General features: G+C 30.2%; 3 protein-coding genes across 3 annotated transcripts; 1 reads left to right on the top strand and 2 right to left on the bottom strand.

Annotated features, from left to right (window-relative positions):
- The first annotated feature begins 6,018 nt into the window (after positions 1 to 6,018).
- LOC150025769 (uncharacterized) lies at positions 6,019 to 8,522 on the top strand. Its single transcript, XM_090304726.1, is given in 5 exon segments — positions 6,019 to 6,031; positions 6,251 to 6,476; positions 6,557 to 7,413; positions 7,416 to 8,018; positions 8,203 to 8,522. Coding segments are annotated over 5 exon segments (2,019 nt in total).
- Positions 8,523 to 20,182: 11,660 nt separating this feature from the next.
- On the bottom strand, positions 20,183 to 21,593 carry LOC137827927 (caffeoylshikimate esterase). The gene has a single exon (XM_068634304.2). The coding sequence runs from the start codon at positions 21,333 to 21,335 to the stop codon at positions 20,358 to 20,360; it is 978 nt and encodes a 325-aa protein (XP_068490405.1). The 5' UTR covers positions 21,336 to 21,593; the 3' UTR covers positions 20,183 to 20,357.
- A 25,328-nt stretch (positions 21,594 to 46,921) lies between these two features.
- LOC137830656 (aquaporin PIP2-2) lies at positions 46,922 to 50,178 on the bottom strand. Its single transcript, XM_068638115.1, has 4 exons — positions 49,366 to 50,178; positions 48,642 to 48,937; positions 47,457 to 47,597; positions 46,922 to 47,327 (listed from the first exon to the last, which is right to left on the bottom strand). Exons 1-4 carry the CDS (start codon positions 49,670 to 49,672, stop codon positions 47,208 to 47,210), a joined length of 864 nt encoding a protein of 287 aa, XP_068494216.1. The 5' UTR covers positions 49,673 to 50,178; the 3' UTR covers positions 46,922 to 47,207.
- Positions 50,179 to 72,089: the final 21,911 nt, after the last annotated feature.

Here is a 72,089-nt window from a genome sequence, read left to right on the forward strand (position 1 = left end):
TAAAATTAATACTTTTAGTATTTATAATTTGAAAATTATTATTTTTTATGTCAGAACTTTGAATTTAAAAAAAAAATTTCAAATGTAATTATTGATAATAGATAATATCATCTCAACGAACATAAAAAAATAAGAATAGAAAAATTATTATAACTAAATTTGTTAAATTATATCAAATGTATAATATATTTTAATTTTGATTAATGTAGACCGAATGAGTATATTAATGAATGAGCCAATAATTGAATCCTTTAACGAGACGAATGAACATCCAATTTTCTTAACGTCGGATTTGAATATAAGATTCCCCAAACCTAACCAATCTCGCCATAATCTCCCGAGATGAACTTAAATGCGACAAGACTTTCCAGACATTCTTTTATATTATTATTATTGTTATTATCAATTAAAGAAATGTTTTTTCATCATACAACAATTGAAAGTGTGTGAATTTAAATAAATTTATTGTTAATTGTATGGCATTCTTTCAATTATATACTGGTATAATAATTTTGACGGTATTAGTTTAAATTTTGTATGATATATTAGTGATTTGATTTGATAATATTTGTATGTTATATATATCCTTTGGTGTTTGTTAGGGGCATAGATTTTGGCGTTGGATGGGCGTGGAGACTTAAATATGATTAACACAGTTGCCTAATTAGTATGAGAAAGTCCACAGTGGCAAACACGGTCCACTAATTGAAGTTTGGTGATTAAGCAGAGAGATGAAAAAGCGAAACACAAAGACTTTGATAAATAAAAATGAGCTTCTTAAAGAGAGAAACACAACATCAAGATGGGATTAGTGGAGTTATAAGTCAATTGTGATTAAAATGGAGAAGCAAGTTGGGTTTGAATAGACTGAAAGACATTTGAATGACCACTCACACTCTCAACTTTCTTCTTTCTTCTTTCTTCTCCCAGTTAACTTTTACAATCCCATTTGGACATTCATGTCAATGTAGATATTCTTATAATAAATCATAATCCACTCCTTTTCTGTGTTTCTTCTTGTCATCTACCAATTCTTTGCACGCGTGTCTGCCATCCCAGGGCATCTCTTCAACAATCAACTATTCACTCCGTGTTAAAATAAGAGTTAATTTTTTTGATATTTATGTATAAGGTTGGACTTTTCATATGGTTCTTATTTATTTATTTTTTTATTACTGATAAAAAAATAAAAAATCTTCAGTGTTAAAATACGTAAAATCAATCAACTAAATTTTAAATCTTTTCTTTTTCTTTATTCAGAGGTTAAAACTCAAATCTTATTTAATATATGCAAATATAATTTATTTTTATTGGTATGCAAAAAAAAATATTTTACTTGGATAAATATTTATACTGTGAAATTAGAAAGAAGATTTGTGGTGATCTCCAGACCTTGGTGGTCCTTTCCGCATTAATTTCCTAAACTCTTCTTACCCATTATCGTGTTCCTATTCAACGTGCCAATCATCTCCATTCATTTTTCTCTATAAATGGCCTCAGACACTGACTTCTTTTACTTTCTTTCTTTGCTAATTAACATTGCTAATTAACATGCATCCTATGCTACCCTTTTCCCAGCCACACTCAATTTTGATGTTGTACGTAATTTCCATTGCAAAAAATACTCTTCAAGTCACGAAGAAAGACCATCTCAACTAGAACATTAGGTGTGTCAGAAATACAGGAATTTCAACTTAAATTGTTATCTGTTTTTTTCAATCATACATTTTTCTTAAATGCTATATTTTTTTCCTACGTTATTCTCTATCTAGTCCTGTTTTCAGTTTTGTATTAAATATTATTTTACCATTTAGGTCAATTTGCAAATCACCACCTCCTACCTAAGGGAACTCTTTTTCAATCATACATTCTCTTTATATGTTAGATTTTTTTCCTACGTTATTCTGTATTCAATCTTCTTCTCACTCTTTTTTTTAAGTATTAAACATTATTTCGCCATTTAGATACAAATCGCCACCTCCTAACTAAGAAACTTATTATTATTAGACTTTATTTTAAAATCGAACTCCGCTCATAATACCATAAACATTAACATTAAAGCTTGTTGTATCGGTATGGGCGAGACTGACACGTGGACTTTCTGACCGAGATCCACTTGACTGCCCGAGACTTGGTCTACCTAACCGAGACCAAGGGAACCTGGTCGAGTCCTGAGAGTCTTGGCCAAGGCGACCGAGACCTAAGAGACTCGGCCGAAACCAGGTAAAATCAGCCGAGACGAGTAGAATCGTCACGGCCGGCCAGGCTGGCCAACCCATACTACCGTTAACGCTCAAATCAAGGTAAGTGAAGCTAATCCGTCATTTAAGGATTAGGTAATGCAACCCTAAGCGAGGTCCACTCCGCTAATCACATTCAATAAAGTAAGCTCATTAAAATAATATAAATAATACACATTCCAAGAAGAAACATACGTCATTTATTACTGTTCACCCGAGACCGAGTGCCAAAGGAGAAGCAGGAGGACGAGAAGAACCCCAGTTCATCACCTAACAACCTGACCAACCGCAGGAAGGAGAATAAGACTTCAATAGTTCTCCAGGTCTCATCTTCCTAGTAGAAACACTCGTGTTACTCCTCTTACCTTTTTTTTAAAATATTTGTGATTTTCACATAGTTTTTGTATGATTAAAAGCGTTTTGTCAAATCTTGAACTTTGACAAAATGGTTGATCAAAGAATCAAAGTCAAGCAAGACAATGGATAAGCAGTTAAGCATTGGTAACCAGACCAATAACCTAATCAAGAATCAAGTTACAAATTGTTCGTTGGAACACTAGATTTGTTTCGTGTACGTAGGTTCTTTTGAATCACAAAAAGAAAAAGAACAAATGTTTGCGTGGTGCTCTACAGTAGAACCATGAAAAATGTGGCCTTGCCAGCCCGTTCGAAAGGGACTTCGTGGGCTCAAAACTTTTCCAGGCCTTTTAGGAGCTGTGGATCCATATAGGTTGCTCCACGAATTAATGTACGGATCAAATATTATTTAATGCTTGATGTTACTTTGTTGACCCCTAAAAATGATGTCACTTACACCTATTTGCATTTTCCTTCTACCAAACAAATTTTGTACTTTTCACAAAATTTTGTTGACTTGGCCTAAAAGATGGAACAAACATCTACCGACACATGTTTGATCACACGTTATCGACGTGCTTTCTTTCTCCTATATTTTGTAATCTTAGTCGGTATGAGTTCAACATCCTTGAGTAAATTAATTTGGATTTATCGTATCTGTACCATGTTCATGTTTGCGGACACAGTAAATATAAGCAGTTAAGGCATCGTCAGAAAAATAAAATAAAATCAACCAAGTCAATAAATGTCTTCACCAAAAAATTCAACAAAACAACCCTACTATGCTCATATTGTTGGTGCAAAATTAAGAGAGTTAGTTGTAATATTGGATTGATGTAATGTAAGAAAACTTTATGGTACTTCTAATAAAACTAAGAACATCCTATGCATCTTATCTTTTTCTTATTAGTTTTAAGGTTTCTAATAGTTTTGTTTTTTTGTTTTTTTATACATCTTGGTCCTTAGGGTACGTAGTTCTATTCAGTAATAAGAGAATAGTAATATTTATTAATCATAGTTTTATTTGTACTATATACAATTACTTGCTTGAGACTTTGAGAATGAGTATGTCATTCTTAATATTTATTTATTTGTTGTTTAGGCATGTTGCCTAATTTTATTTGTTTACTATTATTTGATACACATATATTGTAGAAGATTATGTCATAGATATTCTTGGTCTTACTTTATATTTTTTTTTGTCTCATCTGATTCTTCTCTACAATATTAATATTTATTGACCTTACCTGATATCTTTTTGTAAGATTAGTTTATAACTTATTTTTATTTATAAACTATTTCAATTTATGACGACATATACCAGCCAGGTATGACCTAAGCCTTCTCGAAGTCATAAAATACATATTTCGTATAATATCTAACAGTCTAAACATTACTGTTCAATTGTAATATGATCTATCTAACTTCTAACTTAGGAATAATAGATACTACTTGCAACATAATTTATTTTAAATAATATTATATAAAATAGTATTACACATAATTATTTGATAAATTTACTATAGTGGTTTATATATATATATATATATATATATATTCTTTTACACGTATATTATTAGTTCTTTGGATAAATCTTAATATAAATATTTTAATTAGTTTCTTGCAAAACTCAAACTATTTTGTATTTTTCATGTGAATTATCGTTGTAACACTACAAGAAAATGATTGAATGACAACTAATTTAGAAAAAAAAAATAGTTTATTTAGTAACTAATTTAGATACCATTTTATAAATTAAAAATTATTAGTAACTAAAACCGTATCTATTATTAATAAAAATTATAATATAATTAGATACTATATTTTTTGTAGCTAATAATAATAATGAAATTCGAGACATTTTTTTAGTCTCTTTGTTAAGATGTAATTGGAAACCAATTTTTAAGTCACTTTTAATCTATTTTAGAGACTAATTTTTTGGTTTATAAAAATAATAAAATTAAAAACTAATTTTTTAATTTGTAATCATCACATAATTAGATATTTAATTTTTTAGTTACTACTATTTAAATTTAGATACTACTTTTAGAGTAATTAAATTTTATAAAATTAATTATTTTTTTAATTTTGAGAAAATTGGTTGCCGGGTTTTAATTTCAAATTATATCTTTCTCTTTAGCCTTTTCTCCTCATCTCTCAATCTCCAGAACACACTCTCCAACCGGAACCACACCCGTAACCTGCGACGCATCCACGACGGTGACGCACCCGCGACGACGACGCACCGGGAACGCATCACACCCTGCGACGGCAGCGCATCCCGCGACGGCAGCAGAGTAGGATGCTTCTCCTTCTCTCATTTCGTGCTCTATTCTTCCTCTATCTTTTATTTTTTGTGCTTGCTCATCCTTATAGGTTTTAGGATCCTAGCCAAACTCTATTTCATTGCTGTAGAGTATGATGTTTCTCCTTGTCTCAAATTTAACAATTATATTCTAATGTGGAGTTTCAACATTTGATCTTCAATCCCATAGACTCTTTGAATGCTGCTCCTACACATTTTTTAATTATTACCATTTCAGAAATTTAAAACTTGGAAATTCTTTTTAATATTCTCATCCAGTGATTGCGTAAATACTTAATTTATAACTATCTCAACTATCAACTGATAATTTTTTTAGTGTATGTATAGAATCCTTATAAGATAGTAGTGTTAGTTTTGTTTGGAATAGAGTATTCCATGTGTGGTATATGTAATTGTTATTTATTAAGAGATATTATATTAGGTAACACTTAACACGTTTGTCTCTTTCAACTTGATTTAGTATGATGGAGAACAATGTTTATATTGTTTGAGGCAAAGAAAACAAAGGAGGTAGTTAAGCCACTGATTATGATGTTGTATTACATAACATGAACGTTGTATATTTATTTTTCTAAAATTTTCTTATAATAACTTTAAAGTTCAAGGAATTGGTAAGTATGAAGTGTGTGCATGATGATAGTTTTCAAAGATATTCTTCAAAAAAAATAAAATATTTGACAGCTCACTGCCACTAAATATCCATCATTTATGTAATTAATACTTGTTATTTTCTTCTGTGGGTTTTTTTCTTTGGTTGTTTTCTTCTTTTTCATATCGGGAATTCTTCCTATCTTAAAGGCATTGGAGTAGCATGAGAAAACTCTTACTTAGCTATTTGGAGAATTAGTCTTGGTAACTTTTTATTGTATTTAGGATTTTAATTGGATATCTTCTTTGTTATCAATCATTTTGAAGAATAGGATTTGTTTAGCACTACCATCTGCATGAAGCTGAAAATTAAACAAGAACTGTTCAAGATAACCTAATTTCTTCTATGTGTTGAGCTGGAATTGTTTAGAAGTCTTATATTTATTCATAGGCTTTATATATGAAACTGTTTTGTTGAATGTCTACATAGCTAATACGTGTATTAATATGTGTGTGGTAGGTGAGTAAATAGGTTGAATTCTTTTAGTCCAAGGCTAGTACCTGTGGGGCTGCAAGTTTCTCTTGTTCTTCAAGCGAAAAAAAAAGGTTATACATTTTTTATTTTAGTCATTGTATGTTCATAGTTTAGGGAATATTTTATTGTTCTCAAATAAATTAAACAATGACATATTATAAGACTTTCTTTTATAGTTGAATGATGCATTGTGTTATACGACAGATTATGGATATTCATCAAAATCAAATCAAAGTTGGATGTATGATAGATTTATGTATGATAGAAGGGGATATAAAGATGCATTTTTAAAGGGAGTAGATGAATTTGTGTCCTATGCATGTGAAGAAACAAATTTGTCAAATGGAAAAATAAGGTGTCCTTGTTCTAAGTGCAAAAATCTAAAGTTCTTCCATTTTGAAGAAGTTAAAGTTCAACTTTATAAGAAAGGGTTCATGGAGAAAGTGGCCCAAACATATGCATAGATACTAGTTTTGAGATTTTCCGTGCACAGGTAGGACACCTCAATAGATTTGAGAGCATGGTTTATGATGTTGCTGGTCTAGAGTATGAAATAGATCATGATCAAGAAATGGATGACTCTCCAAGTATGAATGAGACTCCAAACATAGAAGCCCAAAAGTTTTATGAACTATTAGATGCTGCCCAAAAACCATTATGGCCCAGATGTAATAATCACACCGAATTATCTTTTGCTATTAGATTTTTGACAATTAAATCAGAGGGGAACATGTCTCAAAGATCTTGTGATCAAACATTAGCCCTTATGAAAGAGACACATCCTATTGGTAATCTTATTCCTAAAGATTTCTATAGGGCCAAAAAGTTAGTCTCAAAACTTGGTTTAGCTGCAAAAAAAAATGATTGTTGTGTTAATGGTTGTATGTTATTTTACACTCATGAAGAAATGAAGTTAAAAGAATGTAGATTTTGTCACAAACCACGTTTTCAGATACGAGGTGTTGGTAGAGATAAATACAAAGAGGTTCTTGTTAAAAGAATGCATTATTTACCTCTCATTCCTAGGCTTAAGAGATTATATGTCTCCATGAGTTCTGCTCCACATATGAGGTGGCATCATGAAAATAGACGAGAACCTGGGGTGTTGTGTCATCCATATGATGGTGAAGCTTGGAAACATTTTGATAAAATGTATCCTGAATTTGCATTTGAACCAAGAAATGTAAGGTTAGATTTATGTTCTGATGGTTTTTCACCTTTTAATAATTCGACTCCACCTTATTCTTCGTGGCCGGTAATTGTCACTCCTTACAATCTTCCTCTAGAATTATGCATGACTACTCCTTTTATGTTTTTGACATTAATTATCCCTGGGTCACATAGTCCAAAAGGTAAAATTGATGTGTATTGCAACCATTGATTGATGAGTTAAAATAATTATGGAATGGAGTGTTGACATATGATATTTCAAGAAAACAAAATTTTATAATGAAAGCTACATTAATATGGACTATTAATAATTTTCCTGCATATGGAATGTTGTCGAGTTGGAGTACATCAGGCAGATTAGCATGTCCATACTGTATGAACCAATCAAAGGCTTTTAGATTGAAAATAGGTGGGAAAATTTCTTGGTTTGATTCTCATCGTCAATTTTTGCCTATGGACCATTCATTTAGAAGAAATAAGGATGCATTTTATAAAAATCGAATTGAAAAGTCTCAACCTCCAAAATTTTTGATTGGGAATGAATTGTGGGAACAAGTTTGTTTTTTCCCAAAAACAACTGAAGTTAGTCCTTGTATTTGTGATGAACATGGTGGGTCTCAAAATTGGACAAAACAAAGCATCTTTTGGGAGTTGCCTTATTGGAAAACCAATTTGATAAGACATAATCTTGATGTAATGCATGTAGAGAAGAATGTGTTTGATAATGTCTTCAACACAGTGATGGATATAAAAACTAAGACCAAAGATAATGTTAAGGCGAGAATGGACTTGAAGGAGTATTGTAAGTGAAGAGAACTAGAACTAAAAGTTCAACCTAGTGGAGAAGTCTTAAAGCCTAAAGCAAAGTTATTTTTTGTGAACATTCGACCAAACAACGTTCAAGACGTCCTTCACAAATTACTTGTGCTTCTCGACCAATTGCTTCCCATCCAATGATTCATCATTCAGAACATCTCATTTTGCAGCTCAACCTTTGGCACTAGGAGCTTTTAGTTCAAATTCAAAACCAAATGTTAATCAATCATTCAAAACACCTCAGTTTGCAGCTCAACCTTTGGCACCAAAAGCTTCTAATTCAAATTCAAAACCAAATGTTGATCAATCATTCGGAACATCTCAGTTTGCAGCTAATTCAACATCAAATGAAATTAATTCAACACCAGATGAAACTAATTCTACATCAAATGAAACTTTTGTTGCATTAGAGTCACATGACAATTATGTCAAGTCAGTTTTAAACCTTGATGGGCAAGGGTATGTATATCAATGTAATCATTACTCATAGAACAACAAAATTAATAAACTGTGGAATTATGATAATTTACATGTCATTTTGCATATTCTTACCTTCATGCCCTGCAACTAATGGGATTAGAGATATCTTCAAAAGTCATTATACCAGCCATGGCCATCTTGGAAGAAGATACCAATTAGAACAAGGGACTTGTGGTTTGGAGAGTTTTTGGTTGATTTCATATAATTAAATTTTTTAATTATCTAGTTTAATTTTATTATCTATGTTAGTCTTACATATAATTAACTTTGTTTCTTTATTAATGCAGAAGAAGTTTTCGATTTGTCCATTGGATCATAGGTGGGCAAAAAAGAATTTTGAAATGCAAGGTGCTCTAATCATGAAAAATAATCTAAATAGGCTCGACAGAGAAAGATTAAGCCAAACTGGATTGAAGATAGTACATGGGATATATTATATCCCTGCAATGGGCATCTGAAGAATTCCAAAAGAAAAGCATGATCGGGAAAATAAATAAAGTCTCTGAATGTGGAGGTTTTGGAGGGTCTCGTCACACATGTGGCTCTATTAGCACATATCAGCATAAATATAATATGGTAATTTGTTTTCTAACTATTTTCTTTTTATAACATCTCAATATATATATATATATATATATATATTATGGAAAATGTGTGAATTTTATTTTTTTAGACAAAGATGAATGAAATTTTTCCCACTATATTAGAATTGTTTTGTCGCACGCACCAACGACGTAAGGACAACTCTTGGGTGGATAAAAAATTAGAACAAGTAAATGTAATGAACTATTACCTTTTATTTTAGTTGTTTTGTTATATTTTCTATTTTTTCATTTTCAATGTTAAAGTTATTGTTAGTTTATTGATGTTGTGTGTTTAAATACATATTTGTCTAGAAACCACTGCCACGAAACCAATTGCTATCTCTCTAGAAGTTCCCATCACAGCATATACAAATTTATATACAAAAGCAAAGCAAAAAGAGAACATGAATATTGCTGGCTAAGTCCCAATTTTCTTAGAAGGAGAATGTGTTTGTGTGTGTGAGAGAGAAAGAATAAAAGAAAGATAGTTCAGTGTTGCTTCCAAGGACAATAAACATATTGTGATCAAGTCCCAATTTCTTGCAGCAATAAACATACTGTGATGCAAAGGCCTACAAAACCATTATATTGAGAAACACTTAGTACAAGATTAATTGAAATGACTTTGGCTGTGAAAACATGCAATAGAAAGTAGCTACTAATTAAGACTCTATTTGAATAATTTTTTCTTCTGAACACTTGAAGAAAATCAGAGAGTAAAATAAAGTTAGCTTTTATAGAAACTCTATCATTTAACTTCGCCGAGAGGAAAAATGTATAATTTGATTACAGTTTATGAGAAGAGTTCAATGCATTTTACTTCCTTATTTCTTCTCGTATAACTTAAAATGTTCGTAGAAAAGTTTCTCCAAAAACAATGTGTGTAATGGAAACTCTCAAAACCTTTACCTCATTGATTTCATATAAGCCAATGTTGCCAAGTTCAAGACTAGCAGATTTCACAGCGGCTGGGATGGCAACAGCTGGGCCAACACCCATGACTGCACGATCTACTCCAACAACAACAAAACTCCTGAAAATAGAATTCACTTGTGAGACTAATTTCTATTTTACAAATTTAAAATAGAGAAATAATAATGAATAAGGTTCTATTAGAAATCTGATTTCAGTATCAGTCCATGTCTGAATAGGTTTCAAGTAAAATTTATGGTACTGATTTCACATATCCTTTTAGCATATAATATTCTCATATATTAAATATGAAGCACATGGCTTCAAGCTTTGAGTCTCCTATATTACAACCACTTTTTCAAACAATTTCACCTAATAAGTATCCCTATTATATATAATACACACACATATATGAATATTTTTCAATACCTTCACCTGAAGGATGCCAAATGTGACTATATATTGCATAGTAGCCCTACATCTACATGCATGTTTTGTTAGTTTACATTTACTCAAACACTCAGGAATTGAATTAACTTCTAAGACTCTATGTAGTTTGGTGTTAAATTAATCAAATTAATAGTTCAAAGTGCAGCTTCTATAGAGACATCGAGTTTGGATAAAAGAAACATGTATTTCAGGGCTAAATGAAGGTGGTGCGCACATTATAGGATAATTGCAGGTCACTGTTATTGTTTACCTGAACATTCCAAGAATAGGAAGCCCCTTTTGCACAACCACTCTTCTCTTCATGAGGAGCACAACTCCTGCACCATCACTAATTTGGCTAGCATTCCCTGAAATTGAAAAAAGAGATTGAAAATTTTCCAACTAATTTCTTTTTAATTACTTCAAATAGATTGAGAAGCAATCATTCATGAAATAATATTTGTTTGTTTTCTTGATCAATATTCCATTGATGTTAACAGGGAGAATTTACACGTAAATTTGAAGACTTAACACAAAGTGCATCTGCACAAGGAATTCCCCCTCCAAATGAGTTAGACGTTTGGTGTGATGTAGCTGGAATCAAGAATGGGAGGATATATGGTCTTGGAATGGAATCTACTGTTATTGGAGGTAGGTCGTACTACCTTGGCTCATCTTCTTACTCAAATTGGTGGATACAAAGTCAAGAGCTTGATGAACTTAAAAGAGATATGGAAGTAGTTAAGAAAGAAAGAGATGAGCTTCGAATCAAAATTCTAAATATTGAACAACTTTTTGAGAAAAACAATGCAATTATTCGACAATGGATGGATAACATTAATCGTCAATCAATGCCACCAAGTTTTGAGGAAACTCAAGATAAGGATGAAACACAACCACCCAGTCAACCACTCAGTCCTTATCAAGGTAATTTTGTTACACTATTCTATATATATTTTTAAATTTCAATCTTGCTAATAAATTTTATTTTATATTTTTTGACAGGTAGATGATTATTGTTATAGCTAGCATCAAAAGCTCACATGGTACACCACTAAGCACTAGCTCTTCATGGAATAAAGTTCACACGATAGATTAAGCTTTTTACTTTTCAAGTGCCTTGTTTGAATCTTTTGTAATGATTGACAACAACTCTTAGCTTCTACATTGCATAAAATTACTTCTAACAAGAGAAATAATTGTTATAAGTTGTCAATGACAGCATAGCTGGTGCTGCAGGATTATAATATGTGTCACTCTCATGTGCTTTGAAGTCCTTTTGTTATGTTTTTTATGCGGTTTTATCCCAGCTATGCCAATCTTTTTTGCCTCACTGTCAGGAACTAAAACCATAGTTGGTAGAGGGTAGATAAAGTAAGAGTGAGTATGATAGTAGGTGCAACTATGTAAATTTTTATCTTTGCTGCAGGTTCGATGGTGTTGAGAAGGATGGAAGGAAGCATATGAAGGGGAGTGAGTTAGAAGAGCTATTTGAAGAGTTTTTTTCACCAAACCTTGTTATCTATATGATGTACATACGATCTTAAAATATGTCAAATGTATTGATTTTTATACTTGATAAATAAATAAATAATAATAATAAAATAAATAAATAAAAAAATAAAATAAAATAAATATTTTATAATAAATTATATTATTTAGAGACCAATATAGTGAACATTTTTTGGTATTTATATATTTGGTCACTAAATGAGTTTCTATATATTTTGGACACTAAATTGGTTTAAATAAATTTGGTTGTTAATTTGGTTTTTATATAATTGGTCACTAAATTAGTTTCTATATATTTTGTCACTAAATTAGTTTCTACATATTTGGTTACTAAATTAGTTTCTACACATTTGGTCATTAAATTAGTTTCTATATATTTGGTCACTAAATTGGTTTCTAAATTAGAATCTAAATTGGTATCTAAAACTAACGATCATGATTTTAGCCATTTAAGACTATTAGTTTCTAAATTAGTCTCTAACTAAGTTAATGACTAATTTTATCATTTTAGAAACCAAAAATTTAGTTTCTAAAAGCACTTTTCCTTGTAGTGTAATTTGATTCTATTACTTATTTTATTTACTAATTTAACGTCTTATGCTTTAATTTTTTTACTTATTTAAAATGTGTATGCACTTGAATGTTCTTTCAACATTCTTTCCTCATGCCCTCATTTTTTCTAATTCACTCTATTTTTCTTACAGCATTTTATTTGTCATCTTCTCTTTAAGGATGAAAAAATTGTTTATGTAAATAATTTATTTGTATGGAAATACGGAACGAAGATGTTATGATTTGTTTAGAGTGAGAGGATATTGAAAAAAAGAAAAAAACACTAATACAAAAAAATATATTTAATAACGATTTATTATGATAGTTATATTTTATCAATCATAATAAGTGAATCGATGGCACAATGATAATTATAAGATAATTTATTATATCATTTATCAAAGGAATCATCATAATAAATATATTTTATATATTTTAATATGACATTTGTCATAATAAACTTTTTAGAAATTTATTTTCTTATTAGCTCACCTTTCCATTCCTCCGGTAACATTTTCTCTGCAAATATTCTTGCTCATGTTTTTTGCTCACATCTTCCTATTCTCTCTACCTCTCTGCCTAAGTTCAGGTTCTACAATCTTTCTTTTTTCCTAATTTCAGTTTTACCCTATTTTTTCATGTGTGTTGTTTGTGGATGTCTCGAGTAGATTCCCAAAGCATTAGAGAGACATTGAAGGCTCGCACATCTCTCTGAAAGTTGCGAGTTTGTGTGGTCTCTCCAAAATTCGTCAAAATTCTTCTGTTTGTGCCTTCCATTGCACTCAACAGGTATCTTTTGTTGAAAAATATTACTCTAGTAGAAACTCTTAGTATGTAATAAATTTGAAGGTGGGGGAAAGGAGGATGAAACGGTAAGTGTAAGAGTAGGAGTGGATGGGGACGCAATACTGGGAGAGAAGGGTGTAGTGGGCATGTGACACATGACAAAGATGAGAATGGGAGAGCGCGAAAGTTGCAATAGGCATGTGACGCATGGTAGAGATGAGGGGGGGAGCGCAGAGACGAATTTGTTTCAATTTGTGCACATGAAGAAAGATGCACAAATTTTCACTTTTTCACTTTTGCTTTTCTCTATTCCACTTTTTCACTTTTGTTTTTCTCTATTCCAAAAGATTTTAAGATAAAATAAGATTTTCACATATTATTTTTAATGTACTAGTAGTAATAACCTTAATAATAAGATTTTGAGAATTTGATAATTTTCCAAAATTTAAATGAGCTTATCTAAATAAGAAAAACATATTTCTTATTTGATTATCCCATTGCCCACCACACAGGTTTTTGTTTTTACAAAGTAGCACACTTGCCAATCAAAATTTCTCATAAAACACACTCTCTTTTATTTATATAAAATAACACATATTGTTATCTAAATGTTAAAGTTCGATTTCCTCTTTATTAACAATAATGAAATGTGTTATGCTAGAAAAGAATGTAAGAATATGATTTGTGAAAATTGAATTCTAATAAAGATTATAATAAATAAACACTACAAGAAAATAACAATTTAGTTACCGAATTTAGCGACCGAATTATAGTCATCGCAAATTGCGAATGAAATAGCCACCAACTATTCTCAATCTGTGAGCGAAATAGCGATTAAATAAAGTGTTAATGTTTTTAGTTAGTTTTGCGATCAAAATTGCGAACAAAGTGAAAGTAGCAAAAAATGTGGTCGCTTAATCGGTGTCTGTACTGAAAAAATTAAAAATAGTTAAATCTACGACTGAATTAGCGATCAAGTCTGTATTTTTCAACTAACGAAATAAATTTGGTAGCTAAATGGAAGTGTTATTTTTTGTCACTGAATTAGCGACCAAATATGTTATTTTTCAATGACTGAATTCATTTCGGTGGTTAAATGGAAGTGCTAATTTTTATCACCAAATTAGCGACCAAAGTTGTTTATATATATTTTTGTAATTTTATAAATGTTTAAGGTTGTAGAAGAATTGAGACACTTCAAATATGTCTTTTAATATGTTTTTCTTTTATTGAAAAAATGTATAATTCTAAATGTTAACATTTAAAAACTATATCTATTAAACACAACAAGTTTATATATAAAATAAAAAATATAATTATTTGAAGTGTTTTTTATTTTTAAGAAAAACTCATTGATATTATATTAAACATTTTTAACTCATAATATTGATTTTTTTGAGTTGAAAACTTGAATTTCCTCAATTGTTAAAAAACATAACACTGTAAAACTAAAAAAATAAAAACAAAACTAGTAATGTAAAATTGTGGTGTAAATCACCATCTTCACGCGTACACATAATTCTCTAAAATTAAAAAATTAAAAATATATTTAATCAATTATTTTATTTTAAAATAAAACAAAGTTAGATTAGTCAATATTATTATTATTTTATATAATTAAAATTATATAATTATGTAAACATTTTATTCTTAAGTGTAAAAAATACTCTGATTTTTAAAATTAATAAAATTACAAAAATAAATAAATCTTATAATATAAAATAAATATATAAATTAATTACATATTTTTAAACTCATTTACATATTTTTCAACGATCAAACTTGACTCATGGTTGGAACTTGGCCCTTGAGATCCTACTATCAGTGGTAAAAAATGGTGGTTGTTATTACCTTTTACATCAGTCACCGATTTAACCACTGATTTTGCTATCAAAAATTGGTCACTAATTTGGTCCTTGGAATTTTGGTGACCAACTTTCTGTGACCGAATAACGACCACAATTACAGTTTAAAATTGTGACCAACTTATAATTCATTCGCTAAATGCTTTGTGTTTCACTTACATCTTTATTTGGTGACTATTTCGGTCATGAATATACTTAAAGACCAATTGTAGTGTTTTTAATTATCGAATTTGATGATCGTTAAAAATGATTTTTTTTAGTGAAAAATAAGACTGTAATAAATATTTTTATTAGTTGAGAACATTTCTAACAAGATTTTTACATTATCTATATATAAATTATTTAATTTTTTATAACACTCAAATTGACTACTATCTTTATTATTTAAAATAATAATAATTTCCTAATATGATAAATGTAAAATAAATATAATAACATTATATCTAAAATGAACCACAAAAATTTATAATGATCCATAAATTTAGTATATATTATTGGTTTCGTCGTGAGAAAAAAACAATGAGAAAAGACTAAGTAACTTTTTTTAATATGTGCCTTTTAGAAACAATTTAACATAAATTTATATCCAATTACAATATAATCTGTAAATATTATACTATATGTATATAACCAACTTGAAAGTCTAATATTTAAATATTAATATATATATATATATATATACTGTACTAGCAATTTTAATCATTATAAGTGTTAATACACTTATTTAATTTGTTATTTTTATTTGATGTCAACTTTTTATTTAATTATCCTATTCACTTATCTCGTCTCTTATTTAATCTTATCTTAATAATATTTGACGGTTGTAATTATATAGTCATACCACTTATTTACAGTCATAATTTATTTATTTTAGTTATGCAAGAGTCTTTCTATTTCTTTATTTTTTAATTATAACTATATTAGTGCGGTGCATAAAATTAAAACATGATTTGCTGAAAATTCCTCAAATTCTTAGGCGAAATTAAGTAAATTTCTTCAACTATTTTGCTTTAGCTTTTGACTTAATAATCTTCAACTGTCCAACAATGAAACCAATCTAAACTTTTCATCAAGAAGGTTTCCTTTCTTACTTTCCCTCTCTATGTTTGTTTGCTTCATTCTTTTTCACCATTTTAAATTAATGTTAGTTAGTGCTACTTTTCAGGCTTTCAAAATGGATTAGGTCATATTCTAACTGCCCAAATTGCATAGAAACCAGTTGACCAATCCTATGCTGCTTCTTCATGCACCTCCATATTTGTGCCACTCCCATAAGTTTTTTTTATTCCAAAAATACTCTTTTTTAATATTCTGGATTACATAATCCGGAAGTCTTTTTCTAGATCCAGAATTAGCTTTCAGATTATTTAATCTGAAAGGCTTTTGTGATTAGCTTCTGGATTACATAATCTAGAAGTTTTTTTTATACATAAGATTAGCTTCCGAATTATGTAATTCGGAAGTCTTTTTTTCAGATACGTGATTAGCTTTTAGATTACATAATCCATAGGCTTATTTCAAATCAAAAAAGAATTCCATATTTTATAAATCTCAAGAACACTTCTGGATTCAAAAACATCTTCTATGTATGGGGTGACACAAAAAAGGATAAAACGGTAATTTTACATTTAGTATGGGGTGACACAAGAAGATATGGAGGTGTAGGAAGAAAGAATCCCAAGCCTAACCAAAGGCCCAACTTATTTAAAAAAAAACTAGCCATACAAGGTCTTTTTTAAACGCATCCTTTTAAAAGAGGCAAATCTCGTATATAATTGTTTCATGGCAAATTCTCAGTGCACCCTCATGGTTTCATCCTGCAGCCCATAGAGATGGTGATTTATCATTTTATCCTTAATAGAAAAGATAAATAAAGCCTATAACGCTTCCTCTTCATCTTCTCATCCTGCACTTGCATTTCATCTTCTTAGCCGCACCCACACACTTTATGGAGAACACGACCAAAGATGTTTAAGGATCTTTGCTCACTTTTACATATGGTTGGACACCAATTAGATATTGTTTCATTAGCACATTAGTATATGTCAAAGATTGGCAATTACTCCTGCACCATATCACTCGATCCAATTTATAATTTAAGTATGAAAAAACAAAAATGTCCTTAAATAAAATGGAGATACATGTAAAAATATATTTCAAACTCCCTTTTTCAGAATATGTGTCAGAACAAATTTTTGGTATTACAGATTTTTTCTTTCAGAATAGGATTTTAATTTTTGAATTTTCAGAAATTCTGGAATACAATAATATTTTCTAAATCTACTTTTTCGAAATGTATTATTTTCAATTTTAGATTTTATTTTTGAAATAAAAGTCATTTTCAGAAATTTTGAACTATGTAAGGTGCAGGTTCAAAAAGATTAAATGTAGGAAGAATTTGTCTAAAAGATTTTGTCAATCAGCCCAAGCTTTCTTGTTTAGTTTTCTTTAAAACGATTCCTAGAAAACTTGTAATTTGTTGTGCAAATCCAGAATACAATTTTAAATTGTAAATTTTAAAATATAAAAATTGTATTTCCAACAATACAATTGAAAATACAAAATTATATTTTAGAGTATATAATCCAGAATATAAAATTTGTAATTTAATTTGGATTGTAGAATCTGAAATGGAGAAAATCACAAATGATAACTTTGGGATTCTATAATACAGAAAGTATCCTTATTACACATTTTGGAAATAAATAAAAAAAACTAATGAAAAAGATTAATTTTGGTATTTTTTGAAATATAGGAGTGTAGGAGAAAAACATGGAGATGTAGGAAGAATTTGCCTTGTTTTATGGGTTCTTTCATTGTTATCAAGTTGAATTGGGTATTTCTATTGAGACCCCCTACATCATTGTTTTTTGAGCATTAGGTTTGCCAATAACTAGGTTCATTTATCCACTTTGGTTGTTTTATGGGTGTTTCACTCGCATTGGACTTTGTTAACAGGGTTGGTGGAGGTTTTGGTGTTTTGTGAAAGTCGTTGAGCGAAGGATGATAGTTTCAGATATGGTTGTTTTTTGTTGTCTTGTTGGTTGAAATGAGGAAGTTCTGGTTGTCATAAATCGGAGTCCAATGAAACACGTAATCAGAAATGGACTGTTTCTTCCAGCACCTCCATACCTCTTTCTCTCACCTCCATAAATTTTTAAATTTCCAAAAATACCCCTTTATAATATTTTGGATTACGTAATTCAGAAGTCATTTTTCAGATTTGTAATTAGCTACCGGATTACATAATCTGGAAGCCATTTTCCAGATGCATGATTATTCTTCGGATTGAATTATGTAATCCGGAAGTCTTTTTTCATATGAGTTTCCAAATTACATAATCTGGAAACTACTCTATGAGGGTGACACAAGAAGGACAAAAATGTATTTTCATGTTGTGTATGGAAGATATGGAGGTACAGGAAGAAACAGTCTCAAAAATGTTAAGAAAAGAAAACATGGGTTCCATACTTGTGTTTTTAGAAAGGTATTTTCTATAATCTAGAAAGAACATTTCGAAAGAAGTGCAGAAAAGTTCTGGATTGTAAAATTCACAAGAGTTTTAGAACGCTAATTCCAGAAGGTGTATGTTGAATTTGTTTTCGAAAACAGTAAGTTTAGGTGATCCCACCAAAACGTTTTTCCAGAAAGCAGATTTCATTAAAATTATTCATAATACTCATTCTATGACATATTCCGCAAAGCTTACTTTGAAATACCTCCTTCAATCTAGAATTCACAATTGGGTTAAATTTCATAATAGTCATTCCGAATGTTAAGAAAAATTGTTACCTCAGTTGCGATTAGGACTAGCATCAACCACAAAGTTTGTCTCCGGTGACGCCAATGCAACGACGTAAATGCAAGCACAGGTGGAAGAGAAGTAACAAGTGGAGAACGGTGAAATGGAAGGAAGGAAATGTGGATGAAAACCGTAAGTAGAAAGGAGAAGGGATAACAGAGAACGGCTACGCGTGGGAAAGGAGAAGGGAGAAAAGAGTAGGGTAAAAATTAAAAACTCATAAGGGCATATATGACATTTCATACACTCGATGAGTGCATACTAAGATTTAAGGGTACACGAAGTAATTGCTTTAAAAGGATCTTCACAGATTGGGTCTTCTATAGAGGGCCTTGAGTTCAATTTGTAAACAGCCGTCAACTATCTTTGTAAATTTTTCATATTCAAAGAATGAAAATATAATTTTTTGTTCTATTTCTACCCAAACCCTGTACCATTAACAGGGGAAAACTATAACAAAAATTTATTTTAGTTCTAAGATTATTCTCATTCTATACACCATTTATTGATTATTTATTTATTTTTTTGTGGTTAAATAACAGAAAACATATTTTTAAAGAAGAAATTAGGTCCTTTACTTTATTATTAGGCATAGAGTAACAGAATGGGTAACTGGTGGCAACGTTCATGGTGACGAAATAATTTCTTCAGCGAAACAAAATAATGAAAAACTGGGATTGCTATTTTAAATTGGGTGAAATAAATAAGGAATCATGTATAGTAGTAGTATATTAAATGACCAAATTTCAAATGCTAACTTATTACAAATTGAAAGTTGAAATAATTCCATTTTGTTTAAACAACTAAAAAAGGGAAATTGGGTGAGTCATGCTTTTGGTGGTCTGTAAGGACGGATATCCATAACATCATATATTTTTGTTATAACCGTTTTCAGAATATGTTATTTTCATTTAAAAAAACTTAAATCCATAATTTAAATCCGGTACGTGAATTTTGGATTTAAGTTTAAATTTAACTTTGGAAATCTATCGATCCCACACAAATATATTTATGTTATTTATTTAAAACTAAAATTTAAAATAAATTAAGTTCTTTGACTCTATAAATTTTAAAATATCAAATTGAAATTAAATTGGATTAGTCGTGTTAAATTCAACCACTCAGGCATAGTATACTGAATAAGTATTATATATACTGTACCTATAGACCAAATTTTAAGGTAAAACATTAAAATTCTTAAATAATTTGAAATTAAATCGCAACCTTCTTTCTTTTCTTAGGAAAACTCTATTTTGATATTTAACTGAAGAAAAGAAAAAAAGTTGGTGATAGAGTGAAACCATACAATTTTTTTCAAGAATAATAATATCTTATCTCCAACAGACCTAACCAACATTATTATCTTACTATATTATTTTATAATAAAAAAACTACTGTACCACTTAAGCGGAACCGTGCACGGTGGCGCGTTGAGCGCGTGAACTAAGCCACTCCAACATATCCCCAAAAACCAGCTCCACGTTCTCTTCAGGTTCCCCAATCATCTGGTGCCACATTCCCGGATATATCTTCAGCGTCTTATCCTTACTCGCAGCGCGTGCGTACAACTCCTCCACGCACGCGGGGTCGCACACTACATCGTCGCCGCCATGAGCCACCAGGAGCGGCACCTCCACCTCCTCGTACCTCTCCTGCAGCTCCCGGCAAATCCGCATCAGCTCCTGCGCCGTGGCAGCGCGCGGACGCGCCACCGTCCTCCGCGGACTCGCCAGCGCGAGCTTCCGCTTCCACTCAACCTTGAACGACACATCGGGGATGGAGCCACGCGTGGGGACCACGCGCCACGTTGGTATCACCGCTGCGGCGATGGAGAGGAAGTGTTCGAGTGGCCACGGTGGTTTGAATTTGGCGCTGATCCCGCACATGGCGCCGTTGAGGATGACGCCGTTCCACGGCTTTTTGCCGCGGCGGAGCGTGATTAAGAGCGCGATGGCGCCACCGAGGGATTCGGAGTAGAGGAACGAAGGGAGTGAGGGATCGAAGCGAGAACGGAAGCTCTCGAAGAAGGAGATGCAGTCGTCGACGACGGGGTTAATGTCGGGGATGTGAGCGATAAGGCCATCGGAGAAGCCGTGACCCTGGTGGTCGATTGCGCAGGTGGCAAAGCCGGCCTTTGCAAAGTGGACGGCGGTGAGCTGGATGAGCCAGCTGGATTCGCCGGTGAATCCGTGTACGACGGCGAGGGTTCCGACTATAGTGGTGGGAGGGAGTGGGAGCCACCACTGAGTGAAGAGCTTGAGACCCCTGGGATTGGTGATGAACTCGGAAGCGTGATTCACTGAGTGGCGCGCGTAGAAGTCGTCAGGCGTTAGCGTTCCGAAGGGGCTTTCCTCATTGGCCTCCGCTATTGGGTGCACCATTCTGGCTAAAATGCGCAGTGTGTGCGCCCCAAAGAGTGTGGAACTGTAGAGCAGAGTTAGATTGTGGTTTCTTTCTAACACTTGTGCTATTCTTACCAGTATTTATCTTGTCATATTTATTATGCATTTCAATTCTATAAAATTTAACTTGTTAATTTTTTTATAGTTTTTTAAGAATGAATTTGTTATTGTCTAAAGGATGAGGAAGGAGCAGGTAGAAGTAGAGCCCATATACCCTTCAAGATTAAATTGATGTGAGAGGTGGATGTTGAGATTTATGAGTTGCAGTTAATAAGGATGAGGAAAGTAGTTGGCCAATGTCATTTACTCCTAGGGTGTTACCTATACTCCCATTATTTTTAAAACCAAAATGATTTTTCGACAATCCTCAGCTCCTTGTCTTAGAATACAAATGGCTTATAAGGTCGGGTTGCTTATATGGTAGGGCTATTTTTATAAAATGAGTAAGACATAGGTAAAGAGAAAATTGGACAACAGAGGGATCTTGGCCTACGCAAAAGTCATATGGGTCCAAGTATGAACTTGAATTATGTAATTCGGAAACTCATTTGAAAAAAAACTTCTGGATTACATAATTCAGAAGTTAAATAAGACTTTCGAATTATGTAATCCGGAGAATAATCATGCATCTGAAAAATGGTTTACGAATTATGTAATCCGGAATATTATAAAGGGGCATTTTTGGAAATTTGAAAACTTATAGAGGTAAGAAAAGAAGGTATGAAGGTGCAGGAAGAAACAGTCCAACTTGGATTGCGCAAGCCACAGCCCAAGCCCAATACCCAATAAAGCCTCATAGATATGTTCCCTTACTTTGATGTCCACTTGGGTCACAAGCTTACGGAACCCAGCTAGACATTTTAATGATTTGATCTAAAGATTTATTAACATTATTTTTTTAAATATCCTGCACAATATGGGACTTGTACATACAAACACATGGATGTGAATCCTCTTTGTAACTACCACTTACCTTCAGAAATTTGATCAATGGTTATGCGGATCAATGGTCACTCCTGCTGACTATAAAATTTCTCACTGTTAATATATTATTTATAATTATTGTTTTTCTTCTCACTAATAATATATTATTTGTAACTATTTTTTTTTCATTAATATTTATCTATAATAGTAACAAAACTAAAAAAAAATATCACAATAAATATATTTAAAAAATTAAGAATAGATATTATAAATAATTACTAAAAAATTATATAATAAAATTATTTTTCTTTAAATAAGAATATAGTTAGTAAAACATTTAGTAAATATTTATAAATTAACAATTATTTATTATTTATTAGTTTGTTAAAATATGTCATAAATTTATTTTTATATATTTAATAAAACAAAATTTCAATTAGATATATTTATATTAGTAGGAAAAAATAATTGTTCTACTTTATTTGAACTCATGACTTTAATGAGGTAAAGTTGTAACTTTATTATTTCCCCTATACCACTTTAGAATTACTATGAAATTTGTGTTAATAATAATATGTTATAAATTAAAATCAATTAATAAATTATTAATAATTAATAATTAATAATTAAAATCAATTAATAATAATTAATAATTAAAATAAATTAATAAATAATTAGCACATAAAAATTGACATTAAAATGATATTAATTATTAATTATAAATTAATAATACTGACAACTAATTCTAATGATTTAGGATTTATTCATAGAGAATCCTTTCATTGGTATAATAGGCTTCAATCTAGTCTGTTCTTAGAATTCTTTATTAATAGGTATAGTCTACCTATTATCATTTTTGTTCACATACGAGTTTTGGTTTAATCCTCCCATATTTTTGTATTTTTTTTTTTAATAATTTTTTTTTCATGTGACAAATGATGGTTGTTACTTGAGGTGTCAACCTAGCTGAGATGTCAAATAGCAAAATGATGTCTAACATGAAATTTTTTTATAAAAATTAAAAATAATAATAATAATACTGACAATTAATTTATCTTTATTGCTTTATACATTTGTAATAACTTGTTATTACAACTATTATAAAAAAATATAGTCACAATTAATTTATCACTATTGTCTTATATACTTGTAATATTTTATTATTGTCACTATTACATTAAATTATTAGTGATAAGTATTATTGTCACAATAGAATTTAGTTTTAGTAACATTTAAAATTATTATCACAGTGATAAAAACACTAATAACAATGTAATTATTATCACAAGATATTAATAATGACATATTTATAAATTTTAGCGGTAAATATTCATATCACTAAAACTATTTTTTCTTGATAGTAAGAACTCATTTTTAAAATTTAGAAATAATACAAATAAGATATAGAGCACTCTTATTCTATGGACTGTTTAATTTCTCTCACGTCATTTAGGAAACATAGCTAACAGGAAAAAAGAAATAAAAATGAACATGAAATTTCTTTTTCGATCATGCAAACTCTGTATCTTGAAATCTTAGTTAACCTTCCTCCTTCAATTCCCTCATTCCTCCAAGCTGATGAGTTGAGTTGGGTGTTATTTCCAGTTTTCAGTTCTTGTGTTTTTGTCTTCCAAAACAATTATTTTCACTCTAGAAAAGTTCTTCTAAACACAAGCAAGGGTCACATCCCCTTTTCTCTGCCTCAAAAGAAACCATTCCATGTTATGACACCAACTTTACTTTCTTCACTATGTTTGACCCTGTTTTAAAATTAAGTAATACTCAACTAGAAATCAGAGAAACTAACTTAAAGGAGTTTTACTCGCGAAATTTATAAGCTTCTCGCAACTCACATTCAACCACAAATTTAGTTTTTCTTATTTTTATTAATTGAACATTTTTGTAATAAATTAAGTAAATTGATGTTTTAAAATGGATACTGAAAAATATCAATATATCTTTGAAACTATGTTTAACTTGTTTAACATGCAAATTTTACGAGTAAAATGTGATTTAAAATATTAAAATTAATTTAAAATACAAAACTACATAGATCATTTTTTGTATAATGCAGATTTATATGAATGCGAGCTTAAAGGGATAATAGAGCTACATATTCAACTTTAGATATAAAACTAATACACTAATATACTAAATTACAAATTTTAAAAAAAAAACTTAAATTATTTAAATTCCTTTAAAAGTTAAAATTTAATCTTTTCTATTACTTTTACAATCATACACTTTCTTTAAACTGCCCCTAAATTAAAATTAATGTCTCTACTTATGCTATTTTGATGAGTAAGATAAACCATAAAAGTTTGAGGCATAATGACTCCTTTCTTCCCTTCTTATTCATTGTAGTGGCGAAGTGATTAGTGGATGTTGTAAGATAGGTTCTTATTCATTGTAGTGGCGAAGGGATTAGTGGATGTTGTAAGACAGGCATAGGAAAAGAAATTAATAAACAACATTGAAATATGAGAGAGAGATTAAGATAAATATACTACAACATGCTTATGACACTATTTTTTCTTACAAAGCTATTACTCAAAATGTATTACTCATAAAAGTTATCCTGAGTTGTTTTGAATTAGTCTCTGGTCTAAAAGTGAATTATATGAAAACTAGTATTGGAAGGGTGGAAGTACATGATAATGTTATTTAGAGGTATGCTTACATACTAAGTTGTGCCACTATGAAAACTCCCTTCACATATTTGGGACAGGGGAACCATAGAAGAAGTATGTTCTAGGAAGGGGTGACAGAAAATATTAGGAAAAGATTAGATGGGTGGAAAGAAAAATATTTATCAATGATAGACATAATTTTCTTACTAAGCTCAATAATTAAATCACTCTCATTATTCTATATATCGTTCTTCAAAATGTCTATTTTTGCGGTGAAAACAATTAAGAAGATTCAAAGACAAATTTCGTGAAAATGGGAAACGGATAGAAGGAAAATAACATTAATAACTTAGAAAAATGTATGTGAATATAAAGAGGAATGAGTGTTAGGATAATAAACATAAGACCATTTATCATAACATTAATAGAAAAATGGGTGAAGCGGTTATTTACATACACTGGTTTGGTCATTCAAGAGAACCAATATTTTACACTTTTGGAATGATAGTATTTAGGGCGCAAGGGTTGATTTTGGGGACCTTTGGGCTATGTTGTGGCTCTTGGGGTTTTTGTGGACAATCACATAGTACAAGAGTATACATTTACTCAAGAAAGTGTGAGCTATGAGATTCAATATTGTCTTTTAAGTGATTAGCAACTCTACCTTCATCATAAGGGTTTAGACAAAAATGTCAATTTAATTTTATTAATTTTTTTGTTGATAATTTTTATTTATTTATATATATATATATATTATAAATAAAAATTAATAGATATTTATAATTTAAAATGCTCTAACTCATTACATTATATGCTACACATAAAACAAAATGTCAACTGGTTTGGCTCTTTAGTGTACAGATCAAGTGTACTCGTTTCAAAATGTTGGCATGTACATACATATAGATAATATCCCAGCAAGATATTATATATATGTAGTGTTGGGAATGATTAGTTAAAGTGGGGACAAACAATTCGAATAAATTTCAATTGAAAATAACAGATATTATATGAAGAAAATATTAAAATGTAAATTTTTATGCTTTGGTTTCAAAATTAACTTTCGTATTTAAATAACATTACACAAAATAAATACTTGAAATAAGAAAAACTATGCACTTAGAGTATAGAACAATTTTACACTATGATCTAATAACAATTATCAAGTTTGATAAATTTATTAATTTTATAAGAATTATTTTAAAATCATTTTAATGATAATATTATAAATTAGTAAAGTATAATTGAGCTCACAATCAGCTTGTGAATTGCAGAAATTAATTACCGTAATGATTTAGTTAACTTTAATTGGACAAAAGTTGTATAGAGCAATTTTATCACAAAAATTATTAAGGTAGAACTTTTAATTTAAAATATTATTATTTAAATTTTATTTTAATAATACATGTATTACAAAATGACGGATAGTGAGACCATACCTCAGACAAAACTATAGATAGATGAAAATTTTCAAAGTAAAAAATAAAAAATAACGAATATTTAAATTCTAAACTTCTAATTTGATTATAAGCACATCTAACTTAAATATCTGAATGTCGTAACTTATCCTAATAAAAAAACGAGAGTAAAAATATCAGACAAAATAAAGATGAGTTGAAGATAAGATAGAAAATTTTCTTCTTTATAACAATATCTTTTAGCGGTTGGTTCATTTTTGGAATATAATATTATTTTTAGTGGACTCCATATTTTAGAGTTTAGATCTCAAATCTTAATTAAGGAATTCAAATGTTAACAATTTTTTTATTATTGTTTATTATTAGTGTTGTTACCATTTATGCATACACTCAAATATATTTTTGGTATCCTATGTTGTCGCTGTTACATGCAACTGTTCTTTCAAGTATCCTTTATCCGCACTTGTGTCTTACAAACAACAATCATTAATTATGGGTCACACTCATTGAAAATGATGCCACAAAAGCAAAACAAAATAAAAGAGATGTACAAAAACTTCAAGCAAAACAAATATCTTCAAGTAATAAACAAATCCACCATTATACACAACCAACAGTTTAATATTTATTTTATTTAATATTAATTTTACCATTATCTCACGATTTTTAAAGAGTTATCATTTTTTAAAAAAACCATAATTCAGTCTCTTATATCAAATTAACAAAAATAATATTAAAAAAGTGGTGACATGAAGAATGTATTATAAATATATCATTTAAGACAGCGTTCTACGTCACCGACACATTTATTTTTATTCTTTTGCAGTGTTTCTTTAGTTCAACAAAAAAGACTAAATTATTTTGATTTAATTAAAAACTTTAAAAGTAACAAACTGATATCAAAATAAACGAGACAAAGTAGCCTATTAAGACACCATCGTTTTGGTTGTCTAACACCTTTATCAGTGCAATCAATTTTGATGAGTTAACAAGTCACATTATGAATTTGAACCACTTATGCTAATAATGAAATACCTTCACTTGAAAAGTTACAAAAGAAGGATTCTTACACCTGGATTAACTCTAACCGTTAACTTTACGAGAATAAATCCTTATTTGCAAGAACCATTAGCTCTAAACAACAATCATTAGGCATCGGTCGTTAGAGGTTTTTTTTAACACAGTGGGATTTTTTTTTCTTTTTTACTCAAATGGGTCAGTTTCAAAAAAATTATAAAAATGGGGTAAGTTGTGACAACTTCACACGACTTCATATGCAGAAATCGTGCCAAATTGACACGGCTTTGGCACGTCAATCTGAATCTGTCACGTCAACCTGAATCTGTCACGTCAATCTGAAGTCGTGCCAATTTAGGACGACTTTGTTCACGTCATTTTTTTATATTGAGTAGTAAGTTATGTAATATTTAAAATTAATTTGATACATAATTTTTCAAGGATGTTAGTTTTAAGCAATCAAAAAATTAGATAATCGTATATAAATCATGATTGACGGTAACGTAATATATATTTATTTGAGAAGTGTTATTATATTTGGAAAATAAATAGAGAATTAATTTTGTGGATGATTCAATTCCAAATAAGCTAAAAAGATATTCACATTATAGAACTGAATGTCACAATAGAAGCAATTGTTCGCACAAACAAGTTTAATAATAAAATTCAATTCCAAGTTTGATTATTAATTTCCTAATTTTCTTTACCTATATATTTATTCCTTCGTAATTTTTTTATCAATTTAAACTCAAATATTACATAACTTATAATTATAATTAAATAATTATAGTATATATTTATTTTAAAAAAATTTAAAAAAATATGACGTGTACAAAGTCGTGTCAATCAGATTAACGTGTTAAATACGTACCAATTTGGCACGACTTCCACATATAAAATCGTGTCAAGTTGGCATCTGTCTCTTTTTGTAATTTTTTTAAGGACCCATTTTAGTAAAATAGGAAAAAAATAACCCCAATGATAAAAGAACCGTTGTTAGATGCTCTAACATGAGATATTAAAATAGCATTAATTTTATTAAATATAAAGATTAATAATGTAAATTTGAATAAAATCTAAAAAAAAAAATCATATCTGTAGATTAAAAAATTATATCCAACCCTTCCTTTGTCTTAAAGCAATAGAATTGAATTGACGGTTACAGTAGAGACCAAGACAGCAGAGAATATTGCTTTTTCTTCCAATACTTCCAATTTCCTAGTAGCAGAAGTAAGCATTCATATCTTATACACACAAAATAAAACCAGATAAAAAAACATTCTTTCATTTCTTAAATCTTAACCCAACTCAACCCACTTTATTTATTTATATATATATATATTTATATATATTATGAATTAAACTTTTTCTTATGTCAGATTTTTAATATAAAATAGTTAGTGAATCGAAGTTGTTCTTATGTCAGTTTTTTTAGTTAATCCAAATAAGAATCTATTAAAAATTTGAGATATGAACAAGTTTCATTTCATAATATAATATATATAAATTAGTTTAATAGTGATGTGAGAGTGATAGAACTATTAAATTCTTATTAGAATAAATTATAAATAATTATAATATTAAAAAGTAATTTTTAGTTTAATTTAATTTTACAAATTCAACTTATAAAATAGTTGTTTATATTTTTTAAATTGATTTTATTTTATAAAATAAGTTTATTTATTTATTGTTCTAGTCTTAATTAGAGCAGCATTTAATTTAACGAGAAACAGTAATTTTTGTTGTTCTATCTTGATGAAGTAATTTTCATATATATATATATATATATATATATATATATTCTATTCTTAATTTAAGTTATAATTACAATCTCGCATATTCAGCAAATTTTCGTAATTAATGTCATCTCTTTTTATGATAAGTAAATGAGATTTTTTTTATTAACTTCAAAAATCGATATTAAGACCATTTCGTCATACAATTAAACACGTGTCATAACTTCATAATTCTCTAATGCTAAACATAAATTCTGTAATGCTAAACATAAGTCACTAAGGTTAATAAATTCATAATCATTAACTTCAGATATCGACATTAAAACCGTTTCACCAAATGATTAGACACGACCATAATTTCATATTTATAATTTAAAAATTAATTTTATCTCTAATAAATATTTATTAGAATATGCCTTACTACTTAATACTTACTTAAATGAAATTACATTCATCTCTTCTTCCGATAACATAAGAAACGAATTAACAGAAATGATAAACAGCACTATATTGTTCCACAAATTAAAAGAGATAGAAAATAAAACCCATCAGAATTTCATTGAACTCCAGAAGAGTACAGTGTAATCTACTAACAAAATAAAAAGTTATCTCAAACACTATTATCACTCATTTCTACTTCCGTCTCTCCGTTTTCCCAATCATGTTACATAGCAGATTTATCACTTTTTCTTCTCTCCATCTCTCTTCTCAGTAACCAAACATGTACAATATTTCTAAAACATGAGAGTTGCACAAGTAATAAAAGGAAAGTGAAATTGTTGAGAAAAAGAAGAGTATGAAGATAGACTGATATGAAAGTGATAGAGAGAAGAGGGAGAGGCATAGTATGATTCAGAGAAGGATTGGATATTCATGGTGGTTGATGGAGTAACCCAATGAAGAGTATGGAAAGGCAAGATGATCCTGAGCAGTGAACTCTTGAAGGGCGAGATGGGCATCGGAGAAGACGTAGAAGACAGAGGAAATGAGCATGAGGAAGTAGGTGGTGATGGGTGCCATCTTCTTGAATTAGGTTCTGACCAAATCTGGTAGATGAAGTTGAAGAGCCTCCTTAAATTACTTTGAGGAGAGAGTGTCAGAGTGAATCACACTCTGAAATGCATAAATTGTTCAAAATAAGAGAAACGAGTTTGGAGGAAGAGGACAACAAGGGAAATTACCAACGAGGATGCTAAGGATGTGTTATGTAGCCAAATCCCAAAGCTGTTGGTCAAAAAGAACAAAAAACAGAGAAAGCAGTGCCTGCACTTCCACTTTCCTACCTTACTACTGCTTAATTTCGGTTTGCCCCACCAAAAGTTTGTTATATATAGAGAGGATTTTTTTTTAATGTTTTAGTTTGGTTGGTACCGGCAAAGGAAAAATAAATAAAGAGGAAGTGAGGGATAATTGAAGTAGTTTGGATTAAAAAATGTTGAAGGGAAATTAATCAAAAAATTATAATTGTTTTTGTTGGGTAATTAACTAAAAAAATTAAATTAATTAAATAAAATATAAAATTGTTTTTAATTAACATGGGTAGGAATACAATTTAAAAATAATTAATTATAAAACAAAAATATTATTAAAAAATACTTAAAATTAAATTTTAATTTATTTAAATAATTAATTGTAAATAATGTATAATTTTTAACATACCAATAATATATATATATAATACAATTAATTCACAAGTTATATGATTAAATTTATTTATTTTTACTAAAATTAATTATTAAATGTTAAAATAATTTACTTCACTACATACCTAATTCTTTAAAACTTGAACGTGCAAAAAATTCCTCGAGTGAAGCTGGTTAAGGTTATGAATCATCTCTACCTTTATTATTTCTCTATTTTGCTATGTTAAAATAGATCAAATATAAGAAAAATTTAAATTATGTATTAATTTTTTTGTAATAATTAATGAGAGTATAGTCTTATCACATGATTAGAAAAAAATTTTGTATTACAAATTATACCGGTCGGAGTTGGATTGTTATGTGATGTCTTGGTACACGCTACTTATCGATATGTTTAAATGCATTAAAGTTAAAAAGTGATTAATAAGACTAAGTCGTACAGAAGATTAGATAATACATCCTTAATCATGAGTGATATCGGTCGTTTTGCTGTCAAATTAAGATGATTCTAGCGTAAACATGTTTAACAGTAGAAAGATAATAGTATAGAAGTTGTCAGATGATCCCAAGTCGTCTCCCAACGAATCCAATAGTGATTCTAGTGAACAAAATTCAAAACCTATCTGCAAACAATGAAAATTAACAATAATATTAAAGCAAAAGGGATTGTGATTGTTAAGTAGGAAAATATAAATGATGATTTAAACAATAAAGAATGCATGTTGACCCCAAAGTTCTTCCACTAATGAATTCCTTATAGGTTCTCTAAAGACTATTCATTTCTCAATTCTCAAACAGAGCTAAACCAAATTGAACATGCGTCAATCTGAGTCAACTGAAGTTCATCAGTAAAGCATGTGTCTACTGGTTTAATCGGCACTCACTTTGTTTAATGTGTATACTCTATGAGAATGCTTATCTACTCTCTCTTGAATCATGCTCCCAAGAAATTAATTAGAACAATTCGAACTAATTAAGAAATCAAAGTTTAAGATAAGAAAGACTCTCAATCATGCGTTCAAGTAATCTCTCACAAAAAACAATTTTCCAGGAGATTAGAAGATAAAAACAACTGCTATAGAGAATTGAAAAATGAAACTTTTATTGATCAAAGCCTCAGAACTTAATGGGAAATTACAAAGGAATCAACCAAAAAGGTTTAGTTTAGGAAAAATAAAAGAATTACAAAGAAGAAAAGAAACTAAAAAAACCCTATGAAGCTCTCCCTTTCTCATTGAGGCTTGTGTCTTTTTATAAGTTTTTCTACTCCAAGAATCTTGGGAAAATATTATGTTTTAGATTTTGTTAACAGTTTCTTAGTTTCTAACTTTCCCGAATTCTTTTATTTTGCAAAATATTTGATTCCTATATTTATAAGATATTGTTGATTTTATTTTCTCTTTATTTTCCTAAAAATTTGTTTTCAATTTAAATTCAAAGAATCAACTTGGACTTTTGCATATTTGGCCTATTCACAAAGGTAGACTCTTCCTTCAGACCATTTACTCTAAAAACACAAAATTAACAAAAATAATAGTTAAGGCCCAAATAAATCCAATTATATGAATATTAATTAAAATAATGAATTTATTTATTATTATAGTCCAATAATCTATGATTAAAGTTCTTGAGTGTGAATAAATATATGTTCATCAATGAGCCACATGTTAATCTCAGTCCATTAGTAACATGATCCATCACAATGTATAAATAGGCACAACAACCAAGGCGAAGGTACATTATTATTACGCATTTATTACACTAAATATCAAACACTTACTTGAGCGTCGAAACACCTTTTGCAGGTGTCCTCCTGACCGAGAGTCGACGGTAAAGAGTAAGGAGCGAAAGGAAGGAAGCAGAGTCCAACCGAAACAAAGGAGTTAATTGTTCAATCAGTAGAAATCAGTCCATCTATACAAGAACACATTTTTTTATTAAAAATTGTTTTCACATATTTTTTTTTAAATAACCCTTTTGTACTGGTATTGGACAAGACCGAGCTGACCGAGACCCTCACGGATGGCCTGGCCGACCGACACATTCAACCATTAACGCTCAAACTAAGGTTAGTGAAGCTAAACTACCATTAAGAATTAGCTAATACAACCATAAGTGTGATCCATTCCACTAATCAGACCTAATAAGGTAAGACCATTAAAATAATATAAATAGCACACATTCCAAGAAGAAAAGTACGTCATTATTACTGTACACACCCGAGTGTCGAATACTTCTTTACTAACTTGAGCGTCGAAGTGCCTTCTGCTGGTACCTCCCTCATTTGGCATTCACCCGAGACTGAGAGCCAAAGGAGTGGCGTGAAGACCAGGAGGATCACAGTGGAGTCTTAGTAACCTTCCTGAAGGAAGGAAGAATTGGCGCCCACCGTGGGGTCGAGAGAAACTAGCTGAAGAAAGAAAGTAGATGGTCTCAACCAGAAGCATGGAAAGGATGACTGAAGCCGATCAGGCAATGTTGTTGTTGTCTCTATAGAGAGAGATGGTTGAGATGAAGAGGAGGATAGAAGAAGTTGTCCAGAAGAACGAGCAAGAGATGCAGGCTCTCCGAAGAGAGAATGAAGAGATTAAGAAAAAGTTGATGGAGGGAGGACCGTCCACTGGACCGACCAATGTTTTCGGCAGTTCCTTCACCTCTCCTCCCAACCCGAGACCGATTGAGGACACAAGGGACAGGGTTCCCACCCACGAGATGGATGGTGAATCCTTCCTTAACAAGTCGGTTAGGACGACTGTCACCATGGACTCGACCCGCCGACATCCTTTCACCAATACTATCATTGAAGTTCCACTACCGGACAAGTGAAAGGGTTTCAACCGAGACTGATACAACTGGTCTACTGACCCGGACGAGCATATAGATGCCTACACCACCCATATGAGTCTCTACACCTCGGACGATGCAGTGTTGTGCCGAGTGTTTCCTACATCTATGAAGGGAGCAACCCTTAACTGGTTTACCAAGCTCCCACCCAATTTCATTGATAGCTTTGCCACACTCGTGGTGAAGTTCGAGACCCAGTTCGCCACCAACAAGCCGCATCACCTAACCTCCATCCCCCTAGTGGGCATCCGCCAGGAGAAGGGAGAGTTGGCTTTAAAATTCTAGAACATTTCATTTATGTCTTTATCTTCCAGCAATTTCAATTCCGCTTTACGATTTAACACCTTTCAATTCAACCTTTAAAATTCCTTGTCATTTATAATTTTGCTTTTTATTCTTTAAGAAATTTAAATTCTACTTTTGAATTATTTGTATCATTTTTTTTACCTTACCTATTTTTTATTTTTTTTAGTCTTTTGTTCTTAGTGTTCTAGGAGTCTTACATCCATTTCACTTATTTTGATTTTTTAATTGTGAAGAACTAAAAACAATTAGAATTTGTTTGAGTAGTAAGTTGATTTAGCTTCAAACAAAGAATTTAAGTAATCATATGAATTAAATCCCAATCCATTTGCTAAAATGGAAAGTGAATTAAAAGTATGCATACCAAGAATGTGGACATTTTGAATCCATAAAAACAAAGACAAAAACAAATTGAGTGCATTCACATTTCAAAGTTCAAATTGCTAAAGATGATTCTTTTTGTGTGACAAATTGTTTTCATATTTGTGGAATTTAATCCTTCTTGCTTTTAAAATTTCTAAGAACATTAAAACATCATAGTTAAAAGTCTAAGTAAGTGACTTTGAGTCTTAAGCGTGCTTTTATTGTTTGTCTTGTTTAAAGTTTTTCATCGTCTTAATTTAATTTTGGTTTAGCTTTATTTCTTTCAACTTTTCTCGCTTGTCTTAAAATTTTCTTTAAGTTTTGTTGGAGTCCTTGTTTGAGTGAGTGACAAGAGTTTTGAACTATTTCACTTAAAGTCTTACTCCCAAGTGTGGACCCTTTGGAAAATTGAAAACCTTTCTTTTGAGTGAATTTAACCTTTTTCATCCTTTTCTAAAAAGTCGAGTGATACACTGAGTGAGTGCAATAATTGTTGTTCAAAACTAATTTTTTGAATTTTCTTGTGCAAATTAGGGTTCACTTATCTTCAGGAGAATCTTCTAAACCACCTTCTCCCAAAAGGCACACATTTTGGTGGAACTTGAAGAGACCAAGAGAAGTTTGGCTCAAAAGGAAAAAGACATGAGGCAACTAGTATAAATGATGCAAAGACTTGAAGATACCCAAGAAAGGCACAATCGAGAACAGAGGTGGGAGCCTAGAAGAACTACAAGGTACCACATGCATTAAGGGAGCCAAGAAGAAGAATAAGATTGAGAATGCAAAACTTTGAGGCTAGGCCCTAACATCATCATCAACCAAAGAAGTTTATTCCTTTTATTAAATTGTCTAGTTTTAATGGGAAAAGTGACCCAAACTGATATCTAGGATGGGAAGTCAAAGTAGATCAAAATTTTAATGTGTATAAGGTAAAAGAGGACCAAAAGGTTAAGTTAGCTTCCCTATAATTTCAGGACTATGCCATGCAGCGGTGACATCAAATTGTAATGGACATTTGTTTAAACAAAGAGGACAGTTGTGGTATCTTGGAGTGATTTAAAAGAATGCATGCGCACGGTTTGTTCCTCCTCATTATAGGAAGGAACTCTTGTTGTTCCTCCTCATTATATGAAGGAACTCTTGTTGAAGCTCTAACGGCTTCATCAAGGATCTAGGACGATGGATGAATATTTTAAAGATTTAGAAGTTACTTTGACTAAAATTAATATGCATAAAAGTGAAGAATCAAAGATAGCTAGATTTGTGAGTAGATTAAGGCGAGAAATTCAAAATGTTGTATAATTGTATGAGTATACATCTTTGGAAAAATTGATTCACCTAGCCATCAAGGTTGAATCACAAATTTTAAAGAAAAAATCTTTTAAAAATACTCATAATAATGGCTTTTACAAATCCTCTTGGAAGGACAAAAATAAATTTCATACCAATATTTTCCTTCCAATTTCTCTAAAGAATCCACCTCGTAACATCAACATTCTAAAGAGAGCCCTTCTCCTTCTAGACCTAAATACCCAACCAAAACCTCAAATAAAAAATGTTTTAAATGTTTAGGTTTTGGACACATAGCTGCAAATTGCCATAATAAACGAACCATGATGGTAAAAGAGGGGATAGTAGTAAGTGACCATAGTGATCAATCTTCTAGATCTAACTCCTCCACCCCTTCGAAAAACCCTAGTGAAGATGAATGTGAGATACCTTGTGAAGGTACTTATTGGTGGTAAGGTGAATGTGGGAACAATTCAAAAACCTTTTGATGAAACCCAAAGAGAAAATATTTTTCACACGCATTGCCTTATCAACAACAAGTTATGTGCCATGATAGATGGGGGGTAGTTGTGAAAATGTGGCAAGTACAAGAGTAGTGGTGAAACTTGGATTACCCACTATCTCTCATACAAAGCCCTATAAATTATAATGGCTTAGTGAAGAGGGCGAAATAATGGTTAATAAACAAGTTCTCATAACATTTGTCATTGGAAAATATAAAGATGAAGTTTTATGTGATGTTGTGCCAATGGAAGCCACACATGCGCTTTTGGGAAGGTCTTGGCAATATGATAGAAAGATTTTACATGGTCATGCCAACAAAATTTCTTTCAACTTCCAAAGACGCAAGATTATCTTAAAATCTCTATCTTCAAAAGAAGTTAATGAGGATCAAATAAAAATGAAAACAAAAAGAGAAAATGAAAAAGGTAAGGAAAATAACAAAGTCAAAACGAGTCTCATCATCTCACCTCACATAGTAAAAACGGTAATGTTGACCCGTCCAAAAGTAAATCTTAGGTATTCTCCTTCTTTATCTTTCTCATCTACTGGTCATTCTAAATACTTGACATATTTGTTAAAGAAATCTAGGGATAATTTTCAAACTGCTTCTAAAGGTTTTCACCTTTTAAGAGAACCTTCACAACAAATTCACTTCATCCTTAAGTATTTTTGTACCGTCCCGTCCCCGGGCGTTGACAAAAGTCAAAGTCAAAGTCAACGCTATGTCAAAGTCAACATATGGTGGGACCCCTTAAGGAAGAAAGTCAACAAAATGACCGCTTGAGATGTCGCCAAGTTGAGGCGTCGCCAAGGTTGAGACATCGACAGTATTACCCCCCGATACCCATGGGTAGGAAAGACCATGGAGGGGGCGACACCACCAGGAGGTCTCGGGCCCCAATGCTCAGAACAGTAATAAAGAGAAGAGAAAGGTGGTTTCAAGGCCATATTCCCAGTACTAGTGGGGAGTAACCTGACTCGTGAAGTACTCATGCCACCTCTGGGAGACCCCTGGGCTTGATACGACCCATGAGAGGGTCAGGCCCAGGGACGAACCATGTGCGTAGTGCAAGAGGAAGGTAGATACACTCCCAGGGCGAGTGATTAGAGGTTGGGGCGCATGAGTTGGCACCCAGAAAGTCACCCCCTGCGCCAGATGCACTTCGAGGAAAGAGGACTCACACAATGGAATAACCCTAAGTTGGGTTACAACGCTGTGAGGCTCTCCACGCAGAATAGTAATCAAGTCAAAAGAACACGTGGCAGTAAGCACTGAAACATCAATGCTTTCCTGAAAGTTTGCTAAGGTACGCTTAAATTTAGTTTACGTTTCGAACACTTTAAAGCACTTTAAACGCTTTAAATGCTTTGAACGTTTTAAACGTGTTGAACGTTTTTAAGCGCCTTAAATGCACTTTAAGACGCTTTAAATGCGCTTTAAGACGCTTTAAATGCTTTAGACGTTAAAAGGGGCTTTAGACGTTTGTCATAGGGGATCGAAAGTTCGAGACTCAATTTTTTACACAGACACTCTCTAGTTGCTTGCGCGAGTACCCACTGTACACACAGGCAATTAGGGAAAAAAGAAAAAGTATTAGTTACACAGTTATTTCGACCACCTTCAGAGCATCCAGTCACGGTGCTCCGATACGAAGGTGTGTCACATTTGATGTTTCTCACTAGCTGACTTGATCGTCGGAGTGCAAACGGTCGCGAGGGTGCCCCTTTGTCCACTTCTTTTCAGGTACTCATAGACGGTGTAGAACGAAGGTGCCCTAGCTCGCGAGGACAAGCCACGCACGAAGACGTCCCTGGTCAACCGGCGGAAACAATTTTCTACAAACATGACCTGTATATAGAACTAATCCACCTGAACCTCCAAAACTCAACAAACATAAGTTTGTTTCACTTCACACCTCTAGAAATGTGTTTATCTTTCCTATGAAAAAACTATGTTATCTACAAGGGTTCTAAATTTGAGGTCGAATTCTTTTCGACATGGGGGGCATGATACAACCTAACTCAATAAGAAGATGATCAATGACACAAAAGACACTTCACACCTAAGTCATTCATCTCAAAATAAAAGACAAGACCCCACCAACTCTCAGAGAAACCTCAGCAGAAGAAGACTTCCCCATGTGCTCACATTTGACCTAGTTTCTAGAAGTTTGTAGTCATTTACGCTCCTACTCTTCCTATCTTCCTCTCCAAGTCATAACTTGAGTAACATGTATTGTAACTTGAGCGTCTATCATAAGTTTAAACAATCTTGAGCTGTGTATGTAATGATTACTAAATACTTGCAACAAAATAGTGTTTAAACTACCTATGTTGTTGAAATTCTCATATTTTTGTTATGAAATTTAATTATCATTTTACCAACTGTACTATAATTTTAATTGTCTAAAGCACCAATTTTACATCTAATAATTATTATAAATCACTTCAATTTAAAATAGTTATCTCAAAGTCCAAATTGAATTTATTAACACTCCACCTAAATCTAACCAATAATACATTTTCCACTTCTAATTTAATACTATTTAATTAGATATAACTTAATTAACTTGTTATCTCATTGCCCAAAAAAATACTTGTTATCTCATTGCCCAAAAAAATACTTGTTATCTCATTAACTAAGAGGAAATCTCTCCATTTTGTAATTTCTACTCAAAAGTCTTGGACAATTAAAGCCTCAATGGGCCACACAATCATTAACTCGTTTGATTGTATGACAAGTTACCGCGTTTGAATCTGAAGAGAAAGTTAAAAATATTGTCCAAATTGTAAAAGCTTAATTTATTAAACAGAGATGATAATTTTTTTGTATTTGACACGCCTTTACAAAAGCAATAGAATGGAACTTAAAGTATAAACAAAACATAAACACTGAGTTATAAAGACGAAATTTTAAAACCCATAACTAATCTTATAAACAACAATAAAATTAACATTTTTTTATCCTATAAAAACTTAGGATATTTAGCGAAAGATTATTTCCAATTGTTACATCTAACCTGGAAATGATAAAGTGAAATGAATGAGTAAGTGATGAATGAGGAGTGGCATGTTGTGTCAGCGTTTAATGCAGCGAAAACGATGGGTAAATGAATGAAGGACCACATGGTGTTCGTGTCTAGGTTTCATCTTTTATATCTGTAACCACACATAATTAATAGGTAGGTTACAGTCCCTTAATAAAGTGGTATAAAAATCATTTATCTTTTTTTATTATTGTCGATACAAAATAAATGATATTAAAAAGGAATTGTTCGAGTTCAAGATCTCTAACATCAAGTGATTTAACTTGACTCGTGATATTATTTGTCATGAGAAATTTTGGTAGGAATAAATTAGAATCAGTATTTTTAATCACTGAGGAACTGAAACAATGCACTAACATAATATATATTTAGTGCTAAAAACAAATGGATTTCTGATGCAAAGCAGCTTCCTGTGCCGTTCTTTCTTTTCACACTTTCATGAAATTGAAATGTAATGAAAGTTCAAAATAATTGTGTTAGTGTTTCTGTAATAGACTACAAAAGGAAAGAAAAGAATAACGAGGAGGACAATGAATTTGCATTGAATCTAGACATCCTCGTTTGTTGTTCATAGCAATGCAAAGGTTTTTTCTTCCTGTATTCCCATAACTTCTTGGAAGAAACATATTTTTTAAAATATGAAAAATATTTTTATTCTGTGTCGGTTGAATCTGGATAAAACCTCTCGGTCCACTACCATGTTCAAAATGTATTAAGATCAAGAGAAGATTAACAAAGTTAAACTATAAGAAAAAACTATATAATACAACTTTAATCACGATCCAAACGTTAATTTCGATCGAAGAGTAACAGACGCATTATAAACATATAGATAGTCACAACTTAATCACAATCCAAATGTTAATCACGACCCAAGAGTAACGAGCCTATTATAAACATATAAATAGTTACAACTTTTGAGAAAAAGGTATGTATGTCACTATTACGGGTTTATTGCACTGAATACTTACTTGAGCATCAGAACACCTTTTGTAGGTGTCCTTCTAATCGAGAGCAAAGGGATGAGAGTTTGACTATAGTAGAGGAGCGAGAGCTAAGGAAGAGAGATTAAGTTGAATAAGTCAAAGAAGTGAAAGAAGCAATGTATATCGACCGAAGTGAAGGAGTGAATTGTTCAGCCGGTAGAAGTTCTCTTTATCCCTATAAGAACATATTATATTATTTTTGGAATGGATGATGTGAAAAATTTTAGATTATAGAATATGAGAGGTATTTTTGGATTATAAATAACTTCCAGATTTTATAATCCAAAATCTTTAAAAAAATGCATTATTATGAAATTTGAAAGGTATTTTCAAATTTTAGAATAATCTAAAAGATATTTCCGGTCTACATTCTGCAAGGTGTAAATAGAAAGAAATTCATTTCCAGAATACAGACTATATTATTTTAAAAATAAAATGATCTTTTTACATGAACTACTGGAGACCAGGAAAAGTTATGAAAGTACAGGAATAAATAGCATAATGCAAACCATAAACTGTCCTTTACGTCTTGAAATAAGCATGGCCCCATTTGGAGCTGAAAATCTGCATTGTTTTCCTAACCCTACGGTTTAGTTGCAATGCATGCGTGTTATTCTCATTTGTTAGTGAACTAATTTTTTCTTTATCTTCCTACTTTCTTCTCCTACATCATAGTAATAATGCATCTACTATCCTATCTATTATTTGAATAACAAAATTTCAATTCTTTTAAAATATGTCAAATATTTAGCAGATTACTTTTTTTTTTTTTGGATAAAATTCAAAATAGTCTATCCAAGTATATTTTATATAATTTTTATTTTGAGAAATTTGTAATTATTTTTTAATATTGATTTATGAATTAGGTAATTTGAATTTTTTTTTAAAAATATTTCAAATTCAAAAATCCAAAGCTATATTTTGAATTTTAAATTATACAACTTAAAAATATCTATAAATTATGTAGTTTAGAATATGAAATATTTATAAATTATGTAATTTAGGATATATTTGAGAAGTGAAAAATCAAATTTCATATTTCAAATTGATTAATGTCAATATAATTTGAAATTAACAATGAGAGAGACGGTGGTGACAGAAGAAAGTAGGGGATGGAGAAGGCTCTTTCTTTTTCTACCTATATAATTTCCTCCTACACCTCCATCAGGTAGAAAATGTTAAGAGTATATTTGCGTAAATTATAAAAAAGTTAAATAGAAACTAATTTTAAAGATCAAAATAAATAATTATTATTTAATTAAATTAGATATTATTTTATAAATTAAAAAATTATTATTATTTAAAATAATTTTTATTATTAATAAAAATATATAAAATAATTTATAAATTGTTATCTAACCATTAACTATCAAGATTTTAGCTACTTACTATTTTATAATTTAAATTAATCTTTATTAGTCTGACTAATTTAAAATTTTAAAATATTAATAGTTAAAACTTAGGTAACTAGTTTAGATACCAATTTAGAAACCATTTTATAAATTTTCATTAATAATAAAAATCACTTTTAGATACTAAAAATTTTTTAATCTCTAAAATAATATATAATTTAATAAATATATGACTAATTGTGTTTTTATCTTTAAATTTAATTGCTATTTAATAAATTTTGTTGGAAAAACTCTAGATTGAATGATTAAGAAAGTTTCTGATTTACACTCTCTAAAGTTAAAAGGTTTTGTGTTATTATATGGTATTATTTATTTTCAATGTTGTTCCTATTAGGGAGATGGGACCTAGAGAACTATTGAAGTCTTCTTCTCCTTCCTTCGGTCGGGCAGGTGATTGGGTGATGAACTGCGATTCTTCTCGTCCTCTTGCTTTTCCTTCGGTATTCGGCACTCGGTCTTCGGGCAAATCACCGGATGGTGGGGGTACCTGCGAAGGCACTCCGACGCTCAAGTCAGTAAAACGGGTGGTCAGCTCTCAGGTAGGTGAACAGTAATAAATGACATACCTTACTCCTTGGAATGCGTGCTATTTATATTATTCTAATGGGCCTACCTTGTTGGGCCCGCTTATCGAGGTGGATACCGCTTAGGGTTGCATTACCTAATTCTTGATGATGGATTAACTTCACTGATCTTGGTTTGAGCGTTAGCTGTAGTAGGGATCGACCGTCGGCCAAGTTCCCATGGTGTGGGTCGGCCATTGGCCAAATTCCACTGGCCTTGGTCGAGTATTATAAGGTCTCGGCCAAGTCTTATAGGGTTTCGGCCTTTCGGCCAAGTCTTCTAAGTTCTCGGCGTCTCGGTATCTCGGCCTCTCGGCCAAGTCTTCTAAGGTCTCGGCCTCTCGGCCTTTCGGCCTAGTCTTCTCATGACCTCTTAGTCGTTTCGGCCAAGTCTTCTAAGGTCTCGGCCTCTCGGCCAAGTCTTATAAGGTCTCGGCCTTTCGGCCTAGTCTTCTCATGGCCTCTTAGTCGTTTCGGCCAAGTCTTCTAAGGTCTCGGCCTCTCGGTCAAGTCTTATAAGGTCTCGGCCTCTCGGCCTTTCGGCCAAGTCTTCTCATGGCCTCTTAGTCGTCTCGGCCAAGTCTTCTAAGGTCTCGGCCTCTTGGCCTCTCGCCCATTCCGGTACAAATGTTATTTAATATTTTAGATGGAGCATCTTAGAAACTTTTTTTTTTATTTTGCACCCGTATAACTTCTAATTGTACTATTATAGTTTTTAAAATAGATTTTAAAATGATAATTCCAAAAACTTTGTAGAAGTGACTTCTAAATTACCTATTTTAGAATTCTTTATAACAGTTGTTTTAGAATTTCCATAATATAATGTTCAAAAAGTAATTTCCATAATAGGATTTCTAGAATAAGATTTTTGTAACGGATGAAATACATTCGATTTTGAACAAGCTTTTTAAAATGTACATGATACCTTTTGAATGACCTTTCCCTAATGAGTTTGCTAAAACATAATTTATGAGACAAAGTTTTATTGAACATATGTCATAACTTCTGAAACGATTTTTTTTTTCACAACAAGCTTTCTCTCTTTTTTTCTTCTTGAGAGACTATATTAGTTATCCTTTTCTGTTAGTATAGAAGTGCAGTTGGTAATAATGGGGGTAGTAAGAAAAAAGTCCAGAAACAATAAAGTGAGGCTTACATTCTAAGATTGGGCCGAGCGCCAAGTGGTGGAGAAAGCCCTGTACATTACCTCTCATACTCTTCGGTTCAGCCTAAAAGAAGGCAAATGCTCCCTGCACCCAACACTTTTGAACCTGCACCCAACATAATTTCAAAAATTCCAAAAATACCCTTTATTCTAGAAATGAAAATTCAGAATTGAAAATAATGCATTCCAGAAAAATAAATTCGAAAGAGATTTTTGTGTTTCGGATATAAAAATCCGGAAAAAAAAAATCAAAATCCCATTCTGGATAAAAAAATATGGAACAAAAAATAATACATTCCAGAAAGATTTATCTGGAAAAGATTATTGTGTTCCGAATAAGGGGATCCAGAATGTAATTTTATATGCAACCTATTTTTTCAAGAGTATTTTCGATTTTTCTCCTGTGATTGGGTGCAGTGATATGGTGCAGGAAGCAATTGCCCTAAAAGAATATGGCAAATTCTTCCTACATCCAATCATTTTTAACCTGCACCCAACATAAATTTGTATTTTCGAAAATGCCTTTCATTCTGAAAATAAAAATCCAAAAATTAAAATAAAACATTCTGAAAAATATATCCACAACTCAAAATTCAAAATCTCATTCCGGATAAAAAAAATTTGTGATACATAAAATTAGTTTTAGAAAAAAAAATCCAAAAACATTTCGGAAAAAAGGATTTGTAAGGTATAATCCTATTTATTTAAGGGTATCGTAGTCTTTTCATACTAAAATTGGGTGCAGATATATTGTGCAAGAAGTAATTGCCAAAGGATATTCTCAAAAGTTAATTTAAACTTTTGAAAGCAGGAAAAAAATAAACTAATAAAATAAAATGTATAAGATAATATTTTTGTAATCATTTTCATATTTTAGGTTATTTTAAACTAGCTATTTTGTTCTATTTCGTTCTCTCTCTTTTTTTATGTTATTTGTGAATAATATATTATTTAAAAAACTAAATTTGGTGAAAGAATATGAAAATTTTACTTTGAAATTTTGGAAATATGGCCTCTTTATCATGTTATTTTATTTGGATTTTTTTTTTTAAAAATTTCCTAACATCTAGTCACTTCAAAACTTAATCACAACGTTAAACGCATATTCAGTGTATAACTATAAAAGTAGCAAGATTACCAAACATTTTCAACAATTTTATTATAGTGAGTTTGCCAAATTATATCTACTTTAATACGAGAAGGGAGATTCAGTGTGTGATGGAGTTTCTAACTCATAACAAAGGGATGAGGTGATTAATAGACTTCAAATTATTGGGTATGGCACATTGAGTGTAGTTGCAACATATGAGGTTGTATATGGAGTGTTAAAAGGCACACAACAATCTTATTTATGGAGATTTGTTTGGAACATCAAAGTCTAACCTAATATACATTTCTTTATTTGGAGGTATATCCCACAAAAGAAAATTAGGATGATGGGTGTTTAGATCCAATAGAATGTGAAATGTTCCTTAACTCACATTTTGTTCACATGCATCAAAATTAGTATTCATGGGTGGGAAAGACAACCTAGTTTCCAAGTAATGCCTTAGATCACTTTTGGGAACATGGATTAGGAAGAGATGATACATTGTTTCGTGTGTAACAACATTTTGAGCATTTGGATAAGGAGAAACAAACTAGTATTTAGAAATTAGGTGTTTCATAAATGTGATTTGCTTCATTGTATTTAGCTAAAATTCACCATGTTCTGAAAAATAAACTAGCTAGTAGTGCATACACTCTAAACTGATAAATCAAATTATTGAATTACAAGTTCTTTTAACAAAGACCTTAGCTCCTTAAACTAAAATATTTAGTATTAGGATGGGTTTTTATGATTCATTATTTCCCTAAAGGTTATAATTAAATTTCCAAAGTGTGGGAAGAGAAATAAAACGACGTGCTTACAATAAATTTTATTACAAAAATAAAGTCGTGTTTTCTAAATAAAAATATATTATTTTTTGTAATTATAATTTTATATTTTTTTTAATAATTAAATTCTTGTTAGAAAAATTAGTGTTTCTAGTTATTTTCTTAAAAAATATTTATTTTCAAAGATTTATATATATATATTTTTTTTCAATTGAAAATGTTTTTTGTATTGAGTTTTTTTTGTAATATTCATTATATGTAATAAAACTTTAGTGATAAAAGAAATTAAGATCATAAATGATAAAAATAAATTTAGGATGATAATAGAGAAAAAGTTAATAATAATAGGTTAAAAAAAGTAATACGAAAATGTATTAAACTATTAAAGATAATTATAGATGAAAATTAAATATACTATAAGTAAGATGAAATAATTAGCTTACAAGCTAAATTTTTCAAAAAGTAAACTATTTTAACATATCTTGCTGGTAATATTTTTTATGAGACAAACTTATAAGCTAGTAAAATAATATACTACTAGTCTTACTAAACGCACGTTTAATCTATATAAATGAGCAAGTTTTAGTTTTAGACTTTATAATTTTTTTTCCTTTTTTCATTCTTATAAAATGTAAAACTACTCGGTTTAGTCTTTATAAAATATTAATTATGATGTTAGTCTCCCTAAAAGTTTAAATAAATTTTTTACTCTATTTTATTGATCTTAATTCTTTTGAAAATAATATATCTCAACATTATGTTAAAACACAATTACAGTTATGTATTAGTTGACAAAATTATTTAAATTTCATTTAATATATAAATATTTCATTAATGTCATATAATATTAAAAATTAAAAAAAAATGATCATTTTTAATTTTAAATAAATAAAAAAGAAAGATTTTTTTTAGAAAACTAAAATCAATACTTAATCATTTTACATAAAATAAAATGCAAATGTTACTTATTTGGTTTTAACTCTGCTTCTCTGAAAAAAATTCCAACATTTTAGTGATTGGATAGTCATTAGTCACTAGCACCAAAGACAAAAAAGTGTGACTTTCAAGAAAAGTTTGTGAAATTTTTAACTTCCCTTCAAATGCAGCCAAAAAACTAACCAATGGTTAATAGGGTGAAATAAAGGTTTATGCATTCCAAATATGGCGTGAAATCCACTAATGTCATGCCTTCTAAATATAATCAACATAAATTAAAATATGAACCCTGTTTTCAAAACTAGAGTTTTTCCGTCTTCTAACGGTAAAGATAACTGGTACTGAATTTTAAAAAGACTATGTTTTTAAACTTTTCCAAGGAACCATTTTCCATGAACCTAAAATTCTTAAATTTTTCCTAAAAAGAAAAAAAAAATCACATCAGAGCAGTGGCAATAGATTCTGAAAGGCTGGTCATAAGATTCCAGCATTCACCTCTTCCAATATTTTAAAGACTTAGAATTAGTGAGCAGGAAGATGATTGGAGGATGTAGTAAGATGCTGAGATTATTCATGAGTAGACTAAGCACCAAGGTTTTCTTTTCAGGAACCAACATGCTCACCACTTCAGAAGCATTTTTCGAAATTACAATCCAGTTCAGATAAATTAGTAGCTTTTGAACAGTTACAGAGGTAAATTTCTCTTACATAAACAATTCAACTTGCCACATTGTCATATTTTTTCTTAAACAATGTTAACTTTTCTTAAAAGTAGTTTAGGTTAAAATGGTATGCAGATTTTGCCGTAATGCACTTTCTTTCTTGTCTCTTGTTTCTTGACTCCATCTTGTTCATTGACTTATTACAACTTGAGTTTCTTTGTTAGTATGTTATGTAATAAGGATGTAGTAGGTAAATTATTTTTTTTTCCCATAAATATATTTGAGTACAAAGATGACAGAAGAGAATAACTTGAAAGAAAGATGACACACTAAAGGCAACACAGGAAAGTGCAAAAGGCTCCCCCTGTCATGAAAGAGACTTTAATCTACACTTATCCACAATCTTGAAGACATAATTGAGAGAAACGTTGCAAACACCAAAAGCATTTCCCATTATTAAACTTGCAATATCAACTCCATCTCTCCAATTATCTTCTTTCCAAAAGAGCCATCATGAAGAGAAAGACAACTCAAACATGGGGGTTACTCCTGAATGATCCAAGGGCCTTAACTGCCCCTGCTCTCAAGATGAACTGGTGGTAGAAAGCTGCAATGGCTGCCCCAATAAATGGTCCTACCCAAAAGATCCACTGGCCAGACACAAGGGAACAATATATCAGATAAAGCTATAGCTTTATAAATTATTTCTTAGTTCACAAACTGAGTTTTGGTAAAGCAATATAGAAAAAGTAATGACTAAAGCAATATAATATACTAACATGGTCATCCCAGGGCTTATCTTTGTTGTAGATAACAGCAGCTCCAAGACTCCTAGCAGGGTTGATGCCTGTGCCAGTGACTGGGATGGTGGCCAAGTGAACCATGAACACAGCAAATCCAATGGGAAGTGGAGCCAAAACCTAATACAGAATAATGCATAATAAGAATCTTATGTGATTGATTTAAAGTAGACACAGTTGATGGTAAGTTGTTCCAAACACGTGAATCCAAATTTTCAGAAAAAAAGAATTTGGTAGTGATAAAACAATAGACAATTGAGTTGTGATAGATGGGCCATGCTAACATGTGAAGCCGTATTTCATCCTATTTCATTAGAATAAAAAGTAAAAGGCAGTTTTATTAGGGAACTCAAGCTTATAATTTGGGGGTGTAGTAGCTGGACATTCCAATAGAAGTGCCAGCCTTGGGAAAATGACACAAGCATTAGGAGACACAATTATGAACACTTTTATCTTAAACTGAAGACACTCCAAGTTCCTCACTGTTAGATAACATGGATGCGGTTAGTTTTTCAAAGAACAAAGTAGAATCCACTTTTCTCAAAACTGGAAGAAATTATGTAACCATATAATCATGTGCGGGGCATGAGATTCAACCACCCCCACAAACTCTTGTACAAAGGCAAAAGGGGACCCAAGTTCCACAAACGCACGCTACTGTTACATTTCTTCAACATAATCATTTCATTTGGAAAATTTGGTTTTGGAAAGTGATAGTTTCACCACCCTACGATGCCTAGCCAAATCAAAGATGTATTCACTCAGAAATTAAATTAGCCTCTTTTAATTTTTGAAAACAAACAACTAAATAAGTTGGCTACAACAAGCAAATCAAGAAAACTGAGGAAAAAGTTATCTCTAATTTAACACTGAAACACGTAATGCCTAATAAATAGGTCGAGTTTTGATGCACAGTATTTCCTTTACCTTAAACAAGACGCAATTCGAAATCACTATCTTAAAAACTATTCACCGTAGTTTAAGAAAAGACTAAATTTGTAAACCAGATAAAACTTTGTTATTTAGAGCATTTAACATACTATTCCCTTCAAGCAGGAGTCAGGCAGCAATTTCGTGTTCCACAGTTGATATATTATTCATACATACAATTGAAACAAGGCCACAGGATCACAATAATAATAAGAAAAATGATTGAGAAGATACCGGCACATGGGAATCTCTGGCATTCCTCTTGGGATCAGTGGCAGAGAAGACAGTGTATACCAAAACAAAGGTGCCAATGATCTCGGCACCCAATCCAGTACCTGTGCTGTACCCATCAGCCAAGGAATTAGCCCCACCACCATACCTGTTGTAGTAAGACTTTTGGAAGGCCTTGACCAGGCCAACTCCACAGATAGCCCCCAAGCACTGAGCCACCATGTACATGATAGCACGGATCAAAGACACCTTGCGAGCCAAAAACAGCCCAAATGTTACTGCTGGGTTAATGTGACCCCCTGCAAACCACATGAACAAAACCTTCGTCGATCAGAGCTGAAACTTTCGTGGTAATCCTTAACAAACAATTGCTAGAAAAAAACATAGCAGCAACCCCTTCCATATGGAGGCTAGGACACTTGAGCAAAAAAAGAAATACAAAGGAAACCGAGTAATAAATCCCTTTTTATTCTAAAGAACATGTATCAATAAACGGGGCATAAACAGAGCAAGTTTCTATGCTTGGAAGCGAAGGAACGCAAGATTCAAAACAACAAGAAATCCTCTACAAATAAACATTTTCTTCAGACAGCCAACACACAAAAGGGTGAAAAGGTAAAAAAATAAAGAGAACTTGCAAAACATGTAGCAAACATGACAACTAACAAGATAATATTTTTTTTTCCATTTAGAGCGAAAGGATCCAGGGAAAGGACAAGAAAAGAACCTGATATCCCAGCAGTGCAGTATACAAGGATGAAGATCATGCCACCAAAGGCCCATGCAATGCCAAGAATGCCAACCCCACCACAGGCATCACCATGGTCCTTGAGGTCACTCTGGTGCTTGTACCCTATCACTGTGAGCACAGTAATGTAGAGGAAAAGCAAAGTGGCAATGAACTCAGCAATGAGAGCCCTGTAGAAGGACCACTTTGTTAGCTCCTCAGTATCAATGAGGGGTGCAGGAGGAGGGTCATGGTAGTCCTTCCCAGAGAAGGAGCCACGCTCTGTAACCTCAACGTCCTTCGCCATAGGATAACAAGGATACACTACTACCCCCTTGCCACAACACGCTGAAACAGGAACCTAGGTTGTCAGAGAAGGCAAAGAGCCAAGAAAGGAAGAGACTTTGGTAATGGGAAAGTGTGGAAGAGACATAGAAGAGAAGGGGTATATATGCTGGTGCACCCTCAGGATTATACCAATTTTTCTTTTTCTTTTTTCTTTTTTATCTAAAAACTCTTCTATTTTGGTGCTAGTATGATCTGTCCAATTTGGCAGCAATGCCATACAGTACAAAAATTTTAAAATTTGGAAGAAAAAAAAAAGGGTTTGGTTTGGTGTTAGGCTTTTAGCTTTTCATTTCACCGACCCTTCACTCCACCTCACTTTGCCACACCACACCACCCCTACTCCACTCCTTTCCTTTTCATTTCCATTTTTTTATTTCTCTTCTTTTTGTCACTTTTCCTCTCATCAGAATCTACATTTTAGTATAGCGCTTGGCTCCTGCTTTGCAATCACGGGTTTTCGCACTTTCTTCAAACTTCTACAACTTGTACATTTTTCTACCCTTTCCATCTTAGTATCGCAAGTTGTTTTGTGTTTTATGTTGTCCTCGTATGTTTGTTATCCTCATATGTTTCTTAGTGCCAGTTATTCAGAAACAAACCCAGATTTCGACCCAAAATTATATGATTCTCACTCTTGCTTACAATCTTTAAATACCATTCCAAACGTAATTTCATATGCGGTGTGGGTTTTTAATCTAATGTTAATCAAGTTGTTGTCATTATAACTATTTTATTGTCCCAGACTATCATAAAAAAATGAAAGAATAAAGAGACATGGTACAACAAAATTAAAGAGTTAATTAAAAATAAAACGTGTAAACCAAAACCATATATGTTAATCAACTCTCAAAATTACATGTGCGAAAAACTACTAAAAAAATCAACCAGATCAGCTCAAAATGGAGTTAAGTGATAATAATTGCCTTAAACGCACTCTCTGGATAAACAATAATTTAAAAAATCTAAAAAATATAATTAGTGAAACAATCTAAATTCAATACTAGACGATGAATGTTATATCATTGAATACTATTTACATATTATGGCATTCTTTTAACGCTACATTTTATGAATTACGACTACGACTTTCTTAAGAAAGTTTTATTTTTAATATTATGTTGTTTTTTTAAATTGTTTAGAATATTACATTAAAAAATGAATAATGTAATTTAATTATTGTGGATTAAATATTAAAGTTGTTAATTTATCCATAGATTTAAATTAAATATTATCTTTGTTTTTTAAGAAGCGGTATTTTAAACCAGAGAATATCAACGCCTTGATAGTTTAAAGTTTTTTAAAGTCATATTTAATCACACATTGACATTTAAGTTAACTTGTAAGTGCATTAATTTTTACAATAACAATCTTAGAAGTTGTACTTATTATGATTTTTTAGTAGTTGACAATGCATTTTTCTTTTACATTAAGATATGAAAAAAAATTTAAAAAAATTGTTTGTCAACAAAGTAGTTTTGAAATAAAATATTTAATAATTAAAATGTGTGTGAAAAGCATGGTTTAAGTTTAGTAAAAGAGATTAATTTAGGTCCCCCACGTCATCATCTTTTACCGTTGAAACTAATTCCAATGGCTACAAGTTATGTTTTGTGTAAAAATATCTTTACACCAAGTATCCCAAAATGGGGGTACATGTTTTAGTGTATGTTTGGCTTGACTTTTTTAAGTCAAAAACCTAATAAAAATCTATATTTCACTGGACAATTTTTGTAATTTGTTTTTAAATAAATTTTGATTTAGAAAATCAAAGGAAAAGATGGTACAAATAATTGTCAATACCAACGGGTACTTTTGTTGGAGATTCCAGGTTCGAAAATGGCTTTGATACCATATTACGAAGTGGACTTTAAGCCTAACTCAATCTCATAAAACCGGCTCGATAAGGTGAGGTCTACACCCATTTATATACAATGAAAGGCTCTAATCTCTAGTCGATGTGGGATCTCCAACAACTTTTTCAATTATATCATTAATCATTTACCGTGAAGTACAAAATAAACATTTGATGAAAAAATAGATTATTTACAGTATTTTTTTTCTAGATGAGATGTCTTATTTTTTTTTATGAAGAAATATAAATTACCTTTCATAAGAGTAGTTTTCTTCATGAAATTCATATATTTGAATCTAGGTCCCCCTCCTACCTAGACACCTACATAGTTCCTACCCTTTATCATTCAAATTCCAGTGGCTACACACTATGTAACTTATGGGGATACTATGTTTTATATTTATTATATGACTTCTATTGACTCTCCTTTTTCCAAGAAAAAATATCTAATAAGCATTTAATTTCTTTGCAAATTAATGTAATTTATTTTTAACTATTTTGATATAAAAATTAAAAAGCGACCGCGGAAATAATTGTTGAAATTAATTGTTTTGAGTTTTACTACGTCAACTACTTATAAATAGTATATATATATATATATATATATTAATAACTTATTAATTTGATTTTGTGGTGAACTTCTGGGTGCGAAACTTAGAATTAATTGCGAGAAATACAGAAAGATTGTGGGCTTTAAGTTTCTTGCACAGTTTATTGTTTTTTAAGATAAGACATTCCTTCGTGGTATTATTTTTTCTGGGTGAGGATGTGAAGGGAAAGATTAGAGTAAAAAAAACGTAGGGTTTTGATTTAAGAAATTCCCCCCTTTTAAGATAAAATGACTTCATCCATATATACCTTAGTTGACAATTTTTGTTGCACTCATGTTTTACGCCAAAGCATCCCATTAGTTGAAAAAAATTCCCAAGACATTGATTCTCATTTGCATAAACCATGGTTAACTTATTAAGTGTCTAATTTTCAATAATTTAAACAACATTAATAATATTATTAGAGATAGTAGAGATAAAAGACATTTAATAATATATAATTAAATATAAATATTATTTTATAAATTATTAAAAAAATCATTAAATATAAACTAGTTTTAGAGGCAAAAGATAATTAGTTACTATATTATCCTAAAAAATATATAAATTAATTTTTATTATTTATAAATAATTTCTAAATTGATATCAATTAGTTACCATTTTTACTATTAACTTTAAAATTTAAATTAATTGGTAGCTAAAATCTTAGTAACTAATTTAAAAACTATTTAATAATAATATAAATTAATTTAAATAATAATATATTTTAGTTTTTAAAATAATATTTAATTTAATTAATATAACAATTAATTATTTTTGTTTTTAAAATTAGTTTATATTTAATGATAAAATTAAGTTTGATATAAATCTAAGAGATGTATAGGGAAACTAATCCATTTTTGAATAATGAAGCTGCTTAAATCACACTTTCTGACAGTTTTTAATATACTATTTGTTAATTAGTGTGAAGTGAAATTTGTTATATGTTTATATGTATGGAAAATGGTTTTTTTCCCCAAAAATAGGTCTAGGAATCTATATATGTTTGGATATATCTACGAGCTCGTAGCAAATACCAAACCTATGAATTTAACTATCGTTGACGTAGTGAGGGAGAAATTTTGCTCTTGTAAAGTAAAACAACTTCTGGTTGGAGTAGGTTGTGGAAGTCTCGCCAAACTATTAATTGTAAATGAATAATGAATTGAAGGTGGACTAATTAAGGGGAATATGATCATTGTTAAATGACTATGTTTTAATCTGTTAATCGTGTTATTAGTTGTCATAATTAGTTGTTTAAACTTATTAATTGTAGCCTTCTTTTGTCTCCTGTTGCATTCTCCTTGTATCTTGCAACACTAATTTTATTTAATTTTAGTGTTTATATTTATTTCAATTAATATTAATTAGAAAAAAAAAGGAAGTGGTAGTTGAGTAAGGAGCATGGCAAGTTGGTCTTCTCCCTCTCGACCAGTCTTCATCATTCTGCTCCAAATGACAGAATCGTGTGCAGCACGGGGTTAAAAGAACCTCAGCCCATAGTTAATGACGTCCTGCACACGTGTCACACTCCCATTGCCCCCTACAGATAGCTTAATCCTTTTGGAAACGCCAACGCCAGAGGGTGCCCTTATCCTACACCCTCTTCACACGTGGTGGACCCACACCCACAAACCTTTTTTTATTCTTTTACCACAAAAAAAAGTAACCAAAACACGCACAAAGTTATGGTCCGAAACTACTTGGCGGTTCTACCGTGAACCCTGCCCGTGGGACCCACTCCTGCACGCGGGACCCTTCTCTCCACTGTAACGGTTTTTTTTCTTCTTCCTTTTCAACGTTTTTTTCACGGTCCTTCGTAGTAACGGATACTATACCATTATGTCATCGTCCTCCAAATTTCTAGAATGCTCCTTCTTTTTCACGATAGTGATACATTCTTCTACTTCACAACGGTCAGATTTTTCAATTCGGACAGCCAGCTAGGTTATCGTTATTAACTATATAAAAAAATAACTTAATCCAAAAAATTCTTTTATATTTTAATTTAATCCTTTTGAAAATAATAAAATAATATTAAGTTCTTTCCTTCGTCTACTACTTAAGCTTTTCCTTCTGGATCTTTCCACCTTTTGGCCAACTCTGTGTTTTGTTTCTGTTATTTAAGGATTGCGGAATTATTTGAAATAGATTCTAAGAAAAAGATAAAAAGTTTGATTAGATTTAAAGGTTCCAATATTTGAAAAGAGAAAAAAGCGTGGGCTAGGAGAAATGTTTGATGAACACTGTTTAATGATTGGTGTTTGGAACGACATGATTGGCATGCCAGCAATATTCTGATGATTAACGTTAAGAAAATAAAAGTAATGGGAATATTACGTTCCGCTAATAATTAACCAGGTTTATGAGCAAAGATATACTGTCCCGTTTTAACGTAGTACCTAGCACAACATCATTACTAAAATCAAAAGAGAAACTATATATTAAATGTTATGTCCACCAATCATCACTTCGCATTCTAGCTGTATCTTCAATACTTTAATGGTTTATCCTAACCTCCTTATTTTGTTATTTATATGGAACCCAATATTTTAAAAAAATGGGCTGTATACTGACGAATAATTAAATCAGATTAAATTAAATTATAATCATATAAATGATAAATAATAGAGTTTTTGTCTCACATGTTATATAAGAGCATGGGCTGGAACATTGGCGTAATCACGTGAAAAGATATCGATTCCTTTCAAAGCTTTGCTCATAATGAAGCAGTACATGCATCGGCTTCTTCCTTCGATCGCACAAATGAAGCTTGTGATTTCATAAGAAGTGGATTCTATATTTTATGTGCTGCACAAAATGTATAAGCAATGGGACAGGGTTCCACAAATTAATAATAAATATTAGATTTAATTAAATTTGTTATTTCTAATTTTTTTCATATTTTTATATGAGTTTTTTTTTTATATTTTAACTATTAAAAAGTTATTTTTAATTCATTTATTATGATTAATTTGTTTTATAATAATTAGGTATTAAGATAAGTGTGATTTCATCATGATATATAGAATAATATTATATTTAACATAAAATAACGTGATTTTTATTGTTTTTATAAAAAATATGTTGAATAATAATTAATTATTGTTATTATTTAGTGGGGATGACGACAATCCCTTAATTAATGTAGGTGATGATGTGACATTCATCCTAGTACAAGGAATGTGTATTAGCTGTCACAAAATAGCATTGATCATGTAAGAGACGTTACTAGTGTCGGTTGAACCTATACAAGTTAGACACAAAAATAAATGTTAAAGATAGCGTTGATCAAAGAAACGTTACATTCACGCTAACAACTGTAAAAATTAAGAAAATAAATAATAAGTTAGTGTTCACAATAAAGACACAAGCTATGCATTTAATGGAATAAAAATAAGAATTAAGCATAGCCAAAGCTACCATCTTTGTGAAATTTAGGAATTAAATTAAATGCGACGTAAGTATTTAAGGGTTTAGCCGACACAAATAAATTATATTTTAGTTGGGTTAGTGTCAGCCTTACCAACACATTGTTGATGTGGACATTTATGTCAGACTAGCCGACGATAGTTTATTTAATGTGATAAAAAACGTGAATATGTGTACATGTGAAATAAGTAATCGAAGGTAAATTTTTTGTCTCACACCCATAGAATCTCTAACTTTGGCGCACCTTCTTCTCCCTAAAAGTCGTAATCATCCCCAAATTGTGGGTGGTGTGAGTTGGAAACCTAGCTTGCAAGTATCTCACACCCTTTATGGATATTTGAATAAGTGAACTATTGAGAAATCCTAATATGAAGGTGAGCGTTGCAATTGGGTGTGAGTTGGAAGGTGAAATCGGTCACCATTAGAGACAAATGAAGGCCTTTGACTGACCTTTTGTTTTAAGATATATATTTTTTACATGATGGAATGTGGTGTTTTGTTTGCATAAGAAGTGGGTTGTATATTTTATGTGTTGCACAAAATATATAAGCAACGGTCAGGGTTCCATATAAATTAATAATAAGTATTAGATTTAATTAAATTTTAATTTATTTTAAAAAAAATCAAATTTTTAGTTGACTTTCTTTATTTTATATTTTAACTATTAAAAAATCATTTTTTAATTTAATCATTATGATTTAATTTTTTTATTTGAGTAACGTGATTATTGTCTTGTTGAGTTAGCTTGTTTATATCTTCGCATGTTAGGACATGTGTGATTTCATCATTTAACATAAAATGATATCAGGTTTAATGTAAAAGAACAAGTGCCTTTTATTATTTTCATAAAAAACGTGTTGGATAATAATGAATTATTGATATGCCCTAATGGTGACGACTAGATTCCTTTGGTCATTGTAGTGAAAGTCAACCCATTACAAGAAAAATGTGAATTAACTATCACAAAACAACGTCAGTCATGTTATGAACGTTACTAGCATCGACTGAGCCTACGCAAGCTAGACACGAAAATAAATATTAAAGATAGCGTTGGTCAAAGAAACATTAAACTCGTGCTAACAATTATAAAAAAAATTAGAAATAATAAGTTAGCATCCACAATAGATACACAAGTTATGTATCTAATGGAATAAAAAAATAAAAGAATTCAATCTAGGTTGTTTATGTGAAATTTAGGAATTAAATTAAATGCGGCGTAAATATGGAGGGACTTAGCTGACAAAAATAAATTATATTTTATTTAGATTAGCGTCAGTCTTGTCGACACATTATTGACGTGGACATTTATGTCAGCCTAGCCGACACTAGTTTATTTAACGTGAAAAAAAAACATGAGAATGAGCACATGTGAAATAAGTAATTGAAAGTAAAAATTTTGTATCACACCCACAAAATCCCTAACTTTGGTGCGCCTTCTTCTCCTCAAATTCCTTCCCAAAAGCCATAAGCATCCCCAAATTTTGGACTTGGGTGGTGTGAGTTGGAAAACCTAGTTAGTAAGTATCTTGTACCCTCCATGCATGTTTGAATCAGTGAACTATTGACAAATCCTAATATTATGTGAGAGTTGCAATCAGGTGTGAGTTGGAAGGTGAAATTGGTCACCACTAGAGGCAACCAAATGTCTTCATGGTGAGAATGTAGAGGCTTCACCATTGGAGGTGAAACCCTAAAAGTTAGTGATTTTCTTTGACTCATCATTTGTTTTAGGGTATATTGTTTACATAATAGAATGTGGTGTTTTGTTTGTAAGATTGACTGGTGTGTACATTTTGTTTTGTGGTTGAAATTTATGATGAGTAGTTTGTAATTGAGTGTGGCATTTGGTTGTTTGTTTTGTTAAGTCAAAGTACAAACAATATATTGTAAAAAATTTATGGATCATACACATATGTCATTTAAGTCAGTTATACATCAAAATTATATCGTATCCGTTTTTTCCAATGTATTTTTAACCTCTCTATTCAAAATGTTAAGTCATCCTTTAGCAATAAATTCATTTTGCTTTTTATTATCTGAATAAAAAAATATCCTCATCAACTAAATAGGCCAATGTGATTTTGCTTTTGTTTTTGTTACTTAGAGCTAGATTAGCTACCTTTGAAGGAGCATATGCATTAGGATGAAAAAGTGTTATAATTAAAAGTTATATAAGGTAGTTTATAGTAGTTGGGGGAGAGAGAGGAACTTAATTGTGATAGAAGAAGTAAAATTATGTGTTTTTATTTTTGTTTTTGTTGTTTGTGGTTGTTGAAAAATTGCCTGTAAGATGATTTGAAATTGTTATTTTCCATTTTGGTTATTACGTATACACATTTTCAATAAGTGAATTATGCTTATGTATTAGTTGCTGTAAATTTTGTCTTTTTTGTACGCGGAGTGTAGTTAGTTGCTCCTAATAAGGTTTTGTATGTATGACATTTGTTTAATAATAAATAGAGACTTTAGTGCTTTAGAATCTAGGTGATATTCATTTTTGTTGAGGGTAAAAGCCCATAATTGAAAGAAAAAAAATAGTAAAATGAATGTCAAAAGGTTAAAACATAATGGCTAAAGAAAAACAAAATTTGAATGTTATAAGAAAGGAATGCAATGCTAAAAATAGAATTGTGGAATGGGAATAATGTATTGAAAATAAAAATAAAAACATGTATAAATTGAATATAATAACAAGAAATAACAAAAGAGAAACCTTGTATAAAGTCAAGAAATAAAAAACAGAAATAGAAAATAGTAATTGAAAGTTGAATTTGAAAAAAAAAATATACATTAAACTAAGTAAACTATTTTTACTACTAGAACAAAAAAGAAATTTAGAAAGTAAAGTTCAACTGCAAGTTGAATTGAATTCATGACAAAACTGAATCAAATAGTGTAAAACTGAAAAAATTGAACTAGAAACACTGAATGCATTAGATGCAAAAGACAGTAAAAGAAACAAGAAAATGTGTAAAAATAGTACAACCAAACTAACTATCACGATTGGGATTAGGAATTCAAACTAAAATGTATTTAGAACAAATTAAATTTGCAATAAAGGACAATATGATTGAGCAATACGTAATAAAAAAACAATTAAAATTGAAAATATATAAAAAAAAAAGATTGGCAAAACTAAACAAACTTAAAAAACTAGAAAAAAAACATAATAAACTACCAATTCTAAAAAACTAAAAAGTATGTCCTTAATATTGCAATAAAAATAGAATTTGGAAGATTTAGATGAATGTGTATATGGGAAGAAACATAAAAGCATTAAAAAGTGAGAAAATAGAAAATTAAACTTAGTTACTGAACTCAAAGAATAGTTGTACATCTTTGGGATTGAAATTGAATCAGAAAGACCACCAAATTAACCCTCACTGTTAGCTTTATAATATTCTAGAGAAAAATCATCTCCCTAGTGACCATGAAAGTCATCCAATCAGAAAGCTTTGGAGGATCAACTTCCAACCTCCAACATCAATGCAACAACAAAACTTCAACGTTGGAAGGATGTCGTTGGAGGCAATATAAGAGGTCAATGTTATGGCACTACAGACTTGGCTATAAACATTCGCTATGGAGTTTCTCCCCTGATCATCCAACCTTCATTATTTGCTCCTTCTGATGATTACTTATCTCAAAATGAACAACTTCATCAACAAATGTCGCAAGCAAATGAAAATGTTGAAACAACAAATCAAAAAGTTGATCAAGAAAATCAAAGAGAGGATGAAGAAAACTAAAAGTATGTAATGTTGAAGGATAAAATAAAGTTCATGAAGCAAGAATTAGTCCGCCAACAGGGTGATACCTCAGCAGACATGAGTCAGGTCCACCCTCACTATGCTCAGAACACTGATGATCAGCCCCTGCCTTGAGTTCATCATTTTGTAACTAAAATTAACAAATATGCATGTCTTCAATTAAATTCACTAATTCAAAATTTTGTGTTTCAAGTTCAATATGTTTTTTGTTTAGGTATTACTCCATTCATTAATCTCGTACTAATACTCAATTTATTTTATTTATTATGATTATTTTCACAAGTTTCTCTACTTCACATCCCAATATCATCTTTGCAGCAACCTTTTGTACCAAAATTTCAAATTTTCATTCTTAGATCATCTAATCTTTATGTCCGCTTACATTACATTCTTTATTACTTTTAGTCAATTAAAACCATAAACAACATGTTCTATTGCAATTTGAGATGACATTTTCCTTTACAATTGTTGTAATTGAAATTAACTTTTCATTTCAATTTGCTTTGGAAATCAATTGTGCAACTACATTGAAATTTAATTGTTATTTGGAATTCAAATTAATTTCTTGATGTATTTTTTTAGGGTTTAAGGTATAAGTACTGCATTCACATTGAAATTGGTCTTCAGATTTATTACCACATCTTATAATTGAATTTGCATAGTCATGCCTCATTCACTTTTGAATTGGAACTTGAAACCAATACAAGTGTTATAATTGAACTTATACATTGATTACAAATTTAAATTTGGATTGGTTGAAATTCCCTTTTGATTGTAAATTGACATTTGGATTGGCTTTTGAAAAATATTACAAGTGTTATTATTGAAATTTCCTATTGATTTCAAATCACTATTTCTTGTAGTGTATGAAAACATGGTGATCTCATTACTTAATATGTTTTCGATGAATGAAATAAGATAATTACTTATTGACGATAATATCATTTTATATTAAGTACAAAATTTTATATATTTTTAAATATGAAGACAAATAAAATAACGTGATAACAATCACGTGGAAAAATTAAATAAAGAAATTTAATCAAAAAATAGAAAACCTTTTGAATAATAAAAAACAAATTAATAAATACTCAATTGAAAGTGATTCAATTTATAAGAATATAAAACTTAATTAAATCTAAATATTATGATATTTTTGTTCATGTTTAAGTGTATTATTTTTTCTTATTTTATTTAACTTCTAAAGATTTTTTTCTTTACTATTTTGTGGCGAACATTGATTTAACTTTTTTCAGTAGCTATATGTACGGTGTGACTTTCGTATACGATAGTTGCAGTAAGTATGCCAAAGAATAGGGATATTCATGTTGGGTTGTGAATAATAATTACAATAAGTAGATATAAATTGTCATGTTATTTTGCTGGGCATATGATCGATTCCTTTATCTGTGGGGTACAAATTTTAACATTCGGAATGTGTGAGATATACTATAACTATATGATTTAATGAGAGAAATAATGAGAAAAATAGAAAGCCAGAAAATCTATTTGATACGCATACCATATACATCCTAACTCAAACCAAACATATTAGAACAAAACTCAAAATTTGACGTTGCACTTATGTTCAGTCTTTTTGCAGTCGTTTTTCTGTGACAGTGATTGATGTTATAGAGCCACTGGAATCTTAACGTGCAAAGATTCTCCATTCAGCCAAAGAAACATGATGGTTTGTGATCAAATAAATATTGGATTCAAAGGAAAGCTAGATTAATTGGCCATAAATATCTCTTTCATCACAAAACCAAGAGAAGAAGAAAGACCTATAGCTGGCTAAATCTTTTTCTTTTTAACTGGACCCTCTGCATAGTTTGTAGGTACATAATAACAAAAAATCAAATCAAAAAGCTCTGAAAAGTGATTATCATCAAGTACAAATTTAATTATTCATGAGGATCAATAAATTATATTTTATCTACAAACGTGGATCAAAGTTCTCACACCTTGTGATGCGTGGAAACACAGTAACGACTAGTAGATAAAGTGAAAGCAACAAAATCAAAATAATGAAACATGAAAAACAAAAAACATTTTATGCATTTAACTTTCCATGTAAATGTGGAAAAAATTATAAAAGAATTATATATTGGACCTACTTTTTAACCTAATCAATTATTTTTTAAATATGTTATTATATTTATAAAAAAATATATTAAAAATTTAATTGATTATGTGTATAACATCCTTATTTATCACATCTAATATTACATCATGCATACATTATCTAATTAATATTCACATATATATACTATTTCAAAATATATTTCTCTTGATTAAAAATATATTGAAATATATAAATACAATAAAATAAAATATTAAAACAAATAAAAACTTGATTTATTTAAATTAGAGTTCCATCACCTACATAAAATATCACTATCACATACTATGTTTTCGTGTAATATACTATAATTACTTATAAAAAACAATACATCATAAATAATAGGTAAACTAGCAATTTAAAAAAAAAAACTTTCAATCCAAAGCATAAATTCATCATTTTTCATATATTTTCACAAAGTAATTAAGTATCTATAATAATTCATAATTCATATTGCTGATGTCATACACAAACATTTGATTATATTTTTGGAAGACTCATGCATACATTGACTTAGACTTGAAGATCTGCACATGTCATATCATCTCACTGTAAATCCACACAATTATGCACATAATAATCTCTATACCAAATCATCTCTCATATGACAAGGTTAATTCGCATGACTTGTCACATCATATTATTTTCAAACCGCAAACAAATTTATATGAACCTCATTGGATTCTCAGAATCTGAATAACTTCATCTATATGATTTCATTATACCAATATCAAGATACCTCATTCTAAATGGATTACTAACCAAAGTACATCCTAACAATCTCAACACGATATTTTCTTTCCTGAAAATATTATGTCTTCATTACAATTTCATATCTCATATTACACATAATCAAACCATTAAATCACACCAAAGCTTCAAAATAAAATAAAAAAACAAAATTTATCAAAAAATCACATAAACACATAAACTAAAGATTTCAGTTAAATATATAATTAAAATTTTACATAAAATTTAATTAAAATAATAACCAATAATACATTAGTCTTTCAAACATAAACTAAATCTGATTTTTTAGCTGGAGTGAAAATAATTTTGGTTGAACAAAAATGGACCTCGTTGTATAAAATATTTCATAAAACCTATTATATCAATATAACACCATTTTGCTTAGAGTTGGACAAGTGCTCTCGTTGAGCTCCTATTTCAACCTGTATATTTAACTATTCATGATTATAAACCAATTTGTACATTCAAATTCAAGTAACCAATACTTATAAACTTTTACAAATGAATCATACAAACACTTTCAATTTTTTCTTCACATTACCATCAATATAAAATTTACCAAATCAACAAAATCTATCATCTCAATATGTTCACTTTCAATCTAAAATAACACATCAATTTACTCAACAATACTGTAAGAAACATTCAGATTAAATTTTATTGAAAATTAAAATTAGTTTTCCTTATGCGTGCTAATAAAGAACTTCAGGTAACATTCTAAATATACTATTCTAAAACTATTTTCTAGGTTTTTACAATGGGTTACTGTAGTTTATTACCTTTTTACTACAACTACTTATTTGTTAATACTTTTTATTTTTATTATAATAGAAAAATAAACTAATTTAAATTATGGTATTTTTTAGAATAATTTATTTTAATTTTATGTTCAGAAATATAACTTTTTATTTATTTATTTAGATTTTATAATGATTTTTATTTTTATTTGTAATTTATTTATATTTAATTTATATATTTAAAAGTTACCATTTATTTTAAACTATTTAAAAAAATTATGGACACAGATAAATATGAAATAATTGATGATTATTTTATAAGTGAGTATCTAATTTGTAATGAGAAAATTTATTTAACTCGAAATGGATGGTGATGTTTTTTTAATATTTAGTTATATTTCCATTAACTAAGGACACTCTGGTTTTTTTAAAATATGTTAATCTGAAATATAATTTTATTATATAATATTAATCAAATAAATAAATTTAATTTTTTTAACTTTTTAATTAATTTTTATTTGAATTAGAGAATAGAAAATGAAAAAGTATAAAAAGAAAGAAAAAAATATAACGTAAACTGAAATTTTTTGGATCAAAGAAAAAAAAATACATGAATAATTTGATTGAAATAGAAAATGAAAAATAATTTATAAATTAATATATTTTAAAATAACAAACATGCGTGTGATTTTCCTTATCCTTGCAATCTCCTCTACCGAAAAAGTGTTATAATAATGTGTGGGTGCATACTCTTCCTTCTATGCTTTTTCTACACACATCCACAAAACCAAATAAGAACTATTCATTCTTTTTCTATCCTTCTAGAGTGTACAACCACATAAACAAACACAACATTAATTTAATTATGATATTTTTTCACTTTCTAATTCGAACAAAAACTTAGATTTTGTCTTTTAATTACCATATTACACCGTCGTCTAAAAAGTAACTAAATAATTTAAAATAATATCTTCAAAACTAAACTACCATCTTATATTTACTATATCGAGCATTCACATTAGATTTTAAAATTTTAAACAAATCTCCAAAAATATAATCTAGAAATCCCACTATTTCAAAATTACAAAAGTATTGCTTGATAATGTTAACACATGTTTATTGATCAAAATAAAATTTATTAGTTAAGTTTACGAAGTTAAAAAGTAACTGAAACTTTCATTTTTTTTGTTTTTGTATTTCAAAAACTAATGTGAAAATGTGTTGCATTTCATGTACCAAAATAGTGAAATTTAGGTGAGAATTTGAGGCACTAAATCGAGATCACATGCGAAAAAGAAAATTGGATAACCAAGAAGTGTTGCAACGAGACATTTCAGTTGGCTCTTGGCATTGCACAAAGGTTATATATCATTTTAATATTATTATTACTCAAATGACAGAGAACTCATGTTTTCGGCACCAGAAATGAATGCAGCCAGCAAAGCACTTTGAACCATTACCATAAACATTGCCACAGAAACTATTTATCAATTTCCTTCTATCTTAAAAAAATAATAATTTAAGCCTAGGTGCATGGCTCCACAAGGTACCTTAAAGTTTGCAACGAAAGTCATTTAGGAGACCTAAATTTAATACTTTTGGAATTTATTTATTTTATATCTGTCTAATGTGTGGTGCACTGATAGGATATGGTTGTCGAGTTTAGTTGCACGTTAAATATTTGAAATAATTAATATGTGAGTTGGAATGTAAAGTATTTGAATAAACCCTAGTTTTTAAGATATTGTGTCAATTTTAGAGTAAGAACATCTCTTCTCCTGGAATTGTGGAACATTTGTTAATTAAAGTTATAGACATGTGTTAATGCTGGCAACATGGTTGAACATGTGTTCTGTCTACAGATATGCAACGTGAAATCATATATTGTTAGCGGATTCATAGAGAGGAGAACTCTGATTACTATGTAACAACATAAAAATTAACTTATATTTCATCGTTTCCTATAACGGCTTTTATAATTTGAAATATATTTAACAAGTCACTCCTAATTTAATACATTTAAATATTAAATTTTTTCAGTGTTAAATATTTTAATTTGATTTTATATATTTAAGATTATTAAATTAATTTTATATATGTTAAACGTTATTCATTTATGAACTTATATAAACAAAGGGAGTTTAGATATACTTGAGAGCAGTAACCATTCTCCCTAGTGCTTTAATTCTTCAATTCTTTCACTTCTTGATGCTTCAGCTTTTTTTCAATTCCTTAGTGCTCGGTTGGAGTAAATCTGCAAAAGGTTCTCCGACGATCAAGTAAGTACTATATCTTGAGAGCGTATGATGTAAAACTGATAAAAACGTACATTACTCCTCTGTAGAAGACTTATTTATAGTATTTGGTAGTAGATTATTCGACTAATATATGGGTCGAATATGATGCATATCTTCAATAAATTAGTGTTAGTTGATTTCTAGGGGTGTCGTCCGAATTTGTAGAGAGATTACTCTGATTTATAAAATGTTTCCTTACTTGTCATTTATTTGTTAATGTCCTTTAATGTGGTTGATTACCTGGTCAATCGGTCAATAATATCGAGTGACGTGATTGATTCGACTGGTACAATTCAGTTTAAGTTATATTTTTCTTCTTAAGTAGAGCAAATAAAAAATTAACATATGCAGTTACAACTGATAGAGAAAACAAATGCAGCTATAACGGAAGGTATGATGAAATTAGACAACACACATGTGTATTCACTAAAGTTCTTCAGATAAATGGTTAAATGCTATGAAATGAGAGTTGAAGTACATGGAACATAATTATGTTTGAAACCTTGTAAAATTTCCAAAGGGTTGTAAGAGAATTGTTTGTAAGTGGGTCTTTAAAACTAAGGCTCCGTTTATTTCTGGGAGAAAAAGGAGAAGATTTACTGTTTGTGGATAAAAAAAAAAAACGAGATATTAAATAATATAAAACACGAAAAACGAAAAAAAGATATTAAAGAGTTTTCTGTTTAAAACTTTCTTTCCTTGGTAGGAGAGAATTGCAACGAAAGTTGCTTTATAGTTTAGGTTAGTTTTTTTTTATTTTAAACTAAAATTATTATTATTTTTATTTAAAATAAGATTATAATTCAAATATAAAAATATAATTAAAACTGTAAAAAAATATTATTATAAAATAACATAATTAATTATTTATAAGAATAAATATAAATAATAATAATAAATATATTTTTAAATAAATTTTTTTATATAATAATTATATTAATTATAAAAATAAAGATAAAAATAATAAAGTTATTTAATTTATAAATAAATAAATCCAAATAATTTTTAAATATAAAAGTAAATTTGTAAATTTATAATTTTATCAATTAAAAAATATAATTTCAATCACATCTATCTTATCACTCACAAACTTTCATAAACTTTCTCTACACTTTCTACTATATTTACCTTAATCCAAACAATCTCACTTTCTTCACACTTTCCCTTCAAATCATCTCAAATCCACTCCCTCCTTTCCACTCTCTAACTCAAACAAAGTCTAAATGTGACTTTCACTTGTTGTTAAGGGTTTTACTCAGAAAGATGGTGTTTACTATAAAGAGACATTTTTTTTCTGTCTCACAAAAAGATTCATTATGGATTATCATGGCATTGGTAGTCCATTTTGAATTGGAGCTTCATCAAAGGAATGTGAAAATTATCTTTCTTAATGGAGATTTAGAAGATAATGTTTATATGGACCAACCAATGAGGTTATGAGTTGAAGAAAATGAATATATGGTATGCAGATTAAAGAAATCAATATACGAACTTAAGCAAGTTTCTCATCGATGATGTTTGATGTTTAATGATACTATTGTTTCTTTTGGGTTTGAATAAAACACAGTTGATTGTTGTACATATTTAAAGAATATTGGAAGTATGATTATTTTTTTTATTATGTATGTGTAATGATATCTTGTCGGAAATTAATGACCTTAGTCTTGTTCATGAGATTGAGAAGTTTTTCTAACTTGAAAGATATGAGTAAGACAAGTGATGTTATAGGAATAGAAATATTCTAAAACAAATATGAAGGATGTTATGCTTATCCCAAAAAACTTATATCATGAAGGTGCTAGAGAGGTTTAAGATGGAGAAATGCTTAACATGGTCTGTTCCAATTCAGACATCGAGTATGGAAATCGACGAGATCCGATAACAAATGACACGATAATCCCAACAACCCAAAATACATTCTTAATAACTCTAATATCACATTAATAGATAAGTAGTAAAATTCTAAACCTAATTTAACCTCACTAAAATTTTATCCCTTTGTATATTACAATTGAACCTATTTGTAGTATAGATTTTCAAGGAATTGAAAAAACATCAAAATGTAATTTGTTAAGAGAAGCATCAATAAAGTTACTTGACCGTAATGAACTATGTAGTGAAATATCCTAATTGCTTGAAGGGATCGCCATATGTACTTTACTTCCATCAAAATCACTATTACTCTAGCCATTCGATATTCACCGTCCATTTTGTAATTTTAAACTATGCCTTTAAATGACTATGTTTCGTATTTCATATTGTATGCATATTTTTCTTATATTGAATATATAATATATTTTAGAACCCTAATTATTGTTTTGTTTAAAGTGTACATGTTCTTACCTCAAATCTGTTGAAATAATATTGTCATGGTCAATCACTTCATTCGAGTTATTGTTCAGTTTGAAGTTTAGAGGTCCGTCACAAATTTATCTTTAAAAGACGCATTTGTGAATTAAGAAAAGAATATGTATATAAATTATCATTCACCTCAACTCTTAAATAATGTGAAACTATTGATCGTACTGAAAAAAATACATACTTCAAATTGGAGCACTAGAGATAACAAAATCATAATTATGTCTCAATAAAATGGTTCAAATATTATTAAAAAAAAAACTAAACATTTGTATGTTCTTGTCATAACAAATGTCTATCTTTGCATTAAAACACTGATTTAATCAATGGTAATGGTAATGATGGATAATAGTATTATTTGATAAATATAAAATACTAAAGAACTTAATAAAAAAACACTTGGAAAAGAGAGAGCCAACAAGAGAGTAAGCACATTAAAAAAATGGATGTAACTAAATTTTAATTAAATATCATGTATTATTCAAATGGTAAAAAGTAAAAAAAAAATCTATAAGAAGAACAATACTAGAAAAAAATTGAAAGAATAAAATGCTACTAAATATCTTGATATCTATCAGACATTTAAAAGAATACTTTTAAGTTTTAAAACAGTGTGTTGATGGGAGAGAGAATTGAGCATGACTATGAGTGAGAGTGTTTTGAAAGCTTGATTGGATAATTTTATATTGGCACGAGTTTCGCATGTTTTATTCATTTCTGAGATTGAATAAACAAAGAAACAAAATGCAACACGGAATAAAACATAGCTTCATTCGTGCATCATTGTTAAGGATGAGTATTGACTGAGAGAAGAAAAAATCAGTGTTTTTCTTTGGTTGTTTTCACAGTGTCTTCTAGGTTAAATTCTGATGCAGTATTACTTGTTTGGTCTATTTCATATTATTGCTTCCTTCAAAATTGAGTTCTGATTAATGAAACATTTCAGCAACTTGGAACAAGTAACACAAATTAAATTAACCCATCATCACATGAAAAAAAGTAACATGATTGATGGAAAATGTTGGAGAAGGTTTTATAGGTCCACCCAGATGAAGTAGCTGCACTGCACTTACAGTACTTTGCACCAGCTGTAGCCTGTACCACCACTAATCAAATCAGAACCTCTTTGACCAACCTCTAATACTGCACCAAAAAGTATAAGCGTGCCAAATATTTTCTGGTTCATTATTACACTAGACTTTTTAAGTCTATTTTAAGCTTTATTTTATCTCATTATAAATTTTTTATTAGGGTAGATGATAAATGATATATTAAGAATTTAATTTATAAAATGATTTTTAATTATGATAGTGAATTCTGAATTGAATAAAAGATTCTGAGCTTTCAAGAAATGAATACTTGTAGGTTTTTACTAAACTTGTTTTTTGGTCCTATGGTTGCAAGTTGCAGTGCAAGGACCTACCATGGTCAACGAAAGTGTGAGGACAAGAAGGCAGAGAAAGATATAATGTCAGAGATGTGTTAGAGCAGTTGAATTGAATGTTTAATTTAACATTACATAGAAATTAAGAGTTAGCAAAAGAGGTAATTTGAAAGTAGTGGTGGAAGGCCCAGTTACTATCCAACTATATATTGTTTCTCTACCCTGTTGTTAGTGCACTGTCGCATTTCTTAAATTCCTAGTCTATTAGTTAGTGATTTCATTGTTTGTTTGGAATATAATACAACCTGCAAAACAAAAAGCACAGGTCACAAAATTGACTAAGTACAAAGCTTGTGAAACCTACTATACAAATAAGAAGACGGGAGTTTCTTGTGGGGGGGACTGATGTGGTCGTATATACAGTATATAAGGTTGGATCATCTTTTAGATGAACCATATTTATTTATTTATTTTGTTAATAATTATTTTTTATATAAATAAGATAATTATCAGTAAATCATCCTTATAAATTTATTATATTATCCTTCAATCTAAACAAACTCACACATTCTCACAAATCCACTCTCTCACCTCTCCACAAATTCTCATATCAATCCAAACACAACATGATAATGTAGTAAAATGATTGAGTTGTAAATTCAAAAAAAAAAACTCTTTTCTTTTATCTTTTTGTTTGGATTAGAAAGTGAATTTAAATAAAAAATATTCTTAAAAAGTGAGTTTGTTTAGATTAAGATAAATAAGGTGAAAAGTTAAATTATTTGTAAGTAATTTGATAAATATAATAAATTTTAAAAATAATAAAATAATATATATAATATTAATTTATTTATATTATTATAAATTAATTTTAACTAAATTATATATATATATTAACATAATCAAGTATTTTATTATAAATGTATGTTTATAACGTTTATGCATTAATTTTTTTTTTATATAATTTTGTGTAACTATAAAAGGAAAGAATGTCATAATATTTCTAAGTTGTTTTTATTTTTAAGTTTTTAATTTTCATGCTTTAGTTATTTTTCTTTATTTTTGTACTTATATAGATAAAGTGGGCCTATATAATATTTGAGATTGGCTATAACAATTGTTGTAAATGTGGTTGCTCGGTTGCTCTTTTACTCTTCAACATTTCACTCCTCCAGACTTTAAGACTCTTTCTCCTTAATTCCTCAACATTCGGTTAAGAGTAAACTTGTAGAAGGTTTTCTAACGATCAAGCAAATACTCTATATTACGATAATGTATTGTAGAACTGATAAAAGCGTACTTTAATTCATTGTAGAGGACTTATTTATAGCATTGAGTCATGGGTAATCTGACTGATGGGCCGAATCTAGCATATATTTGCACTAAAACAGTGTTAGCTAATTTCTCGGGAGGTAACCTTGATTTATAGGGAGCTTTATTTGGAGAATATCTTTCATAAATCAGTGTTAGCTGATTTCTTGAGGTGTAACCTGAATTTGATGGGATGTGACCCTGATTCATAGGGAGTTTCCATAACTATCTTAATTATCATTTGTTACAATTGCGCTTTTAATATAAGTTCAATATGTCGGTCGGTTGTCGAAGTCGAGTGACATGGCTCACTCAGTCGTGACCGATACACTTTCCCTCCAGGCTCGATGAACATTTACTTAAGAAGAATTTAGATGTGACTATTGGACGTTTCGAAATGTGAAGTGACTTTGACGCATTAAATGTTGTGTCAGAGATAAGAAACACGTCTTTTCAACACGTCGTTCGAGTTTTTCACTTTTTGATTGAAGAGATCTAACGGTTTAGCAGGTAGTGTCACTTCAAATTCGAGCATTGTGCACCCTTAGATGGAACAAATCTAATGATGCCAGAAGGGTCGACACTTCATTTCTTTGCTTTTGAAAATCTATAAATAGGGATGCTTTTCGAACTTTGCTACGTTTGTTGTTGCTTCTGATTCTAAGCTTTCAAGAGTTCGTCCGAGTGCCGACCTCTCTTTTGGGAGTGCTTCAGTTTGCTTTCGACCAATAGTCTCTCTTAATGATGTTGATATCAAATAGTTGATGTCGTAGAGAGGGTTCCCCGACTTCAACAGGGATCGTAGCCTCAATACCATACACCAAGCTGTATGGAGTTTCTTGAGTTGTAGTTTGCGGTGTACACTGATAAGCCCATAAGATTTTGATGAGCTCTTCTGCCTACTTGTTTTTTACTAGGCCGAGCCTTTTCTTTAATTTGTTAAGAATTACTTTATTTGGAGTTTCGGTCTGCTCATTGAATTGGGATGTTCTATTGAGCTAGTAATGTACTTAATATTAAGCTTTTCATAAAACTCTGCAAGGCCACGATCAATGAATTGTTGATCGTTATCGGTTATAATGACGTGGGGTATACCAAAATGGCATATGATATTCCTCCACACGAAATTTAGAACATTTCGTGTTGTAATGGCCGCCAAGGCTTGGGCCTCTATCCATTTGTTAAAATAGTCAATTCCCACTAAGAGAAACTTACTTACATTGTCCTTTATCTAGGCTGAAGGGCCCAATGATGTCCATCTCCCATTTTGCAAAGGGCCATGAGGAGATAATGTAGTGTAGGCTTTTGGATTGGATAAGACTAAAGGTTTGTAATTTTTTTCTTTCTCTTTTAATTGTTTATCAATATAGTAACTTTTACTTTTTATTGAATTATAGTGTAATAAACAACCAGGAAATTACGAGTGTGGTTATTACGTTATGCAATGGATGATTACCATTGTAAGACTAGGCCTTAAAAGAGATTGGCAAGAAGTAACATTATATGTTAAATTATTTTTATAATTCTTGAACATATATGTATCTTAAAACTAATTTATGTCAACCATATTTTGAAATGCAATTCTTCATGGATGAGGCACCAATGTTTTCAGAAGCCATAACATATGTGAGACATTCTTAGTCCACATATTTCATAATTTTTTATAACTCTAGGATAGTTGATCAATAATGTAGGAATTATATATAATTTTATTAGTGTTTGTAATACATTTTGATCAATATATATATAATTTGATTATCTGAATTTATATAA

Source organism: Phaseolus vulgaris, chromosome 7, assembly GCF_051622355.1.
Source record: "Phaseolus vulgaris cultivar YP4 chromosome 7, ASM5162235v1, whole genome shotgun sequence".
Lineage (NCBI taxonomy): Eukaryota > Viridiplantae > Streptophyta > Magnoliopsida > Fabales > Fabaceae > Phaseolus > Phaseolus vulgaris.

What these genes read in the sequence shown, in the direction of transcription:
- LOC137830656 (XM_068638115.1), bottom strand. Translation starts at nt 49,672, where the DNA reads ATGGCGAAGGACGTTGAGGTTACAGAGCGTGGCTCCTTCTCTGGGAAG. An exon ending in CCAGAGATTCCCATGTGCCG is followed by an intron (nt 47,598 to 48,641) that starts GTATCTTCTCAA and finishes ATTCTGTATTAG; the next exon opens with GTTTTGGCTCCACTTCCCAT. An exon ending in ATAAGCCCTGGGATGACCAT is followed by an intron (nt 47,328 to 47,456) that starts GTTAGTATATTA and finishes GTGTCTGGCCAG; the next exon opens with TGGATCTTTTGGGTAGGACC.
- LOC137827927 (XM_068634304.2), bottom strand. Translation starts at nt 21,335, where the DNA reads ATGGTGCACCCAATAGCGGAGGCCAATGAGGAAAGCCCCTTCGGAACG.